General features: G+C 34.5%; 1 long non-coding RNA gene across 2 annotated transcripts; it reads right to left on the bottom strand.

Annotated features, from left to right (window-relative positions):
* Window positions 1-26,789: 26,789 nt before the first annotated feature.
* LOC141408259 (uncharacterized) lies at window positions 26,790-63,540 on the bottom strand. 2 transcript variants are annotated; one of them, XR_012421718.1, is made up of 2 exons: window positions 63,213-63,540; window positions 26,790-27,041 (listed from the first exon to the last, which is right to left on the bottom strand). It is a non-coding gene; the product is annotated as an uncharacterized lncRNA (long non-coding RNA). The 2 variants fall into 2 exon arrangements; XR_012421717.1 differs by lacking the exon at window positions 63,213-63,540 and adding an exon at window positions 45,361-45,457.
* Between the last annotated feature and the right edge of the window lie 8,549 nt (window positions 63,541-72,089).

The following is a 72,089-nucleotide window of genomic DNA, read 5'->3' as shown; positions in this document are numbered from 1 at the left end:
TGAGTGGTTAGATACCCCGTTGATATGTGGCCTTCAAGGGGGAAAAGGGAGTGCAGCCTATTCCCATGACATCCTAAGGCTTTGTAGGGCCAAAAAAACCTTCTCAGGAACACCTAATCCTTGGGCTCTATCCAAGTACCACAATCTCTCTGTACAACTGACATGGGCCACTTGGGACACTTGAGAGTTTTAGGTGTGTCTCTCTGAAGTCAGCCCCGGCCAAGCATGAGGCAAATGTGCCCGACCAAAGAAAATAAATTATGTGGACTCCAATTTTCAGCAGTTATGAAGTATTGAATTACACATGCAAAGAATTCACTTTGGGATTAACCCTTTGGAACCGAAACACAATCTTGTCACAATGCCTGAAAAGGGAGCATGCTCTGAGTGAGGCCTGACTTTCCAAAGACACAGAGTTTTGCTGACCAGGAGGCAGAGATGCTCAATGAAAGACGAATGGAGTTAAATGCAAATGTCTTAAACTGCTGCCTGAGTATGGAGGAGGGTATATGTAGGGGTTCTGCCCTGTCTCTAGATAGTCTGGTCCCTGGATACTCCAAGTTTTGCTGGCATTGTAAAGTTTAAGGATTCACTGCAAAAGCCACTTCAGCACTTAACGGGAATGCATCTTAGCATAATTCACACAGTCCCTGTGTCTGCTTCTTCATTCAGCTTTAGAGAAGTGGTTGAAAGCCACTGGAACTTGACTGAAATCACAACTACAGAACCCCTGAAACGGCATTCATCCTCCATGACTCACTGAGTGATAGAAAAGGACATCCTGTCCTACCCCTTTAAGAATTCCTAGTTCCCCATAACTATCTGAAGCACTAAGCTGTGAGTACACGATGTAGCTGAAATTTAACACATAAACCCTGCAGTAGAAAACCAAAACAAGGCCATTTGTTTTTCCCTATAAAGCTATTTATTTACCAAATGACCATAGAAAGCAAACCTCCAACAATAACAGGAAACAATCAATCTTGAAAAACTTAGGGAAAATTTTTTTGGGGAGCAAAGTTAACTTTATAATAAAGTACGTGTCTTGAGTATGCAAAGCAGGATTTCAGGAAACAGGCAACCTTGCACCTCTTCCCCTCAGGTTATTATCAGAAAACGTGTGATCTACAGGAGGGACACTGTTTTGGGACTGAGAAGCTGTGTCTACATACAGATACCTCACTTATTTCACGTGTGCCCTGGAGGAAATAGAACTGTACAACGATATCCCTGACAGACACTGTGGACCTCATCCACTGCCCTGATATTAACCAATGAAGAAGCTGAGTTGCTCAAAGTTGCACAGATACAACTAGAAGCAGTTGGACTTTTTATGTAACTTGTTTCTAAAACAACAACTCTCTAATCAGAGAAATATCTCTATGTCTCAGCTGCTCTTGCCTGTTCAGAGGGATGATAACTATCTTGTCAAATACTGGCTATTCTGAGTTATATGGAGTATTTTGAGACACATGTAGAGATCTGCTAAAACAATATGAGTGATAATAACTGGGTGCCTGCGTGTTAGTATGAAAAAAGAAAGAGAAAGAAATGAATGAGAGGGAGAGATAAAGACAGAAACAGATGAAGTTTCTGACATCATATGATTGTTGGGTGGAGTAACTAATAAAAGTAATTGCTAAGCACGGTGAAATTAGACTGCTGTGTAAAGTTAAACCAGGATGAACAAAAATTTGCAAATATCATGAGACTTTTATTTTCAACAGGTGGCATTTTAGAATGCAAACTAGTAGCATGCAAGTGAGAGCACGCTGTAAAGGGGAAGAGACGTGGGGATTTACACACTTAGGAAATCGGGGTGACTAGAAAACATTGTTTTATGTTTGCAGTCTTACAGATCCACTTATTGAGAGGAATGGCTGATTAGAAATATGCTTAGAAAATGCTTCTCTTATTTTCACTGGCAGAGGGTTAACATAGGTTTCTACTTACAAGGTAAGAAAATCTGCTGCGAAAGGAAAAAGCCAACTGACACTGCTTGTGGACAAATGTGTGTGAGCCAAAAACTAAAATGAGGCAGGCAATAAAACTGTATCAAAGCCCACCCGTTGCCCCTCTCACAATATTCTTACCAAATTGCCTTGCCTTTATCAGGTCCACCCTCACTTATTTACTGAGATAAGAAAGAACTTTTTTGCTGGCAAGCACCCCAAGTTTGATTTATCATTCACAATAGGAAAAGACTGCCAAGTAAGCCTTTATAATTCCCAGTCCTTAAAATTATTATCATCATAGGGTTTAAAAATAAGGCCAGAGGTGGTGGATGTGTATGCAGTGTGACTGAAAAGAGGCTGGTTTGTTGAGGCTGGTTCTCTCTGCCAAGAAAGTATCATAAAAGAGGTGCCTAGTTCATGTCAGACCTAATGAAATATTTTCCCCAAGCTGCTTGCAGATAGCAAGGGGTTTGTGTAGTGTGGCAGTTGTCCTAAGAATATATTATTTCTCCTTAACAGGAGGCCCAGACTCAATCATCCTCTATGAATATAATGGTGACCTTATTTACCTGACCAAGGAATAAAAATGTTCAACCCTAAGACATTTCCGAAAAGGTTACTGTAGTTTTTGGCAATCTGAATTATTCTCTACCTGTCAGATAACTGATCAACAGCTACCTTTGAATATCAACAGGGTATGAGGCACTCAGGAATTTTCCCACAGTGAAGACTTAGGTATAATCCCAATCCCACTTCTCCCAATCCCACCCCTTGCAAGAACTTTTTAATGGTTTAATGGATGCACAATGGAGGCAAAATTGAAATGGGTGATGCAATAAACTTAGTGGAAATCAAAGATAGGTTTCTAGAAATCCTAACTTCCCAGCTGTACTTCAAAGTATTATAAAAGGGGCCAGATCTCAGATTCTCCCAGTTTAAGTCTTCATAGCATTAGTTTGAAAAATAACTGGATTTTAAGTGAGAGCTTCCACTGGACATGTGCAGAATTCAGTGTGCATGTGTAATTCTGAGGTGAGGTTTTGACTTGTTATCATTAAAAATAATCTTTAGTTTCTCTTTTAGTCTCCTTTGTTTGTTTGAACATACAGTGAAAAATAGCTGTTAGAACTTTTTTGGTGGAGTGCACACATTATTTTTTTAAAGCAGACAAAGGCATTTTGACCAATGTGTATTATGAGAGCAGATTTTATATAAATACATGTGTATAAAATAAGCTCATTTGCACATGGCTCAAGGGAAGCTAAACTCACTATAGAAACTTCTCTAATGTTTATTTCAGCCTAGTTTTCAGATTTCAATATGTGTAGGGAAAATAAATGCAAGTGGAGAATAGTGTAGGAAAGAGGGCTACATTCTGTAACTTGAATTTGTCTTGATAAGATGCACAGAATAGAGACCAACTGAGTTTCTTTATCAGTCAGATACAGACCTGTTGACATTCTATCACAAGACACTGCCCAACAGCACACTTCCTTCAAAATGCCACTGAAACCAAAATATGTGACTCTTACTGTGTTTAAAACTATCAATCGCTTATCAACCAATGTATCTATCTACCAATCTATCTAATCTATGTATCATCTATCATTTGTCTATCCTCTACTGTCTATAAACCTCTTAATGCCTTTATTAATTCCAGAAATGAGATACAGTAACTTACATAAGTATGTAAAATTGCAACATAATAAAGTAAAATTAAAGATTAAGTGTGTTTAGGGAATAGAACAAAGGTAAAATAACAGTAGGAAAGATAAGAAAGAGGCACAGGTGAGGTTAGTACATAAAACTTGTTCCCTAAGGGACTTTAAATTTGCTAGGGGTGTCTAACCATTTAGACTCTATGCTTTCAGAAGCACTGTAAAAAAAAGGTTACAAACTATTTTAAAATTTGTAGTGTCATAATGTAATAAAATAGTTTTTCAGGAGGAACATAATTATACATAGTTCTAGGACGAGAAAGAACTTTCTTTCATGAGGCCTCAAAAAAAGGGCAGAAAATTTAACCAATGCCCACCAATAGTATAATTCTCCAGCTCAAGTTCCTAAGAACAACTCGACATAGTCTCAACATGCTTACAATATAATCACTCCATTCTCGGACTGATTGCTAGATGCTCTTCAAAGGACTCAGCCCTTGAAACTCCCCCTCTCTATTTTCTCATCCCTTTGGTGGTCTCATTCAAACTGCAGATGTTAAATATCATCTTTATATGGACAACACTAAAATGTATCTATCACAGCTTTCTCCCTTGAGCTCTAGACTCAACGTTTCCATTGAGATGCTCAAGAGGCATCTCAAACTTAATTTAACAAAAATAAAATATACTTTTATCCCCCAAATCTGCTTCTTCCCCAAGCTCACCTTTCCAAATAAAATGTAACTCCATTACTTCAGTTATTAAGCACCCAAACTTTAGAGTTATCCTTTATGCCTCATTTTTTTTCATATTGCACATTGATAATTTCTGTTAGCCCTTTCTTCAAGATGTCTTACATTGGACCACTTGTCACTACTGTCATTGCCATACCCCGGGACCGAGGCAGCATTGTCTCTCTTCAAGAACATTTCTACTTTTCAATCATTGTATCTATTCTCTGCCTATTAGTCAAGGTGATTCATTTAGTAAATAACTCTGATCATTTCATTACCTTTCTTAAAACTTTCATTTGCCTTCTTACTCAATTTTCAGTAAAAAACAGGCTTTTTTCCCCCATGGCTTACATAGCCCTATGTAATAGCAACTTCCCTGTTTTCTGCAACCTTATCCCTAAGCTCATCTTGTGATTGCAATGGTGACTTCTTTGCCATTTCTTGCACATGCCAAGCACAATCTCACCTCATGACCTTTGCACTTATTATTCTCTCTACGTGGCACATTCTTCCCCTAGAAAACATCATGACTTCTCTATAGATCTCTGATCCAAAGCTACGTTTTCAGAAAGCCCAAAATTGAGTTCTCACCTCCCCTGACAACAGCTTTTTCTCTTACCATGTTTTATTGGTTTCTAGAATACTTAGCATTAACTGATGTTGCTTTTTACCTCATTTATTTTACGGATTGTATACTCCATGAGGGCAAAAATTTGTGTGTTTTGTTTATTGACAGGTCTCAAATGCTCAAAACAGTGTTTGACCTCATTATAGATGCTCAATAGAAAACATATTGATTAATGAATGAATAAATCAAAAGATTGATTTTTGGAATATCCAGAAGAATGAATAATTTGTGTATCTATCAACTGATTTTTGACAGATAATATTTCCTTCACTCCACATTTTGTAATTATTGATCCACAAGAAATTTGAAGGAATTCTCTATCATAAGTTACTTGGAGGGCAACTGTTAAATTACATATCATGGACAGATACATACACTTTATTAAGAATACATGATGATAGTCTTTTTGGTATCAGTGTGAGAAAATAAGGAGTCTGATGATGACAAGTATCTGAATTGATGGCCAATGACCTCTACTTGGAGATGTACCATGAATGGGTTGTATAAAAAGCTAAGATTCTCCTTCAAAGAAGAAAACATAGAGTACAGAGGGCAGTTGTATCACTAAATTTTAAACCACAGAGCACGGCCATGGTGATATGAACTTGGAAAATTTTTCAAACACATGTAACCAAATGCCTGCCTTAGACATTTAGAAACAATACACAGTAACAAAATTTTAAAGCAAAACTTGTGTAAATGTGCATAGATCATTTAACCTCTAAATTTAAAATATTGGAAAAGATACATGCAGGCATTTGGTAGATTTGACCTGTGGTAACAGATTATTGACTATAACTTAACAAAATGTATATAGTCCTATTTGTGTTTTCCATGGATGCCATAATAAATTACTGCAAACCTACCAGCTTAAAACACCACCTATTTATTTTCAGAGGTCCATTAGACCTATGGGATTCTCTGCTTCCAGTCCCACAAAGCCAAAGTCAAAGTGTCAGCAATACTGCCTTTCTTCCTGGAGGTTCTAGGGAAAAATCTATTTCCAGGCTCATTTGGATTATTGGCAGAATTCAATTCTATGCTGTTGCAGGACTGAGGTCCTTGTGTCCTCGTTAAATATACAGATTTTGTTTTCAGCTTCTAGAACCTACCTGCATTCCCTGGCATGTGTCCCCAATAACTATCAAGTCAGCAGTAATAGGTTGAGCTTCTTTCATGCTTTGAATCTCTTCTGTCTCTTCTTCAGCCACATCTCTTTACCCTTTTTTTTTTTTTCACTTCAGTGAAGAAACATTCTCTTCTTTTGAATGCTCATGAGATTCCTACCTGGATAATACAGGATAATCTTCCTACCTTAATTTCAATCAATTTAACTCATTTAACAAATTTCAGTTTGCTATATAACCTTAGTAACATATTTACAGGTGAAACACCAAGGAGGAGATGACCATGGGGGCTACAATCCTGCCTGCCACTGGCCATTTCAACATTATATTTTATTTTAGAACAGTTGAGCAGTAACTCTTGTTTACAAAGATAAATTGAAATCAATGTTCTAATTTGACCAGAATGCTTTCAGTTCGTGGCAAGGCCATAGTATCACCATGTGATGTGCACATAATCAAATGCCTGTTTCTATGTTCTCAGTGCTAGGAATAAGCCTCCATGACTTTTAATAAGATCAAAGGCAGTGGGGATAGTCAAGTTTATTTCCTAAGTCACTTCAGGGCAAGGGCTATGGCTTCCCTGTACATTTCACAGTATGTACATCAAATATCCTTTCTAGTATGTCAAGAAAGACATAGGGCCAGACAATCTTGGAAATCAGCATCAGTCCACCTGGCAAAGGCCTAAAATTAGCAAATTGATTTCTTCAGGCATACATAAAAGTACTAGTAAATTTTCTTTTAATAGCATTGTCTCATAGAGTACGTCTATGTAAGTAAGTAAGTATCTTTATGGCAAGTCTAGATCCTTAGAAAAATGTTAAGTGGAGAGTTACCAGAATTTTTTGTTCAGGAGCCCAGAGATTAAACTTAAATCACAGCAGGACTCAGAAAACATAACAGCATGCACCTGACTTTTAATTCTATTTCTCTTTGTTTGAGAAGTTTACTTGACTTTTATAATATACTCTATTTACTTTTATATAGTTGAGCATACTTAAGGCTCTACTTCTTTTACTTCAGCTTAATCAAACAGGACAGGAGAACGGAGATTCAGGCATTTTTATGTGTCATAGATAGAATAACTGTGTAGCATATCCTAATATCATTTTCTCCCTCCCTTAATCTCTTCTACCCTCCTTCCTTCTTTCCTTTCTCTCTGTTTGCCTGCCTGCCTTTATTTCTTCCTTCCTTCTCTTTTCCTTCCTTCTTCTTTGTTTGCCTGCTTGCCTTCCTTCATCAAATATTGATTAAGCATCCATTATATAAGAAATGCATTAGTTTCTAAATATACACGTATGAAGAAGACATAGTTCTTATTCCCGAAGTGTTCACAGTCCAGAGACAATGTCAGGTGTATTTCTGGAACACAACAGGAAGAACACCTAAGTATATCAGGTGATGACAAGAGGAGGAATAAATGTTTGAACAATTTTTCAAAGATGAATGGAGGGAGTGTAATGGACAGTTGAACAAAAGAAATCACAAGCCAGCATAGTGTGTTCACGCAGATTCTCAAGGTAAAAGTGGAACATTGGTGACTGAGGAGAGTAGCCATGGTTAAGTCTGGACAGTTAGGCATAAGTCCAATATATTAACATAATTATTTATTATATAAATCCCAGCAAAAGTATTAGGTAATTATGGTTTCTATTAAGAATACATGGGCCGGGCAGGGTGGCCCACACCTGTAATTCCAGCACTTTGGGAGACTGAGGTGGGTGGATCACCTGAGGTTGGGAGATCAAGACCAGCCTGACCAACATGGAGAAATTCTGTCTCTACTAAAAATACAAAATTAGCCAGGCATGATGGTGCATGTCTGTAATCCCAGCTATTTGGGAGGCTGAGACAGGAGAATCGCTTGAACCTGGGAGGCAGAGGTTGCGGTGAGCTGAGATCACGCCATTGGACACCAGCCTTGGCAACAAGAAGGAAACTTCGTCTCAAAAAAAAAAAAAAAAAAAAAAAAAAAGGAAAGAAAGAAAAAAGAATACATTAATAGGCTGGGTGTGATGGCTCATGCCTATAATTCCAGCACTTTGAGAGACCCAGGTAGGAGTTCACGACCAGCCTTGCTAACATAGTGAAACCCCATCTCTACTAAAAATACAAAAATTTAGCCTGGCATGGTGGTGGGTGCCTATAATCCAGCTACTCGAGAAGCTGAGGCAGGAGAATTATTTGAACCAGGAGGCAAATGTTGCAGTGAGCCGAGATTGTGCCACTGCACTCCAGCCTGGGTGATAGAGTGAGATTCTGTCTCAAAAAACAACAACAACAAACAAAAAAACAAAAAACAAAGAAAAGAAAGAAAGAAAGAAAGAAAGAAAGAAAGAAAGAAAGAAAGAAAGAAAGAAAGAAAGAAAGAAAGAAAGAAAGAAAGAAAGAAAGAAATGGACACACAAAGAGATATCAGAGAGCATGGAAAACTATCTCACCCAGATGCATGTCAGGACCCACGGGACACTGAACGACATTCAAGATATGAGAGCTGACTTTATAGCTTGCTATTCTTTTAGGATTCCACTTCTCTATCTATGCCTTTGCATTTTGTCTTCTAGCAAGCAACTGCTGATTGTATTATTCTTCCCACTCATAGATGCCCTAATTTGTGATATACTCCCTTGTCTTTCATGGCTTCTACTCAATTTTTTCTATATAGGTCTTTGGATTTCTGTGTCATTCACCAGTCTGCATCTCTCTCTATCTCCATGTCTCTCACGTTACAACTTAGGAGAAAAAATAATCTGTCTGGATACTCTGCAACATCAATACTTGTAGGTATTAGAGATCTCAGGCCATTTGAAGCTCAAGTGTGTGCCTGCCTGTAGACGGCTATATTCATCAGAGACTCAGAACACTAATATGAGAGGCTGGGGTTAAGAAACCACAAGCAGCAGCATTGCTCAGAAATTCTAGCCATGGTATGACTCAAGCATCCTTGAATAGAATGATAAAGAGTTTGACATTTCCTCTGTGGACTGTGGATGATAGGGATTCATAACGAGATTTTAAGGAAGAGAGTGAATTGACTGTGTTTGCATTTTAGGAAGATCAAGGAGAGTGCCTTAGTTCTAGAAAGGAGAGACAGAGAAGAGTAACAAGTTAGGAGACTTGTAATAATGAAGGAAAAGAAAAATAAACTGCAGGATCTCATGGGGTGGCAGCATTTCGAGGTGTAAGTGGAGAGATAAGAGAGAAGGTACAGTATTTAGAAGAGTTTATGCTCTGGAATCACACAGCAGGCCTGTGTTTGAAATTGTCTCTGAAACTTACTAGCCCTTACTTAGCCTCAGCGTCCTCATGAGTAAAATGAGGATAATGCTAGTGTATTCTTTTTAGGTTGTGGTATGAGTTTCTTGAGGTTAAATGAGAACATTTGCACTACGAATTTAGCAAAGAGCCTGATACGCAATAAGCATTCTGTGATGTCAGCTTACATTATTTTTCAATTTTGTGGTACATCACTTGCTGAATGGGGAGAGCAGTTAAGTAACTGCTCTCATTCAAGGAGTCATGTTCTCCTAGAGTGCTTAATCTGTGCTGGAATGTCTGAACCAGATCGTCTCATGCAATCACCATTTCTTCATGCTCCTAGGGGAGATAAGAAACGTACGACAAAGCTAGATATAATGGTTGGAGTTCCGTATGATTCTCATTTTGGAAGAAGGCACTAGTTAATGACATGGCTGAATCTTCAAAAATAATATTTGAGATGCTCAGATAAGAATGATTAATTACGGGCCGGGCATGGTAGCTCACGCCTGGTAATCCCAGCACTTTGGGAGGCTGAGACGGGTAGATCACTTGAGGCCAGGAGTTCGAGACCAGCCTGGCCAACATGGTGAAACCGTCTTTGCTAAAAATACACACACACACACACACACACACACACACACACACACATATACACACACACACACACACACACATATACACACACACAGAGCTGGGTATTGTGGCAGGTGCCTGTAATCCCAGCTACTTGGGAAGCTGAGACAGGAGAATCGCTTGAGGCAGAGGTTGTGATGAGCCAAAATTGCACCATTGCACTCCATACTGGGCAACAAGAACAAAACTCTGTCTCAAAATAAATAAATAAATAAATAAATAAATAAAAAGAGAGAGAGAAAAGCAAAGAAAAAAGAATGATTAATTATGTTATCAATAGCCTACAATGTAAAGCATAATTCAAGAGCATTTCCCAAGTATACATATTAGAGAAAAAAGTGAGGAGACTTCCCAAATAAGTAATGCTAAAAGGCACATTCTCAGAAACTTTGTCATACCTTGTTCCTACCATGACAGTCCTCACCTTACATTCTGTTGACAAAAGTTCTAAACATGTTACTAAAACAGAAGTTTTGGAAAGACAGAAGGGAAATCTATGAGGAAGAAAGACTCATGCTGTACTGATTTATCTTGATTGACACATTTTCTTTTCTTTCATGTTCCCAATGAGACCTAAAATCATAAACATGTTTGCTTCTCTTTTCTCTCCATAAACTTCTTCAAAGCTGGGTCTTTATCTGTTTATTCAATAACAATTTACATACCACCTTCTGTTTTTAGCACTATGCTAGGCGCAGTGGTGTCTACATCTAATTATTGTTAAAAAATCATTTATCCTTCTCATGATGTCAGAGATCCAATAAGAATGGTGTTAGAGTTTGTATCAGTTTAAAAATATGATACAGATGAACGAATTTTGAAGTTCTCGCTGTTTCTAACTGCACCAGAGGCATTCTGTTTGAAGGTTTCAGTGATGTTCTTCCACAGGTTTGATTTCCCTAAAGAAAAAAAAAAATGTAGTTTTTAATGTTGTATTCGTTTACTACTTGGGATTTTCCTTCCTCTTTCTTTCTTAAAAATGTTCCGTGCCACATAAAACTGATAGAGAAGTGTTTTTCTTTTTCTTTTTTTGGTTGTTGTTGTTGTTGTTATTGTTATATGGTGCTGCCTGAGAAGGCAAAATAATTGCAGTAAATGAATTTTTGGCTGGCCGGTTTGAGTTTGTGATACACATAAAAGGTATCATCTAAGGAAATACCCAGGCAGGAGTGAGGAAGGAAATGAAGAGGAACTGAAAGAAGCTGCCCTCTCATGGGAATAACTTCTCCATTCAGCTGGATTCTTTAGGTCCCTGTTGATATTCATCCTCATTACACTTCTGTCAAAGTTATGCTGCATCAGAAATTACTCACTGTGGGCAAAATAAAACAGTGAGAGCTACAACCATTGCTCTGAGTTCAAACCGAGCTAGAAAAAATAAGTACACATTAAACTGTGGAAAGAAAAGAAATTATTTTGCAAAGAACCTTAAATGTATACATAAGGTCTTTCCTATGACTAATTGCTGCTTTTAGATTTAAGCTGAATTCCAAAATACCATTACACTTTGCAGCAGAAAAAGTTGTCACTGCTATACATTGACTTAATAATCATAAATGTTGCATTTTCTATATTGTTCAGGATATCATGGTAGGCCCTGGAAATTTACAAGGGAAAAATATACAGCCTCTGATCTCAAGAAACTCACTGATAATAAAAACTTAGTAATGCTTTAGAAATATTGTTTTGGATTTTGAATCTAAGTCATACAAATTATACTGTAGTCAAATAATTAATAGCCTGAAGTAATTGTTATGATGCATTAATAAATTGAAAACCTATAAATTTATCTCTGGCAATTTCTACTTCTGAGAGAAAGAAACACCAAACTTTTCCAGTTGTAAAACTATGTATCATGTTACTATAATTTAAAACAATTTTTTTGCAGTGCATTATATAATGTTGACTTGTTCAATCAAGGTGCAGAATATAATTGTGAGGAAAAATGACATGTACAAAATGAAGTAGTGAAATTGTTCCTGTATAACGAAAATTAGCAACTTACAGTTGAAACTGTAAATCTAGGTGAACATTTCCACTTGACTCTTTTTTCCCCTCTGTGGAAGAGGTCAATTAAGATGGCAATGCCAGCCCAGGATTTCAGGTTTTTGTAGGTTTAAAGATTCTTGTATTTTTGAAGCATTTTTCTTTTCCTGATTATGGCAACCTGGAGTCTGTCATAATGCAGATATTAATATTGGACTTTCATGAAAGCACTAACCCTAACACTAAATCTCACCTTAGGCTGTGCCTTCAAATTAAACCAAAAAAAATTTCTCAGTCGGATGTTTGAATAAAACCTTTGCCATGATGGTGTATATGTTTTAGGCAAAAAGTATTCCGTTGGCCTGCATTGTTGAGCTAATGGCCTCAATCCTCCATAACCTTTGTATATGTTGCAGCACAGCCATTAGCCAGAATGGGTATCTATTCGGAATTATTTTTTTCTTTTCCTGTGAATAGCTGCTCTTAAGTTGCATCTATGTAATAACTATTCATAAACAGCTCAATTCTCATTCCTTCCTCTTAGCAGTAGATCTCCATATGAAGAACTCTTGCTAAATTTAAAAGTTTCCTTACACAGACAGAAGGGAATTCAAGGCATATATTCACAAGTCATACATGTCAGTCAGCTTGGCACACATTTAACACTACTGAAGTGTAGAATTATTTTCTATAGTGACTACTCCTTTTCTTCTTTCTTTTTAGTCACAAATTGGTTTTTATTCTATAATATTTTTAAGAGCAATGCAGCTCCATTGAAAAGAATAAAATGGGAAGAGAATATTTTAGTGGGTGTATAAACAGGGACATAACCTGTAAAAACTGGAGATAATCAAAGTTTAGAACATGTGAAGTGTTAGTTGGGACTGATTTGAAAGATTAAACTTGTCAGAATGACACAAATACAGAACAATAGGGAGCTCCACCAATCAGTAAGAGGGATCCAGCAGTGGAAAAAATGAATGTGAGAAAAGTATTGGAAAATAGAAACCACGAAGAAAGAAACTGACATTGCTTAATCTAGAGAAGAAATTGTTTGAGGGAAAGAGTAGAAATTTCATCATATGAAGAGTTATTTTATAGATGATGGAGTCCAGATGTTTCCCTATCCCCTTAGCTAATATGGAACTATGTGAAAACAGAAATTTTCAGTTAATTATTGTGACTATACAGAATGAGAAACCCTAAAATTGTTGATCAAGAGATAGATATAGGAAGATTTACTCAACTATGCAAATTGACCTTGAGCCAGGTACCTATAGAGCTTTATTAAAATTAACCCTGAAACCAGAAGCCAAGATGTTGATGGCCTCAAGTATCACAGATGCATATGCATATATGTATGATATAAAATTTTTTAAAAGAAAGGTATTTGATATCTATCTAAGATTATTTGGGATTGTCACTCTACCTTTTTCTGTATCTGAGAATGGCCATTTTCCTCATCCATGTTTCTTATGTTTTTCAGTGGTTTCCATTGAATACCTCCATGAACCTAGATATCTAGGAATAAATTTCCATCTGGTAGAGCCCATTTGTCAGTAAAAGCAAGAAGCTAGGTCACATTTAGAGTAGTAAGCCTTTCTTAAGAATGTAATATTAGTGAAATGTATAAGATAAATTTATTATTATTAACTGATATAGTTTGGCTCCGGTGTTCCCACCAAAATCTCATATCAAATTATAATCCTCATGCGTCAGGGGAGGGACCTGGTGGGAGGTGATTGGATCATGGGGGCGGATTTCCCCTTTGCTGTTCTCATAATAGTGAGTGTGTTCTCATGAGATCTGATGTTTTAACAGTGTGGCACTTCTCTCTTGCTCGCTCTCCTCTCTCTCTCTCTCCTGCCACCATGTGAGGAAATTTGCTTTCCCTTTGCCTTCTGCCATGATGGTAAGTTTCCTGAGACCTCTTACTCATGCTTCCTGTTAAGCCTGTGGAACTGTGAGTCAGTTAAGTCTCAGGTAGTTCTTTATAGCAGTGTGAAAATGGACTAATACACTAACTTTCAGTGAAAGCTAGATATTTTGAGTGATTCATCACTTTTTTTGTGAAATGGCCCCTTTGATAGTGAAATAGAAAATTAAAACAAGTAGTCATTAGAGGCAACAATTTGAACAGGTGATTTGAGGTTGTTAATTTTTTTCAGTGCAATGAGGTGATGATTATGATTCTTTTATTGTATAATGTTCACAGAGAGACATAACATTCAAAACAACATGTGCAATCAGAAGCAAATACTATATGCACTAATTATTTATATCAAAAGTGACATTGGACAGTTCCATTTCTGGTTTGGTGGAGTAGCCCATCAATTCCATTGATAATAACAGAAAACTCTACACAAATTATTTTTAAAAACAACAAAAACAATTATCTTAGGATACCAGTAACTAAACAAAAGTATACAACTTTTGCATGGGAGACAAAAATTATAGAAGCAACCCACAGGAACATGAGTTTCCTCTTACTCTTCTTTTTACTCATAACTGAAACTCCAATGAAACAAATCTTCTTGAACCACAAAAGCAGAAAACAAGACCCAGTGGGCTACAAGGTATAGATGAATCCCTGCGACATGAGAACCAAAGAAGGGGATATGCTAATTCTGGAGACAACTACACATAATTCTTAAATTAACCCAACAACTATGCATTTTTGGAACAGCAGTGAACCTGTCTCATAGGTTTTGAGAGCTGAATTGAGGTTTGAGCCTCCTTCACAAATCTTACAATAACTCTGAACTACAAATACAATGCATAGATCCAAATTAGCATAGCAAAAAGTGAGAAGGAACTAAGATTTGAACTGAGATAACTCACAGAACAAGGGACAAAATTTATAATCTGAACATAATGAGGTTGGTTAGTGGTTAAAACAAATTTACAATCTCTACAGGATTATAATAAGACTCAGAGTTTGCACAATATAACATTTGCGATGTCCAGAATATGATTCAAAATTACCTGGCATACAAATAACAATAAAAATGTGTCAAAATCCCATAGGGGAAATTCCAAAATGACCCACAATTCGGAATTATCATACAAATCTTTAAAACAAATAACGCAAGTATGTTTCATGAGATAAGAAAAGATAACACAACATATAAGGGTAATCATAAATGTTAGGTAATCATTTTTGTTGATTTGGAAACACTATTATATATAGACAAATATTCTAGATCAAGTAGAAACATTAAGTCAATGTGTAACACAATCCTGACAAGTTTTGGTCAGAGAATGACTCTAGAATAGGTTACAGGTAATTTCAGTTTATTGGAAAGATAAAACCAGAAAAGTTGCATTGTAAACTTTGCCACTAGAGGGACCAATTAGTGACAACTTTGTGACAGTTTTGGACCCTTCCAAGTTTTACTTTTCTCGTCTGTACAAATTGGCTAATCTGCCTATATCACAGGTTTATTTAGAAAACAAAATTACTGCAGTGTTCTTGGACTGTAGATTGCACTCCACCAGTATTTGATGGTGTTCCCATTCACTGAATATTTGGTACTGAGTCACTTGCTTTACGTATCTCAAAACTCTTTTATTAAATTATTATTATGCCATTTTATAGAATTCTACATTGAATCTTGCATAGCAAGGTGACCTGCCTCCAAAGCCTCTGTGTTGATCCCCTGTGCTATGTGAGCCACACATCTGGGAAGGTTTTCTGGGAGAAATAACTCTGTGTGTGTGCATGACAGTAAGAATAGCACCACTGGGAATGGCAAGTCTTTCCACACAAAGCGGACTGAACAAAGCTTAAGGCATGTGGTGCAAAAAATAATTTTGTTTAAATCAACTCAGAAATGAGTCAATTTATACTGCTTAAGAAAATGAGACCTGCAGTAGATTTTCTACTGTTAGAAGATATTGTTTTTGTATCTAATTGTTTTAGTGTCTCTTCCTGATTGAATATTTAAAGAATGGTCAAAGCTGATTATAAATGTAGGTAAATTCATTCTCCATGATACCATCTGAACAGTGAAATAGATACTTATCTCTACCCTCCTGTTACAGTGCTCTCTCTCCATCATTAGAGTTTGTTCCTTGGATTCACATATGTCTATCAATTTCGGTGCCAAACCTGCTCATTTAACGTATCTTTCCAAATATCTCAAAGTCACTATTATGTAAGAGAATATAGATTTACTGGTAGTCTGGACTGCGTGAGGAGATTTAGAATTCAGGAAGGAAAAAGTGCATCAGAAAAAAAAGGTGCATTAAAACATAGGGTGCTGTAATCACAAGAACCACTTATGATGAGCTTCACCTCCCTTTCAATTTGGATAATTTCACACTCAACTTCTTTGTTAGCCACTTTGATCTTTCTAATAATAAGCAGAATAGAATGAGATGAAAAAAGCTAAACAATCAGGTTCTTCATATTCAAATTTGTAAAGATTTGTATATTCCCAGGCATTTATCTAAAACTAAACCATTTTTTCTTAATGCTATGATTATTTTTATTTTGAAAGCTTTGCATCAGATAGTCAAAACCTTGAAATAACCACTTGGCACATATCATATATATTTTTTATCTAAATATATAGGTAATTTGGAACAATTCTTCCTCCAGTCTTTATTGAGCATCTTGCCTGTACCAAGTATTTTAGTGAGTGTTACCTTAAGGATGATTAACATTTTAATGAATAATAGCTGAGAGTTTGTTATTTGTCTAACAACCCAAACTGTCATTTTCTATGGCCTATTGATGGACATTGAGAGCTTAGTTATTAATTCATTCAACAATAATTTACATGAGATTTGTCACTTATTATTTGGTAAAAGTCCAGTATCCTTTCTAGTAACAAGAGAAGATGAATGAAGGCATCTATAAGACAACCGCTACAGTACTTGCCATCTAAAGAATTGTGTGCTTTTATAAAATGTTTCTTTGCAATCCGTAGTATGTTATACTAATATTAACATAATATGAGAATACTGTATTTGTATATAAGTATTAACATATAATGTCATGTAGTATACATTCTACACTGTACTATATCCTGTTATATTCTGTTATATTAATATTATATTAATATAGAAAATATTAACATCAAAGTCTACAATTAAGACAACCTGTCAACTGAAGCAGAATAAATAAATCCAAACTAAGTGTTATCATTACATTCTCATCCATTCAATGTATCGTGACCCAGGATTATTTGGTTCCTCCAGTACAGATTATTCTACATACCAAGTGGCTTGCATTGAGACACAATAGCCATGTTCTCTTTCCAAAGCCATCAAAGAGTAGCAACCCCCATGATGAATACTTAAACAACGTGGCACTTATGACCCTTGTGGGAGATATAGAAAAAATAGAGGAATAAATTATCAGATTACATTGAGAATCTGACAACTGACATTTACAACAACATTAATGATTCAGTCTTCAGATCTACACCGTCATGAGAGCCTCCAATGATACTGCCACCTGCATGATTCATATGCTGTCTTCCCCAATACTACATGGAAACATGGAGCTTCACATTGCTGGAGAATCAGGATCCGTTTATCTCTACCAATCTCTTGTGACTGGCAATTATCCATAAGAAAATTGGGTAGCAATAACTCATTTCCAAGTTCTTCCACTTTGTATCTTAAATTAGAAAAAAAATGGGAGGCACATTTTGTGTTGCTTTGTTTCAGGAAATAGGATACAGAAAGTAGTAGAAATTAACATGATCAACTCTAAGAGGCCTAAAGTTTTAATATTATATTTATACAAACTATTGCTTAGTATTGATGAAATGTCTTGGGCTTTTCTTGACTCCCAATTCTTATTGTTAGTCAGAGGCAACACTAGTTTATTATCAGGACTTATTTTTAGCTTTGTCTCTGAGTTTTTTTGTGAGGGCAGTTGCAATGATCTCATCAGATCCTAGTTTAATAATCATATTAAAATTCTTTGATTGTGTAGATGGTGATGTGTTTCATTTGTAAAATTAGGGTTCATAAATGACAGTTTTAGTAAATTTATTATTCATGTGCTTTATGCTATTTCAGAATAACATGAATACTAAAAAATTAAAAGTAAAATCATTAGCAACATAATCTTCAGCATATTTTTGTGATGTCAATAGAATAGACAAATATGCATTGTTAATAAAAATAACAACAGATACCTTTTAGAAAGTATTACAAGTTTGGCACTTCGTATTTTTCTCTATTTCTTTTACTTTTTGATATTGATTGATTGATTGATTTTACCTTCTCATTGGCCAAAACCAGTCTAATTCTTACAATGAAACTTTAAGATAGGTGCTATTATCCTTATTTTACAAGTGTGAAAATAACACTCAGAAAAGCAAAGTAAACTTAAGTTCATACAGTTAAAAGGCGGTGTAATCAGGATCCATACCTAATGTTATCTCATTCCAAATCCTGTATGCATTACCCCAAGTCCTGTGCTTCCCACTACAGCATGGAGAGTATGTAAGGTGTACTGTAAGTGATATATTACATATGCGTTGTAAAAAGAACATAAATATCTTACAATTTGAAACTTACTATGCCAAAGAGAATAGTCAAGTTTAGGAAACGAATAAAGCAAAACTGCCTCCTATTTTGTTTCGAAATAGATAGCTGCAAAGATAAAAGGCTACATACTTCCCCAAGGGGCCTCCCTCACAATTTGCTCAAAAAATAATTTCTTGTGGTTCCAAGGTTCTGTGACACAGTCCTGTTGAATTTTACCCTGACAATATACATTAATAGCTTATATGGGACAAGGACAGGACTAGGAGTCATTACTCCATTCACCTGAGACAAATGCATGTTTGACTGCTTCCTTCATTCTATGTTTACTTTATCTTATGTAAAACTGCAAATTCACTGAGCAAGAGACAAATGCATAATTGACTATTCCTCAACCCCCTCCTTTCATTTGTAACGTGTGGATTCAGTGAAGGCTGATAAAAACCTTAAAAGAATGCAACAAATTGCTCCTTTTATCTACCCTCCCCATCTTTTTTTCTTTCTTATTTCCCCTACTGCCCCCCCACCCTTTTTCCCTTTAAATATTGAAATCCTCAGACTCTCTTTGGAAAAAGCAGGATCACAGATGTTTCTGTGATTTTGTGTTACGCTTTCCTTGGTGCATCTTCAACCTTGGCAAAATAAACCTCTAAAATGATTGAGACTCACCTCAGTCATTTTCTTTGATTTACAATATATAGAAAAGCATGTTTTCACATGTAAAATCTTTCAAGCATTATAACATGGATAGATTGAGGATTAAATGTGACAAGGTGCTTACTAAAATATAAACCAAAATATTGTCATTCATATATATATGTGTATATATATATATCATAGAATTTGTAATCCTTACAAGTCCAACACATAATACATGCAAGTTTAGCATATAGGTTAATTAACCATATAAACTACATGCTATATACATGCTTTTATTAACTGCTTGTATGATCTTTATGCCACTGAGACACCTGGAGGTCAAAGTTACCTATAATTTTATTGACTTACTTTTCTTTTAATATAAATATTTATGAATAACAGCATTCACATAAGAGTTATATTTCTATTATAACACAATATTTCCAAACTACCAAATATTTATTAAGGTTATACCAGATGACATACTTACTCTACTTTCTTGGTCAACTGAACAAATTTATTATGATTTTAGCATTTAAGTTACGTTACATGAAACGTAACCAGGCCATTTGTGCTGTGTGTAAAAATTGACCAAAAATTAAAGTCACTAAACAGCATTTACATCATTTCGACACTCTATATGATGTTCCTTGTTGGGTGAAGTAGTGAGAAATACTAATATATTTCTACTGCTATGGATCCATTTTCTTCTCCAAGGAGAATATTAGTGGTTCAAGCTTACCAAGTTGAGTGATTCCATTTACTTAAACTATTAATTGCTCAAACTTATACCATATATTTCACCTGGTATTTGGATAATGATTTTACTTCTTTCTTACACAGATCTTCCCATAAAATTTTTCTTTTTCCCCACAGTGGGGTGACCTTTTAATTTAACTTTTGTCTCGAACTTTGTGGTTCCACCTCTCAATAATTCTAGCTTTTGCATATTCTCTGTTTATGTGAAACGTTTCCCATGAATTTTTCAGTCTTCCTGTTTCAATCTGGACTTTTTTTTTTCTCTCTCTCTCTAGGCCTGCCACACACATGACATGCTGGAAATCGACTCTTTTCTACATTATATATTTTCCAATCTCTTCATATGCTTCCTTGTTTAATTTAGTATAGCTCAACAAACTGTTTAAATTACCTGAAAGGAAAAGATTCTATTTTCATATATCTAAAAGTGTTCTGTCCTCTCACAAAAGTCTGATTGATTTGCTGGGTATTGAATACGATAATCAAATTAATTTCCCTTTAAAATTTTGTAGAGTTTGCATCACCATCTTCTAGAATCTAAAGCTGTAATTGAGAAACAGGTACTTTTTAAAATTTATTTCTTGGAAGTTCAAGATGAATCTTTCATTCACTTTCGTGGGCATGCGGCGGGCCTCTTTAAATTGAAGATGTATTCTTTAGTTTGTGGAAAGACCTGTTTCTGTTCTACAATTATGCCTCTTATGCTGTTATTTTTAGTCTATGTGTATGATGTTTTTAATAAAAACTATTTTGATGTAGTCATAAAGTTATTCATTTTTAAAGCTCTTTTCTGTTTTCTAGTTCAAAAATTATTTTTCTCAAAGATCAGTTTTTTTTTTATTCGCTTCCATTTTGTTGGATTTTTGGTGTGTATCTAGAGATTCTTGACAGTCCATTTATATTTAAGATTTAAGAAATGTGAGTTTCCTCTGCTATTTTGCAAGTAGATAAATTCCATAATAGTCATCACCCATGTGAGAGAAATACGGCTGGAAGTAACGATACAGTCTCAGGTTTTGTTTGGAGTTGGATGAGGAAGGAGCTGGCTTTCAGCCTGGAACACTTATATTCCAATTTTCAAAAGGCTTTGTCCTGGCGAAACAGCACCCACACTAAAGTTCTCCAAGTTATTTGTAACTACCCAAATAATAATATTTTTAATGTATTTACTCATTTATAATTTACCTGTGGGATGAAGCCAACCTGCTTCCTTCTCTGCATAGAAATAAGAGAGTAAGAAGACACTAATTTTTCCCCATATAGATTTTAAACTAATCTTCTTCTCAGCTCCACTTTTCACTTCTGTTCTTCATCAGATCTACAAACTTCATATTTAAAGTTCTCCTGGGATTCTCACAGAAAAGTAAGCTTATCAAAGTATGTTCTGGGTTGTAACTTCTTCTGACCTACCCACTTTAACTTGTCTAAGAATAAATTGAAAACTTTCATCTACTCATGAATACCTTTTACCTATTCTCTTTTCTGTAACGAGTTATCACATTTTTGTACTTCAGGCCTTGCCTTTCATTGGCTCTGAAGGATATGTGAACACATATGTGTTCAGTCATCTTGAAGTGGCAGATGCCTTTTTATAATGTCAAATGATACATTTAAACTATTTTCCAAATTGTCAATGGTATCTCCTGAATTACCAAGCATGTAAAATGAGGAAATTAGCATACCTATGCTTCGCTCCAGTTTGTTCCCTCCCTCCTTTATCCCAACTACTCTCATCATTCCATAATGTTGAAATCACAAAATTGGTAACTCTTGCATCTTTGTAAGCACAGTAATATCTTCTGTGCTTGTTAAATATAATGATTCTGAAAACTGAAAACTAGAAAGCAGTGTTTATGAATTGTCCAATACAGAACATTATATTCAAGGAGTTTTAAAAATAAAAACAAAGGTTTAAACTTATAACTATGACAATGAGGATAATAAATCATTCTCATATTCCCCAAATAGTCTTCATTTCTTTAATAAAAATTAATGGTTGAGGTTATTAGGAAGTTAATTCATACTATTAATTTTGCATTGCTATTGGTCAAGTAACATTCCTAATAGCCAAACACAACACAATGGCCTTTTTCCTTTCTTTTCTTTCTTTCTTTTTTTTTTTTTAGAACCTCACTCTGTCACCCAGGCTGGAACGCAGTGGTGTGATGCAGGCTCACTGCATCCTGCATCTCCCAGGTTCAAGTGATTCTCCTGACTCAGCCTCCCTTGTAACTGAGATTACAGGTGTGCACCACCACAACCAGTTAATTTTTTTTTGTATTTTTAGTATAGATGGGGTTTCACCATGTTGCCTGAGTTGGTCTCGAACTCCTGACCTCAAATGATCCTCCTGCCTCTGCCTCCCAAAGTGCTAGGATTACAGGTATGAGCCACTGCCCATGGTCACAATGACCTCTTTTCTGATGACTTTCTGTTCAAACATCCTGCATGCAATTCGTCCACAGCTTCGACAGCCCTGCCTTCTTCTTATTATTATTACAGAATCTACCTATTCGCTCTCTCTAGCCTCACTTCTCTTCCCCAACACACATTTTTATGCACTACTGACTTAAATTCCATGCTCAAAAGTCAAATGCATGTGTGTGTTTTTCTCTTTCCATGGTTTGACATCTACGTGGCTTAGCAAAAATTACACTTACCCGCTGGAAGACAATCTTTCTTGTTTCTGATTTGTACTTCCCATTGCCTGTTGAACATTTTTGCATAGATGTGCCATGGACATGTGAACAGAATTCATTGGCCCTTACATTTCCACCTCCACACTGACAATGCTTCTTCCTTGGGGGTTTTCTGTTTCATTTATTACACCATCTTTTATAAAATCTTCTAGGCCAAAAACATAATTTTTCTTCCTACCCCCCATTATAGTTGCTTAGTTTTCTGTAGTGTTTCTTTCATCTATATCTGTCTGTCCATCTACTTTATGGAGACCTAAATTCATCATCTTTTGCCTGTCTAACCACAATGATCTCCAAACTAGTTTTTCTCTCTAGTTACTGTCTGTCCCAATGCATACTAATACCATCTTTCCAAGGCCAAGAAGGTATTAACTCTTTGCTCTAAAACATTCAAGTATTCCCCAAAGTCTTCAAAAAGTAGAGGCAGGGTTCCTCTATATTATCCAGGCTGGTCTTGAACTTCTGGGCTCCAGCAATCCACTTTCCTCGACCTCCCAAAGTGCTGGGATTATAGGCACGAGCCACCACGCCAGGCTGGGTGATTCTTAAGCACACTAATACTGAAAGCCACTGTTTTTCTTGCATTTTTCCACTTGCAATAAAGCAGAACTCTGCTGTCTCTTCTCACTTGTTTCATTTTCGTAATGTTAATGATGAGTAATATTTACTAAACATTTGCTATATAGCAAATATTGCCTTAAGCACATTGCATGCTTAATATCATCTGATCCTCACAACCAACTTACGAGAGATTCAATAATTATACCTATTTTGAAGATGTGTGAATCCATGTGCAGAGAGGTTAAGTCCTTTGCCTGATGTCACATATAAAGTTCCAGATCTTGCTTTAAAACTTGTGTTCCTAAACACAGTGCTCTTCTGGCTCAGCATCTTATGAAGACTTACTGTTTTTTCTCTTAGTTTATCGTGAAGTGTTCTCTGGTGTGAGATTTCATTTAGCCTCAGACAGCTAAAATATATTCACTTTGGCTTCATTATTTGTGAATCAAAAGATTAGTGTATTTTTCAAAAGACATTCCATCTAGAGGGCTGGGTTAAGCCCTTATGTTTCAATATCCTTAATTGATGAAGATTTTCAAAGTATATTCCTTTCAACACATGATGAAATCATTAGTAAATATAGATTTAGGACTGCTGTGAAAAGTTAGGCTAAATTGCCTATCACAGTTTAGCAGTTTGAAGAAAATCTCAACATTGAAAGCCTTTTAAACTTTACTACTGGGGTGACATGAGCCGGCAAGGCTGTTATCACCTGATAATGCATTTCTAGGTGAGCTACATTTTCCAAAGGCCATTGTATCCTGTGGTGATGATGGTTTGTCATTGCACAGCCCACTGGGCAGCACTGAGAGAAATTGTCCTAGAACATATATAGAACCACACAATTAATGTGCTCTGCTCCTGAGAAAAGCAAGGGGAATACAACCTTTGATGGTCTCATTTAAGAAATAGCTTTCCCCTCGGCTAAACACTCCCCAACAAGCCTCTGTCATTACTTAAAAATCCAAAAGCGACTTGTCTGACAAATACCTGGCCCTGCAGTAAACCATGAGGCTCTTGGTCTAGGAGAGGGAAAGAGAGCAGGCACAGATGATGTCACCCTCTGTCACTACCACCTGTTTATTGACTTGGAAACACAAACTAGTTTGTCTTTATCACTGCGCAAACTGTTCTTCATCTAGTATTTTTCTTGGCTGCCTCATTCTGCTATCTCCTCGCTGTGTAGTGCATGATTGTAACTGGAATTCCGATGGCTCTCATTTTACGTCCAAACAGTTCTAGTTTCCCCTTACCATATGGTCATCCTGATGTTACCATTTGCCTCAATCATCCTTTTTGTAGCTGCTTGAACATCTTAATTGATCTCATGAGCTATGTTAGGGATTTATAACAGACATCAGTATAATTCATCTCACACACACGGACTGGGTCTTTTTTCTGGTTGGAAGTGTGTTACATACACATAGATATTTATATTTCTCTAAAACTTATGTTTCACCTTAGTGAGAACATAAATGAGCTTTCAAGGGCTACAGCTCACCAGAGGAAACAATTTACCTGTGTTCCCTTGTCTGATATGGTATTTTCCATTTCCCTGAAGTGTTTGGTGTATTACAACATACTTAAGCCCTTTCCTCCCGTTTAAACAGAATGGTAAATATACTCAGCTTTAAAAGTTTTCTGGAATAAACTGTGAGTTCATATTTTACTTGGTACCCACATTGTTTTTCTTACTTTCTCACTCATTCATTTTTACTATCAATAAGACACTCAAAATTATTAAACAATATGTGTTCATGATTTTTTTAACCCTCGGGACACACCAATTTGCATTGGATCTTTCCACATTTATCCAAGATTCCACATCTTTCTTAAAGCCTGCTTTTCATCATTGACTCCTATGTCATTAAAGCAAATTCTCAAAAGCAGATGCCTATAGCTATGCAAACTCACCCCTGACACACACAATTATAAACCCAGTAGAGTGAAAGCTAACACCATAGACTGAAAGGATAGTTTATAAAATTTCCTGCTTGATATATTTTAAGCCCTGGCAAGTGGGTATCTATCTAAGTCATTTTTCTGGGGGGAAGATGACTGACTAGTTTATTTTCAGTATCTGGGATTTGGGCCCACTTTAAGAAAAACTATCAAGTGAGCAAATTTGATTATTGGTACAATCAGGGCTTCTTCTGTTCTTCCCAATTGCCTATCTTATTTTAAATCAAGGACCAGAGACTATCCCCATGTTTTCAACCTTCCTCAGTTTTATCCCAAGGATGTGAACTAGATCTTATATCTTATCCAGGAGCATTTACCTTTGGAAATTGACTTACAATTGTGAAGCCAGAGGATTAATCTTCAGGAAGAATTTTGAAGTTTTGGGATGATTTATTTTTTGTGTGTTCATTTGATGATCTAGTTTCCTAAAATCATTTGCCTGAAGTTATGTCTCTTGTGTACAATGCTTTACAGAGTATCATATAGATTTCCTGACTCTGCCTAGGGGAAGAACTACTGGGTCTGAAGCCAGATGTCTCCAAGGAGAAAGAGAACATTGAATGTTCTAAATAAGTAATATCAAAAATGAATTGGAGGCAGCATAAAGCCCAGAGTTTTTGTTTACGTGATGTTAGTCCATTGAGAAATTTCAGTGACTAGATCACTCTCAGTAGACAATAGTCCATGGAAGCCTATATAGTACCACTGTGAGATTTTACTTAGAAAATCCATGGACTTCAAACTTACATCTTTTATTTACTTATGTATGTTATTTAACATATTTCATTTAAGTGGCTTAACTTGAAATAAATTAGCACAAGCACACACTGGAACATATACTTGACTGCACAGCTGTGTCAGGTTACATCCTCTATGTACTTTAGTTTTCTAACTTGAGAAATAAAAACATTTGTACTTACCTTTCCACAGAGAATCACCACATCATTTTTTATTTTTTATCTTTGGAGGGCGGAATTGTTTTATATAGCATTGATCAAATTCCAATTCTGTCCCTTACTAACTCTGTATTTATGTGAAAAACACTTAACTTCTCAGTTTCCACTTCTTTGAAGTGTGGATAATAATATCAATCTGGGATGGTTTTCAGGAGAACTAAATGTCTTAATATATGTGCATTGCCCAGTGTTGGCAGAGCAGGCTCTTACCAGGCATCAGTTCCTTTCTGATATTAATGTGTGTGGCAAGGATGAATCTTTCTCCAAACTAATATTAAATCCACAGAGAATTACATAATGCCCAGAATAATGCTATTGCTATGGGCACAATTCCTATAAAGTAGAAACAACGGAATTGATCGTTACAGAACTGAATAAATGGCCTAGAATTGAGACTTATATTAGAAACAGAGACTTGAATGAGACACTGAGAGTAGAGCATTTGGTAAATCAGTTCCAAAGATGACAAGGACAAGAAGTAAGAAAAGGGGGCATCAAAATCTGCACAGAATGGTAAAATAAAGAAAAGTAAAGTGTTGTTTGTGTGTGGGAAGTGTTTCATTCTTAAATTATGTTTTTGGAAAAAAATCTTTTGGAAACTACAATGAAAGTTTAGAATGTGCAACTGTCCAGTGGGTTCACCTTGTCCCCTGCCTAGACATAGCCGATTTATCAAGACAGGGGAACTGCAATAGAGAAAGTGTAATTCAGGCAGAGTCAACTGTGCAGGAGAATGAAGTTTTATTATTACTCAAATCAGTCTCCCCAAGCATTCAGGGATTGGAGTTTTTAAAGGTAATTTGGTGAGTAGGGGTTCAGGAAGTGGGGAATGCTGATTGGTCAGGTTAGAGATGGAATCACAGGGGGAGTTGAAGTGAGGTTTTCTTGCTATCTTCTCTTCCTGGGTGAGATCACAGAACTGGTTGAGTCAGATTATTGGTCTGGGTAGTGTCCACTTATCCACTGAGAGCAGGATCTGCAAAATATTTCAAGTACTACTCTTAGATTTTACTATAATGTTGTTATCACCAGGAGCAATTTGGGCAGGTTCAGCTGAAGCCCCCAAAGGAGCTGAACTGAGACAGACATCCCACAATGAATGTGGCTACAGAACTAATCAGGAGAGGGAAGAAGGCATTGGCAGTGCCTAGGATACTCACAGAATAGGTCACCCCATAGTGGAACTACTGACAGATACCCCACTCTCTGGCTACAGACAGATACCCTGTGATACGGGTACAGTTGTGGGGTGTCTCCCCAGGACTATTTCTCCATGACAATTAAATCCATGCACATTGGGTCAGCAGGGCCCCACTGGTAGAGACATTGCCAGAGTCAGCCTCCTGTCCAAGAAACAAGGTAGCCACTTGGGCTAGCCTCTGAATCCATTGCTGGAATTGGGCTACCAAACCACAGGCAGGTATCCCCAAGAGCAATCCTGGACGAGCTCCCAAATTTGTAACCACCCAATGGTTTCACCTTGCCCCCTGCCTAAACAGAACCAGTTTATCAAGACAGGGAAATAGCAGTGGAAAAAGAGTAATTCAGACACAGCCAGCTGTACAGGAGACCAGAGTTTTATTATTACTCAAATCAGTCTCCTAGAGCATTCCAGAAGTTGAGTTTTCAAAGATAATTTGGCAGGTAGGGGCTTTGGAAGTGAGGAGTGCTGATTGACCAGGTTGGAGATGGAATCAATCACAGGGGGACTGAAGTGAGGTTTTCTTTGCTGTCTTCTCTTTCTGGGTGGGATTGCAGAACTGATTGAGTCAGATTACCAGTCTGGGTGGTGTCAGCTGATCCACTGAGTGCAAGGTCTGCAAAATATCTCAAGCATTAATCTTAGGTTTTACAATAGTGTTGTTATCTCCAGGAGCAATTTGGGGGAGGTTCAGACTCCTACAGCCAGGGGCTGCATAACCCCTAAATCATAATTTCTAATCTTGTAGCTAATTTGTTAGTCCCACAAAGACAAACTGGATCCAAGGCAAGATAGGGGTCTTTTCAGGAAAGGGTTATTATCAATTTTGTTACAGAGTCACCCATAAACTAAGTTCCTTCTCTAGGTTAGCTCAGCCTATGCCCAGGAATGAACAAGGAAAGCTTAAAGGTTGGAAGGAAGATGGAATCAGTAGGTCTGATTTCCTTCACTGTCATAATTTCCTCAGTTATAATTTTTGCAAAAGTGGTTTCAACATGGATTCTGCTCTCAGTAATCTTACAGGCTGTGGTTTGAGAGTAGGATTTGAGACTGTTACAAATAGTGGGCATGTGTTAAAGACATTGGATCAACTGAGAGGTGAATGTTATTAAATGATATGACACTGAGCAATAAAGACACCTAAGATGATCATATGAGTCAGGATAGAGATAAAAACTGGACTAGTAATGTCTTCAAGGAGACCAAGAAGTCCTACAGATGACAAAGACAAAAAGATGGAGATAGTAGAGGGGGTGATCTTCAAAAGAACCTAAGATTTTATATAAACACAAAGGAAGAATGAGTAGCAGCAGGAGTCATTCCCACAGAGGTGATAATTGAAGCTGGGATTGGATCAAATTGCCAAAGGCTTATATAGAGCAATAGATTTCCAGGATGAAATCCTTATGTGAAGGTCAGTGCAGACTACAGAAATAGAGTCATTTTTATTCTGTGAAGTGGATAGAATTAGGCACTGAGCCTGGGTTTTACATGTGACTGTGCTCTCTGCCTGGCATTTTGGCACACATATTGTTGATGGTTAATTGGATGCCTATTTGTCTAATTTCACTCTACCACACTGCCTCACCAGAAGAGAAATTCTACACTTGTCTCCTAAACTTGTATGGGCTCTCAGAGTAGTTCATTTTCTCTCCTTATTACAATTTTCTAATTCATAATGGCTTTCCTTTCATTGAAAGAGCCTTTGCTTTCAACCCATTGTCATTCATTAGCTAAGAAAAGGATGTACTGCGAGAAAGGAAATCTAGATGAGAAAGCTTGTAGAAATGGTGTACAGATGTTTTTCCTAATTCCTTGCACAACTATGATGCATCTTTAGCAGGAGACCTCAAGTCAAACCAGATTATCTTTAGTTTAAAGTACATACTAGTTAGTGCATTTCCTCATACTGATGGTTAAACAATAAACTTACTGCTGGCAATCATGATTCAGCTATAGGAAAATATTCTCAAATACTAAATCAGGATATTCTGGGTCTTATATTATCTAATATTTTCTTAAATTAAGGTAGAAATGGCCACCCAAGTTTGTTTAGAGCTATCTTTCAGGAGAGAAGTTGATGGGTTTAATGTCGCTCGAAGTTCACCTAAGGAATCAAGAGTTTGCCACTACTGAAGACATTTGATGCATTTTAAAACCTTTTTTCTTTACCTCAATATGTTGCTTAAAAATGATAATAATAGGGGTCAGGCACGGTAGCTCAAGCTTGTAATCCCAGCATTTTGGGAGGTAGAGGTGAGCAGATCACTTGAACCCAGAAGTTCATGACCATCCTGGACAACACAGCAAAACCTTGTCTCTATAAAAAAATATGCAAAAATTAGCTGGGGTGGTGGTGCACGTCTGTGGTCCCAGTTACTCAGAAAGCTGAAGTGGAAGAATCACTTGGTCCAGGAAGTTGGGGTTGCAGTGAGCTGAAATCACACCACTGCACTCCAGCCTGGGTGACAAAGTGAGACCCTGCTTCAAAAAAAAAAAAAAGAAAAAGAAAAACAACAATAATAATATTTGAGTGCCTAGAAAATAATGGTATTACGCTAAAAGCTTATCTGCATTTTCAGAGCTAAACATTGCTCTATGAGTTGTTTTGTTATTAATGATTAATGTAAGATAAACATAACTGGGACATTTCAAAGAGTGAAAGAAAAATGTGTGTGGTTACTCTAGCCATGTCCTCTTCTAACTATGCAGAAATAAAAACAGAGAGTTTGCAAAAATTGTCATAGCCAGTGCAACGGGCATACTGATTTCACATTTTTAGCAGTTTACAAAATTCAGGTTTAAAACATTTTAATTAATTTATTTTTTCTATAGAGCACTTAGCCTAGTTCTTAAGGACTACTAGTAGTAATAATAATAATAATAATAATAATAATAATAAAAGTTAATTCTGGAACTGAGCCACTTCCAGTTTAAAACTGGGTAAGTGTACAATCAGTTGAAGATTCCTTAACTTTCTCGTCTGCTGTTTCTAACAGAAATGACCCAACTTCCTGGAAGACAGAGGTATCACCCTGGCATTGTGAAAGGGTACCTTTTCAGGGTCCCCTTTGATATTGCTAGTTGTCCTTCAGTCTTCAAGCATGAGCCTCTGACTCCACTGTAGTTGCTGAGTTAATAGCTAGTCCTCTATATTCCTCAGTTGTTAGAGCCTCGCTAGTCTCTCAGAGTCATCTGTGCCTGAACTTTAAGGACTACTGCAAAAGTGCTACTTCCCTTGGAGTCTCCTGCCTGCTGTCTAGGGACTCAGAGACTATACTTTTTCTACACCACATTGCAGGTTGTAGGATCCTGCTATGCTGCCCTTTGGGGTCCTAGACTCAGCCATCTCCCCCATAATTATGCCTCTCTGAGGCACCAAGCTACCTAAGATTTAACATGGGAAGCCAGTCAATGCTTGTGCTTCTCAGGCATCCCCCAACTCCTCCTGGGGCCTTGGCACATATCTCTGGGGCTTGGCCCAGAAGGATGGGATTTTGCACACCCTCTTAGGCACTCAGCCTCCTTCTATCCCTCTATGTGCCCTCTCCAATTTTTCCTCCCCTGACATCTGGTCAAATTTTTGTGTCTTTTTATAGTGCCCAGAAAGTTTCTCCTATACCCTTATTTCTTCTGTAGTCTCCTTTTCCTCTATGGTTTCTGATTTAAATTCTATTTCCCAATTTTTAATGTTAAATTAAAATACTGCAATTATAAAATAACTCTTTACCCCGCATCTTTAGCCTAGCTCTTGCAAGGTATAAGTTAACTAATGTCTACAAAGAAACTTAAAATAAGAATCTGATAGGTTTCTCTGTATTCTTGTACCTTTCCATTTATATCATAAGAAGGCTGATTTGTATAGAAAGTTTTGGTGGTGAAATAGTGTAAGGAGGATTTATGGGGAATTTAAATAAAATACACCAGGAATTGTTCACTGTTAGTTGTTTGCCCCAATCATTGGCATATTTCACATAAGAAGATTTACTCTCACTTATGACCATTATATTACACTTACACTATGTTAGATTTTAACTAGGCTCACAGTCAATAAATGATTATTCTTATTTCTGAACTGGTGAGGTTTTTTAAGTTTATTCATTTTTTCAACAATTATGTTTTAAACTTTCTATGCAACAGATACAGTGATAAGTCAGGTAATATAGACATTTAAAAATCATATTTCCTGTCTTCAAAGAGCTTTCAGAACAGTGGATAAAAACAGATGCTGAAATAAACAATAATAATACTTCAGAAAAAAAAAGCTGTCCTGAGATGACTTTGGTGTCTTCTATGGGCAGGTCTACCCAGTTTGGCCTATGTCAGACAATTGATTTGAATTTCTTGGAAATATTCAAGTGGACAAAGTATACCACGAACATTTTAAAAGTCGCGTTGTTCATGTGGAAGTATGTTTTATTACGTAACAGACTGTAAAATTTAAATTATTTTGATTTTAAGTACAAGGTTGTCACCCACAAAATAGACATTAATATTAGATAGTGTGCGCAGATCCCAACAAAAATTTGAGAAAGAAAAATAATCAAAATACTGTTCCACAACTCTTAGACCCTTGTGTTGGATCAGGGCCTTAGAGGCATCTGAACACAAAGAGATTCCTTTAGAGAGCCTTTGCCGTCCTGTGAATTTCAATAACACTTCCCAAAGTGGCAGCTGAATCTTACCTTCTCAAGCAGTATTTGAATCTTACCTCACAAATCTAGGGGAGAGCACTTAGTGGGATCTCTGAAACCACAAAATGCTTTCCCTGGCTGGGCGCGGTGGCTCACGCCTAATCCCAGCACTTTGGGAGGCTGAGGCAGGCAGATCATGAGGTGAGGAGATCAAGACCATCCTGGCTAACATGGTGAAACCCCATCTCTACTAAAAATACAAAAAAAAAAAAAAAAAAAAAATTGCTGGGTGTGGTGGCGGGCGCCTGTAGTCCCAGCTACTCGGGAGGCTGAGGCAGGAGAATGGCCTGAACCTGGAAGGTGGAGCTTGCAGTGAGCTGCGATGGCGCCACTGAACTCCAGTCTGGGCAACAGAGCGAGACTCCGTCTCAGAAAAAAAAAAAAAAAAAAAGAAAGAAAGAAAATGCTTTCGTTGGTGTTAGATGGCACAGAGTACTCGTTTATACCTAAAATAACAGTAGCAACTATTGGCCACAGGATATAGATTTAGACTATGCTTGGATCTCAGAGTTTACTGGGGCAAAAGATGTATTTCCAATGGACTAAATGTGAGCCACAGGGAAAAGAGATTGCTAGGCTAGAGCCTTTTCAAGTTCTGCCAAAGAATATCATGAGACTTCCAGAGCAAGCATATGTGTAAAATGAACAGAGGAGGGTTATAAACAGAGATACCCCCAGGGAACTGGACAGTCTATGAATTTGGCGTTAGAGAATGGGTTCACTCTTATACCCTCCATGGCTGAGATAATGAAGCTACCTTACAAGAGTATACATCATCAGTCAAATAAAATCTTCTCCTGATTTATCAGTGTCCTCTGTTCCTGGTACCGGCTTGGACTCAATGTTTTTGTAAAACTGCAGCTAGGAGTCAGGAAGGAGGTAAAAAGGGAGAGGGGGAAAAGGCCATACCATTCTCTACCTGCACTAAATTAAATTTAATGATAGTTTCACTTCAAGGGGCCTTAAGAATGTTTTTAAATGAGTCATGTGAAAAACAAAACAAGAAAATGGACCTGTTTCATTTTTACCTAGAGAAAGAGAAGGCTAACAGGGCCCAATTACATACATGTTAAATAAATAATGGGATACCGTAATAAACAAATAAACAAAAGTTATGCTTTGATTATATCAGAAGTGATGCTTATTAAACTTATAGGTTACATTTGGTGATGTTCGTGGGGTTTTTTCATTGAGGAAGCTTTAAGAATTGAAACTGATAAACACAGACTCCCATTTTGGCACTATGTGATAATTGTTTCCAGAAATTTACCATTCCATTAAATTTATTTTGACAAATTCATAGACATCTCTCTTTAATCGGGTTGATAAAATAAATATTTGGCCTTTTGAATTATTTTATTAATATACGTGTCCAAACTGTAGGAAATACTAGTAAGTACAAGCTATTAGCAGAGAGCTTGCTACCCTCAAGCTCAGGGCCCATTTTCATATCCACAAAGACTCCCTGTGGCTCCTTTTCTCTTTTTAGTGTAGCTCCCATGGGTACATTTTGCTTTCTTTTCTCAGTGGTTGCCACTGCCCACTCTTATGCTTGTAATATTTCTTCCAAAAGCTTGGCTGTGAAGTGGAGCACATAATCCCCTGTTTCTGTGAAAGCATGATTCCCTAAAAGAAAAGCACAGGATACTTCTGCTCCTTGATATATACAAAAATAATAGAAAATATAGAACACACACACATACATACATACACACAGTGTGTATACAACCCCACACAAACACACATATAATTCCTATTTGCATGCATATATGCAGTTGGAGAATTCTAAGGGCAGTTGTTGTTAATATAATTGATAATGCCTGACTTTCTTTTGAAATATTCAGTAGAAAAATCAATGCCAGATAAAAATTCCAAGTCCCAGAATTGACATGATTAGCTATGTGACCTTGGAAAGCTTCTTTTTATTTTTCTGAGCTTTAATTTTTTTTTTTCAGTAAAATTGGTACAATTAAATAATATTGCCAAACTGACAAGAATTGTTCTAGTGATTGAGAGAGAAGTCTCTGGCATATAGTAGACTTTCCATGGATATACTGGAATATTTTTTTTACCTTTCTTTTAGTAGAAGGAAAAAATGGAACCAGCAAAACTACATAAACTATGTGCTCCTGTGGTCCTAGCTACTTGGGAGGCTGAGGTGCGAGGATTGCTTAGGTCTGGGAGGTCAAGGCTACAGTGAGCTGTGTTTGTACCACAGCACTCCAACCTGGGCAACAGAGCAAGACCCTCTCTCAAAAATAAAAGCCAGGAAAAAACACATGAACTAGAAAAATGAAACTTTGAATTGTTACCACCTCCAGCCCAACTTTCTCCCAAATGGACATTCTTTTCTTGTTTTCCATGGGTTACACTTTGGAAGACTCTGCTCTGGTTACCGTGTTGCATAGTCCTATAGCTTCATTGGGCACACACAAATCAAGTTGTATATTTCCTCTGTTGAATACAATATAATTGTAGGCACACTAACTGTGGTATCACATTTCGATTATATCTGGCCACAATTAATATAGTAGAATTGAGTTTAAAAGACAAGTTTTGTCTCTTTTTCCTTTTTCTTATTTTTTTCTTTTGAAAAACTACTTTTCTGTTATGGCTTACCTTAATATTAGCCACACTTTTGCTTTCCAGAAAATTAATCCACAGATTAATCAAAATTCAATTTTCAGTTATTTTGATTAATATTTTTATGTAAAATATATTGGTCTGGCAAGTCATACCAAAAGAGCAATTATGAATGAGAAGTGAATGCTATGGTCTGAATGTGCCTCCCACAATTTATATATTGAAACATAATTACTGATGTAAGAGTACTCAGAGGTGGAGACTTCAGAATTGATAAAGGCATGAGGGCAGAGCCATCATAGATGGAATCGGGCTCATATAAAAGATCTGAGGAAATGGGTCATTCACTCTTTTCCACTTTTCTGCCATGTAAGGACACAGCAAGAAGATCCTCACCAGACACCACCTGCCAGTACCTTGATCTTGGACTTACAAACTTCTGGAAGTATGAGAAATAAATTTCTATTACTTATAAATTTTCTAGTCTCAGCTATTTTGTGATACCAGAATAAACTAAGGCAAATTTTTAGGGAGACCAATACATTGGAAAATTAGAAATATTTCAGTGTGAAACTTCCTACCTCTTCCATTTTATGAAGAAATCCCTTGGCTCCGAGTAGAACTTGTGTCGATAGACAAAATAAAAGTTGCAGAATTGCAGTCATTAGAGAGATGAGTCTTACTATTACATTTAGGTATGGAAATCTGAAGCAACTGTTTTGGATGGAGTTTTTCTCCTTTTTAATCTTTATTGATCTTATTGAATGATTATCAATTGATTGTCAGCACCTGACAGGCCTTCTGGTAAACTGCTAAGAAAGTACTAAAGGACTTAGCTTTTCAAGATTTTAGATTTACAACACTTGCTTCAGCAATAATATCTCTTTAGCTCTGATCACTAAAAGAAATTTTATCTAGAATTTCAGTAACTTATCTGAAATATTTACCTCAAATATAGTGTAGAAAGTAGAAGGCAGTGTATCACGTAAAATCAATAACACAGGAACTTAGGTTTAATAATTAGTTTTGACATGAAATAATTATCACCTCTTTAGGCAAATTTTTAGTCAATCTAAGTCTCAGTCTCCTCATCTGCACCATGAAAGTGGTATCTCCTTAGCTGAGTTCTTGAATGAAATAAATTTAATAATGCATGAAAAATGTCAAACACAAGGATGACAGATACTCCAGCTCAATTAAAAAAACAACTCCTTAAATAATACTACTTAATATAAGTAGCTACCAGTATTGTGTAAGGATATTTTTTAGGCCTGTTACAATAGATCTTTAAGAACTTCTTAATACCAAGGGCAAAATCTGTTAACTGGGATTTTTGAGATGCTATGTAACATAGTGGGACAAAAACAAGCACATTTGCTTCCTCCTGACTAGACAGATGTGCGATCTTGGGAAATGCCTCTCTAACTCTGATCCGCAGTTTCCTCCATTGTAAAATGAAAGTAATCCCTCTCTCAACCAAACTGCTGTCAGCTTTAAATAATGGAGTGCTTAGCATAAAATCAGGTAATGGCAAAGTATTTCATAAACTGTGACAATCATTATCAGAATGAATGACATGCTCTCAGTACAAATTGATCCCTAGTTATAGCAGTATCATAAATCAGGCTTTATTTTTTCAATATTATTTCACAAATATAATCTCATTTTATGCATACAGTAACTATAAGAGTTTGCATGAAAGAAATCTTTTTTTTTTTTTTTTTTTTTTTTTTTTTTTTGGAGATGGAGTCTCGCTCTATTGCCAGGCTGGAGTGCAGTGGCTCTATCTAGGCTCACTGCAACCTCTGCCTCCTGGGTTCATGCGATTCTCCTGCCTCAGCCTTCTTAGTAGCTGGGACTACAGGTGCCCACCACCATGCCTGGCTTTTTATTCTTCTTTTTTTTTTTTTTTGTATTTTAATAGAGACAGGGTTTCACCGTGTTGCCCAGGCTGGTCTAGAACTCCTGAGCTCAGGCAATTCGCCCGCCTCGGCCTCCCAAAGTGCTAGGATTATAGGCATGAGCCACCGCGCCCTGCCAAGATATCATTCTTTATTTTGTAGATGAGAAATCTGAGGTTATGAGAGACTTATATTTCCTCAAATCTTTCCAGACACTAACTGCAGCAGAAGATCCCCAAATCAGGTGTTGTAACTCTCCATTCCTGGATACTTGTTATGACATTATATTGCATTCCAATTTTAGAATTACTAAGTTATGTATTTTGGTTCATTGAAAGACTTTAAGGCTACGATTCTCCTGAATTAAAACAGAAAGAAAACCATGAATCTTTTAGCTATTTTCCCTCAAAACTTGGTTTCATATTTTGATTTAAATGATTCTTAAGTTTTGTTAATAAATTTCAGAAAGATTGATCTAGAAAATTATTAAACCTGATTTTGTTCTTCAATGAATAAAATGGCCTTCAAGAGAGTTATAGTATGATTTTCAAACTGTACTTTATGTTTTGACAAAAGAAACTTTAATATTCCTGTATTTTTCCACTGCAGGTGAATTTGATATTCAAAAGATGAGAAGACTAATGGTTCTGATTAGAGTGAAGCAGAAAGTGAGGAGGATGTGTGAACTTCCCCACACAGACATTTAGCCAGATAATTTAAGCTTGGGTGTCTGTTACTTTATTTTATTTAAAACAAAATTGGCTCTATTTCTGGAAATTCCTGACTTAACTATGCATTTCAATCTTTACCTGAATGAATACAATCCTTATACAACTAAAATCAAATAGTCAGGTAGGAAACCCACAAATTATGCATATTCAACAGCATTGTGCTCTTTAATCTCTCACATTTTCTGATCCTCGAGTATGTCTCCTAATGACTTTGTATTTGCACAAATAGACATTTCATGGCATTGTTTGCTTGTATTTAGTTTATCATTTTCCAAAATATGGTCTATTTAACAAATTTTATGTGGAAAAGAAATATTTGTCAATCAAAGATATTTGAATGATGCCAGATTTAATTATCTAAGTCTGTAAGGAGAAATAATGTGACTACAGTTTCTTTAATTTATTTGACCAGAAATCCATCATTTTATAAAGCATATCTTTTTTTTTTAGTTTTCCATGAAATATACTTTGCTAGGGCTTATGCATACTTTAACAGTGAGGACTTTCATACTTCTCTACCTCACGTTCCCATTTTTAGCGTTGTCGGAATAATGGTATCGTAGCCAACTGTCTGGAGTTTATCTAAGACTTTCCCAGTTTTAGTACTGAAATTCTAATATCCAAAGAAGCCCCTCAGTCCCAGGAAAACTGTTCTGGTTGGCCAACCTCTTGTGAAACTTGATGCCCATTATATAATTTTATATTCAAAATGTGCTTATCATTGTGGTGCTTGTACAACAGATCTACAAATGGTTTTACACATTTCCTATCAAGATGCAAAATCTAAGTTCCCTGCCCTTGACTATGGGCTGGCTTTAGTAACTTTCTGCATGATTTCTGAGGATAGAAAATATTTTTGTAGTTGCTTCATTCTCTTCATTTCGATTTTAAAACATTCATTCCTTCAAATGAAAATATTAGTTTTTCATCAGAAAAATTAATTGTTACCATGCCCTGCTAAGTTTCATCCTGTTGTAGTAACTATAAGAATTTTCCTAAAGTATGTCCATTATTCCATGTACATAATTCCATTTGATTGTTCTCTTTTTCTTCAAACGTGTGCCAATACAAAAGAAATTGGTAGTAAATTACTTTTCTCACATATCTTTTCACAAGTACAAATACTAATCCAGAGAGCGTATTTAAATATAAAATATGGCAAGACATTTCATAAACATGATATTTTCTGTCATATATGGCTTCTCTTCTAATGTTTCTTATCGTATTTTTCAGACAAGTTTTACCCTTTTTAGCCTCTTTGGTATCTGACAGTTTTTGAATTTTGTCTTGTAATTTATTTTTCTATTGATTAGCTGATCTTTTTCTTTTTTAATTTTTTCCACACCCCTTCTTGTTCATAGTTTTATTTTACTCTTAAGTGCTCTGCCTGTAAGTTTTTTCTTGCCAGCTTTAGTGGTCCATAATTTCCAATGGAAAGTCTGCTGCCAGAACCTTTCTCCTCCAGTGTTAATGGCTGCTCTTAAGAACCTGCCCCGCCCTCCATCATCTAATTTGAGTCAATGAGGGGGCAGACAAAACAGATGGTTGGCACGGGGTGGGATGATTCACTGTTTGAAATCATGGTGAAACATTTTTGAAATTGGTGAGGGAGAGGGAAGCCTGACATTTGACAGAGCCATGTAAAAATTGCAGTATCCAGACAAAGTTCAGTTTAATTTTCACTGTTATTTTCCAGACGTACTGATCATATTATTACAATTTTAAGATTATATCAAGAATATACCTTTTCCCAAATGCATTGTAATCATGTCAACAAAAGGAGTTTATTATTGAGTGTCAATGTCGGGACAGTTCCCAAAGTTACATTGTTGCCCTAACTTACTTGTTTTTCCTGAGTTATTGAATATATCCTCTGTTATTACTTATGTTAAAACTTTCTTTTTTTGGGTAATCTGTTTCCATGCTGTCTAATTAATTTCTTCACAAATTATGGCTGTAATGAAATCTCAAACTATGGTGTAAGGGAATAAGTATATATATATGTTATATATATATATATATATATATAACATACATATATATACACACTAACATATAATTGTATCTATATATAATTTAGTGTCACAGATTTATGACACAAGATTATATAACTAAAAAAGTACTTATTATAGAACTAAATTATTATGACTATACAATGAGAATAATATAATAAAAAATTCAGACAAATTAAAATTTGAAGTTTATTTTAAAAATTCATTTAATTTGTAACCAAAGTTTTCTTAATTGTTTTAAATTTGAATTTCTGAATGAAATAGAACAAAAAATGTAGCACCATGGTCAACCATGATGAGTTGACCTTACAAACCATGCTTTCTCTATATCGGTAATATAACCCCCAAGGGGCCAAAAATGAACTCTTGGGTTATAAAAAAATGTATGGCTATTTCAAAGCTTTGTGGCCCTCCAAAAGGCCACACTACACAGAAAGATATGCAGTATTTCCTGATACTAAGTTTGCATGAGATGGAGATTGGGAAAAATATTTTAAAGAGTTTCTTAGGGAGATATAATAAAAAAGTGTTTGAGAAACACTTTTATAGACAGGTCAAGTCTTTATTTTTCCCAACACAAAGACAAATGTTAGTTTTATAATCAAATTTCCAAGTTATATCATGTAACTACGGTTATACATGTGTATTATATAGCATGTCAACCTAAGGTACGGAACATCAAATAATAACCTACAAAGCATTAACCTTTTTGTACAATCTTCTTGGTAAAGAAAATATTTTTAAGGAAAATAAACTAAAAATGCGTAGATAGATAAAAGGATGTAATACTTTTAAGGATGCATCTAATGTGCAGTATTTAAGCATATATATACATACAATGTTATATATAGAAGATTTATAAAAGTCATAATATAGTCATAAGATTATAGCTCTATACATCTCCCTGAAGTCATTTCTTAGTACTGAAGGCAGTTGTAAAAGAGAGTTATGCTTCCTGCTTTTTCTGCATTGCTAATAGTTAATAGCAAAATTAATTAATGCAATGGCAAAAATAAACAGAATGAGAAAAAAAGGAATAATAGAAATAAAAGGGCTGAGTTCAGCAATTGTGTAAGTAAAAAGCATATATGTGTGTACAAACATGAGTAAACACTTTTGTATATTGATTAAATATTTGTATCATGCATGCTACATGTATTTTAATTGTAAACTAATAAATTATTTGAAGTCTCCAGGAGCAGTTCAAATATAATAAAAAGATGATGAAAACAATTAAATACTGTGAGTGCCATAACAAAACCAAGGTAAAATGTTTAAACACATTGGTTTACTTAGAGGGCGAATGTTGATGACCTACCAAAAAACACCTTTGCCAAAGTGGTGAGTCAAGCCCAGATTACAATGGCAGAGGTATACATACTTAGCTACCTCTATTATGGCTCCTATCAGCAATATGCTAAATTTTGCTGATTTTTTTTTGTTTATTTCTGGACCATAACAACATGATGATAAGACCTTCTTCTGTTTTGCTCACCAATATAGAACCTACAAGCATATCTAGAAAATGTATTTGTGTGTGTGTATGCATGTGTGCTAAACAGATAGCTCTAAAATTTAAAAAAGTGCATTGAAATGAAGAATTAAATAGAGCCTACTCTTTTAATAAATTGATCATATGGAAAGAAGCACAATGGATGTTTCAGGAAATAGTAGGATGTAAGAAAGTTAATTTTGGAATTGTCCATGCCTAGAATCTCTTCACAGAGTGGTAGACAGATTGAATATGAACTATAACCTGTCTAATTTACCTCACATGACTATAAAGTTTATTGTACACTTTAAAACACTAGAAAGCTCTAAGGAATTAGTGAATTAGTCTGGTGTGTTAAATTTACTACTGAACCAGCTAAGATAGAGTCCAAATAAATGTTCATCTTTTCTTTTCTTGGACATCATTTCTATTGTAAGACATATTCTTCACATTCCTTATATCTTTCTATTGATTGTGCTACATTGGGGCACATTATAGATTCTTAAACTATATTTTAAAACACTGGAAACAACTTTGCTTAGTCAACTACACATTTAATTTTTAATGGCATACCATGTTTATGAAAGGTCATCTAGTTTTCTTTTCAAATTATATTAACCATAAGATATGGCCAAGGCAATTTAAAATAACTATGATTAGTACATTAAACACTCTAAAAGTTAAGTAAAAGGCAAAATTTGAAGGGTAATCTCAATAGTAACATGAAGACTCTGGTAGAAAATTACATGGAAATGCTCTAAATAAAAATACAGTAAAAGAGATATAAAATTTACCCAATCGGCTAATAAGTAGAATTCAAACAGCTAAGTAAAGAATAAGTGAACTTGAACATAGTTCAATAGAAGAGTAAGAAAAGGTGAAAATAAAATTGAAACACAATATCCAAGATCTCTGGGATGTTATCTGATACTTTAATATGCAAGCAATTGATTCCAGAAGAAGAAAAAAGAAGGAGAAGAGGTAAGAAATATTTTCAGTGGGCTGGGATATTCAAATTTAATTACAGAAAACAAGACCACAGATCAAAGAAGCTCCGAGAATACCTACAATGATAATTCCCAAAACATAACCGCTCCTCAATTTGTCATATTCAAATTACCGAATGCAACAAACAAAAAAAATATTAAAGTCAGCCAGTAAGGGAGAGGGGTATTACATATAGAAGAAAAAAATAATAATTACAACAGTCTTCTCTTTAGAAACATATAAACCAGAAGACAATATATTGACATAATTAAAGTGTTGAACACTATCAAGACAAAGGAATACAAGTTTTCTGCTCTTATCCTCCCACAGAGCAAACAATTTTGACAACCACTCACAGAGGAGAACACCTTTGTAGGAGACTGGGAATCTAATGAATAAGCCCCACCACCTGCTGGAGTAAAAACAACTGCAAGAATAGATGTATTGAAAAGGATAAGAAGAAAAATTTTACTTTACCTGCATCCCCTCTTCACCAATGTGGCAGAGCTCAGTGAGACCCCTTTGGCTCTTGACTTCCTCCAAGGGAGAAGTAAGAACACAGTCAGCACCCAACTTCCCCAGAAATGTGATATGGCTAGGAGCAGGGAAGAGGGTTGGGGAATCACAGCACTGGGATGTAGAACTCAGTAAAGGGCCATAGTTTCTATAAAGCTCCTTGCAAACTACACCAAGAAGTGTGCCCACAGACCTTGTAGAATATAACACCTTTACACCCTCCACCCCCCAACTAGCCCATTCATGCTCCTAGCACTAGCACTCCATGTACCTCTCCCTGGACCCTGTAGCTGATGCCCAGTGTGCCACCCCGCATATAGTGTATGTGACTGCCTGAAGATTGTGGGCAAGCACATGCAGACAGCTGATTTATCTCTGCAGGATTGAGAGATGGTGTTTATCCTTCAACATTTCAGGGCACAATGGCCCTAGGAAACATAGTGTTCTCACACACTGACTGGCTTTGCAGAATTGAGAGAATACATACAGCCCTAAGACTGTTTCCTCCCACAAAAAGAGAAATAAGAGAAGTGAACCAGGTGCATCCAAAAAACAAGTCTAAAAGTCCTAATAATCTCTAGCCTGGATGAATGGTGAAGGTCTTTGGTTCTTGAAGCTAATCGTAAGACTGAAAAAGGTGTCTGATCTTTTAAATGTGAAAACAGCAATACAAGACTTCAAGGAACATGAAAAATTAAGGAAACACAACACCACCAAAAAAAGCAAACAAAACAAAACAAAACAAAAAAACTATAAATTTTATAACTAATCTCAAAGAAATGGAGATTTACAAATTGTTCAACAAATAATTCAAAAAAATTGTTTTAAGAGAGTTCAGTGAACTACATTAGACCAAAATAGTAACTTCAACAATATTAATATAACAATTCACAAACAATACAAAAAGTTTTAAAAAGAGACAGAAATCATAAAACAGAACCAGCAGAAATTGTGGTGCTGAAGGAAATAAAAAACGCAAGAGTATAAAACACATTCAAACAAACTGAAAAAAGAATCTATGATCTTACAGACAGAAATTATCTAATTATAATAGTAAGAAGGGAAAATAAATTAAAAGGAGTAGAGAAAACCCAAGAGATTTACAGGACATCACCAAATATAACAATACAGGCTGAACATCCCAAATTTGAAAATTGAAAATTTGAAATGCTCCAAATTCTGAAACTTTTCAAACACCATCATGACACTGAAAAAAAATGTGCTTTGGAGCATTTCAGATTTTGCATTTTCAGATTTGGCATGCTCAACCAGTTAATGCAATGAAAATATTTCAAAATCTGAAAAGAAAAAGTAATTTGAAACACTCTGGTCCCAAGCATTTGAGATAAGAGACATTGAACCTCTATGTGCATTGTAAATTCCCAGAAGGAGAAAGAAGGTTAATAGAATGAAAAGCATTTTTCAAAAAAATGTCTGAAGATGTCCCAAATCTTGGAAAGGATGTGGACATACAAGTTCATGAAGTACAAAATATCCCACATAGGATCAAGATTACAAAGATTACACTGAGACATATTATAACCAAATTATAAAATGACAATAACAAAAATAATGTTTAAAACAGCAAGAGGAAAATGTGTAACAAACAAGAACATCTCCATAGGGCTATATGCATTTTTCTCTGCAGAAACCTTGTATGCCAGGAAACCATAGTCAAAGAACTAAAAGAATAGGGGGAAAAAACTTTATAGCTAAGAATATTACACTTAACAAGGAGCTTCTTCAGAATTTAAGGAGAGAGAGATTTTCCCAGACAAATAAAAGCTAAAAAAGTTCACCACCGGACCTTTCATAAGAAATGCTAAAGGGAGTTCTTCAAGTTTAAATAAACAAATGTTACGTACAATATGAAAACATATCAATGAAATAAACTCACCATAAAGGTAAAAATGTTGTCAAATACAGAATACTCTATTATAACGGTAATGTGTAAAATACTTTTGAACCTGATGTAAGAGTTTAAAAACAAAGCATTAACAATAAGTACAGCTACAATAATTTGTTAAAGGATATACGGTATAAAAATTTGTAAAATGTGACATCAACAACATGAAATGTCAGGGTAAGACAAGCTAAAGTGTTGAGTTTTGTGTGTGAAACTATAAGATGTTCTATGTATATTACTACGGGGCTTACACAAAGGAAATCCTGACATAGATACACAAAGATAAAGTAAAATGAATCAAAGCATATTACTACAAAAAAATTATCAAACCACGAAGGAAGACAGAAAGGAGAAAAAGCGACAGAAAAACTATAAAACATTTGAAAACAATTAAAGAACCAGAGTAAGTTTTTACAGTCAATAATTACTGTAAATGTAAATAGTTTGAATTTTTTGACCAAAAATCATAGAGTGGCTGAATAGATTGAACAAAAGAAAACATCCAATAATATGCTGCCTATAAAAGACTTACACTAATTTTAAGAACACACACAGTCTAGAAGGAAAAAGAAAAGAAAAAAATGGTAAAAAGGTATTCCAGACAAATTGTAACCAAAAGAGTGGGAAGATATGGGGGGCTATACCTAGACAAAATAGATGTCAGGTCAAAAACTGTAAAAAGAAATGAAGAAAATTATTAAATAATGATAAAGGCATCAGTTCATCAAGCAGATATAGCCATTGTAAATATATATGCACCTCACATCAAATCACCTAAATATGTAATATAATATCAATAGAACTGAAGGGAAAAATAGATAACAATACAATACAGTAGGGGACTTCTATAACCCACTTTAGACAATAAATAGATCGTCTGGACACAAAAGCAATAAGGAAACAATAGTTAACAATTCCACAAACCAAATGGACTTCTCAGACATACACTGAATATTCTCTCCAACAGCATCAAAATGCACATTTTTTATCAAATGCACACAGAACATTCTCTAGGGTAGATCATATGTTGAGACACAAAACAATTCTCAACATATTTAAGAATATATTGAAACAATATCAATTATCTTTCATGACAATTTGTGAAGCTAGAAATAAAAAACAAAAACAATATTGGAAAATTCACAAATTTGTAGAAATTAAACAGCACATTTTTGAATAACCAATGAATTAAAGGAGAACTCAAAGCAAAACAAAACAAAACAAAAAAATCCTGAGAGAAATGAAAACAGAAAAACAACTAACAAAACTTACGAGACCAGGCATGGTGGCTCATGCCTGTAATCCCAGCACTTTGAGAGACTGAGGTGAGCAGATCACTTGAGGTCAGGAGTTCAAGACCAGACTGCCCAACATGGCAACACCCCACCTCTCCTAAAAATACAAAAATTAGCTGTGTTTGGTGGTGTGTGCCTGTAATTCTAGCTACTAAGAGGCTGAGGCATGAGAATTGCTTGAACCCAGCAGGTGGTGGTTGCAGTGAGCCAAGATTGCGCCACTGCACTCTAGCCTGGGTGACAAAGTAAGATTCTATCTCAGAAAAAGAAAAAAAAAAAAACCTCACGGAATGCAGCAAAAACAGTTTTGAGAGTTGAGTTTATAATAAAAAACACCCATTTTTTAAAAAAGACCTTAAATAAGTAACCTAACATTACACCTCAAGGAAGCTGAAAAAGAACACATTGAGCCCCTAGTTAGCAGAAAGAAGAAAATCATATATATTAGAACAGAGATAAATGGAATAGATGTGAGCAAAACAATAGAAAAGATCAATGAACTAATAGTATTTTGGAATGTAAAACTGAGAAGCCTTTAGTTAGACTAATTTTTTTAAAAGGAGAGAAGATACGCATAAATACAATCAAAACTGAAAGAGATGACATTACAATTGATATCACAGAATTACAAAAATTGCAAGAGACTACCATGAATGTTTAGATATTAATACATTGCAAAACTTAGAAAAATTGATAAATTCCCAGAAGCATACAACCTACCAAAACTGAATCAGTAAAAAAACAGAAAATCCAACGAGACTAATGGCAAATAAGAAGATTGAATCAGTAATCAAAAAACCTCCTAATAAGGAGAAGCCAGGACCAGATGGCTTCACTGAGTGTATTCTACCAAACATTTAAAGAAGAATTAATTCCAATCTTTCTCAAAGTTGCCCTAAAAACTGAATAGGAAGAAACACTTCAATTTTTTTACAAGGCCATCATTATCCTGATACCATAGCCAGACAAAGGCACTGCAAGTAAGGAAAATTACACGCCAATATTTTTGAAGAAAATAGTTGCAAAAGTTCTCAACAAAACAGTAGCAAGCTGAATTAAATGGCACATCAAAAGAGTCACACACCAGATCAAATGGGATTTTTCCTTGAATTGCAAGGATGAGTCCACAAAAGAAAATCTACAAATATGATACATCACTTTAGCAAAATTAAGGATAAAAATCATATGATTATCTCTATAAATGAAGAAGAATTGTTTGACAAAATCTAGCATTTTTTTCAAGATAAAAACTATCAAAATGTTATATATAAAAGGAATGTACTTCAACATGATAAAGGCCATATATGACAGGCTCACAGCTGACATCAACGCTCAACAGTGTAAAGCTGAGAACTCTTTCTCTAAGATCAGCAATAATGCAAGGATGTTCACTGTCACAATTTCTACTTAACATTGTACTGGAAGTCCTAGTGGAGCAAGTAGTCAAGAAACAAAATGAAAAATATGCAAAGGAAAAAAGTAAAATTTTCTCTGTTTGCAGGTGATGAAATCTTACGTATAGAACACCTTAAAGGTTTCACTACAAAAATATTAGAATTAATAAACAAATACAATAAATGTGTAGGATACAATATTAACATGCATAAACAAGTTGTGCTTCTACACACTAACAATATGATGTCCAAAATTAAATCCAGAAAACGTTTTTACAATAACATCAAAATGGAAAAAATACTTACAGATAAATTAAACTAAGGAAGTAAAATACCTATACAATGAAAACCACAAAACATTGATGAAAGAAATTTAAGAAGACCAAAATAAATGTAAAGATATCCCATGTTGATGGATTGGAAGGATTAATAGTGTTTAAATGTCCATAGTGCTCAAACCAATCTAAGTATTCAATGCTAACTCTGTCAAAATCCCAATGGCTTTTTTCATAAGAACAGAAAAAGACAAACTACTTTAAACTTCATATGGAACTCCTAAAGAGAAAGCAAAGCAATCTTAAGCAAAAGAAAAAAAAAAAGATAGAGGCATCATATTTCCTGGTTTCAAAATATATTAGAAAGCTACAGTAATCAAAATTATGTGGTACTGTTATAAAAACAAACATATAGAAAATTGGAACAGAATGGAGAGCATAGAAATCCATTACAGCCTAATGATCTTTGCGAAGGGTGCCAGGAACACAAAATGGGGACAGTTAATGGTGTTCAATAAATGGTGTTGGTAAAACTGAATATCCACCTGCAGAAAATGAAATTGTCCTATTTTTTCACACCATATAAAGTATCAACTCAAAATAGATTAAAGGCTTAAATACAAAATTGCAAACTGTAAAACAACTAGAAGAAAACATAGAAAAAGCTTCTGACATTTATCGGAGCAATGAAATTTTGGATAAGATCCAAAAACACAGGCAACAAAAGCAAAAATAAACACATAGGATAGCATCAGATTAAAAATCGAATGGACATCAATGGAAACAATCAACAGAGTGAAGAGAAAATAAATAGAATAAGAGATAATATATGCAAACATACTACTGGTGAAAGGTTGATATACAAAATGTATGAGAAACTCAAATAATTTAATTACAAATATATCTTAAATAATTCAATTTAAAATTACACAAAACACCTGAATAGACATTTCTTCAAAGAAGATACTCAAATATCAAATACATATATGAAAACATCCTCAACATCACCGATGATCAGAAAAAAAAACACAAATTAAAACCATATTCTCACTCTTGTTAGAATGGCTATTATCACTCTTATAAAAAAAATGAAAGATAACTAATGGCAAGGATGTGGAGTAAAGGTAACCCTTGTATACTGCTGGTGGAAGTATAAATTGGTAAAACCACTGTGAAAAAAATGAGTTTCCACAAAAAGTTAAAAGTAGAACTGCAATATGATCCAGCAATCTTAATTCTGGTTATATATTCAAAGGAAATGGAATCATTATGCCAAAGAGATATCTGCAGTCCCTTTATAGCATTATTCACAATAGTCAACATATGTAAACAATCTAAGTTGATGAATGAATGGATAATGAAAAATCTGATTACATAAAATAATATTTTATCATTATATCTATCCATCTATTAATCTATCTATCTAAAATGAAATTATATTCAGCCTTGAAAAGCAAAAAGAAGCTTCCACTTGTACAACATTGATAAACCTGGAGGACATTATGCTGAGTGAAATAAGTAATAAGCCAGACACAGAAAAATAAACACTTCAAGATCTCATTGATATGTGGAATCTTAAAAATTTGCATTCATAAGAATGACAGTTTTCAGAGGCCTGGGGTGTGAGGTAAATGGGAATATGTTGCTCAAAGGGTTCTAAGTTTTAATTATGCAGGATAAATTAGTTCTGAAGATGTAATGTACAGCATGGTAAATATAGTTAATAATAACTATATTAGATAATTGAAATTTACGAAAGAGTAGATCTTAAGTGTTCTCAAAGCAAAGTAATTATGTGAGGTGGACTTTTTAATTAGCTCGATTGTGGTAATAATTTCACATTGTATACATGTTGTACATCTTAAATACATACAACATAAACAGTATAATATACAGTATATACAAATGTATATACTATACAATATATCGTATATATAGTATTAAACATATATACAATATATAATATGTTGTATATATTGTAGTAAATATTGTATATATTATATTAAATATTAAATATTGTATAGACTGTATTAAATATAAATATATTGTGTATATTAAATATATTTTATATATACATATATATCTACATACACAAATATATATTGAAGTATACCTCAATAAAGCAGGGGGAAAAAGGAGAGAAAGTATCAACTCAGAATTCTATACCCAGCAAAACTATGTTTTAAAACTGAAGAATTAATACTCTCAGACCAATGAAAGCTAAAGTAGTTCATTTCTAGAAATCTTGTATAAGATTTTTTAAAGGAATTTAGTTGGAGAGAAAACTATGAGATTGAAAACATGAATCTAGATAACGAAATAAAAAGTAGTGAACATAAGATGAATGAAGGCAATATTAAATTAAATTTTTCTAAATTTTACTTGCTTTGAAATATATCTGACCTTTTAAAATAAAAACAGTAACAATATATTGAGTTTTATAGCATAATTAAAATAGAAGATATAACAAAAATAGCACAAAGATGGCAGAGAGATAGACTTTGATTAATCTAAAATATATATCATAAGCTCAAGGGAAACAACTGGAAAAATGCAAAAAAAGTGAATAAACAATATGTTAATAAAAGAGGAAAAATAAATCTTGAAAAATGTAAAATTATCTCAAAAGAAGTCAGAAATACATTCATGAAAAGACACAAAAATAAAATGAAAAAATGTAAACAATTAACAAGATGACAAATGTTATGCCAACTGGATCAATAATCTCACTAAATATGAATGATTTAAACACATAAGTTAATATATCAAGATTGTCAGTTTGGAGAAAAAGCAAGATCCATCTATATGCTCTCTACAATAAACCACTTAAAATGGAAATATATAGATAGGTTAAAGCTAAAAGGATGTAAATAGATATACTATGAACACAGTAACCATATTAATTTCAGAGAAAGATAACTTCACAACAAGGAAGGTTATCAGGGATAGGAGGAGACATTCTTTAAATAAAAAGGATAAACTCTTCAAGGAGACATAAAAATTATAAATATTAATATTTCTTACAAGAGAGCTTGAAAATATATAAAGAAAAAACTGGGTGAGCCGAAGTTATAACTGGACAAATTAATAATGATGATTAGAGACTTCACTATTTCTTATCAGTAATTAATATAACACATAGCAATTGCTTATAGGAAAATCAGCAAATGCATAGCAAAACTGAAAATATCATAAAACAGTCTAAATTGATATGTATTGAAAACATCATCTCACAACAAAAAAGCACACACACACCTTTTTTTCAAATACAGAAGGAACATTTACCAAGGAAGACAATAATCTAGACCATAAATAATCTGAAAACATTTATAAGAAGACATATGGACCATGATAGAATTAACTTAGAATTCAGTAACAGAAATTTATCTGGAATATCTTCAAAATTTTGAAATTAAACATATTTCTGAATAACCCACAAATCAAAGAGAAAGTCTCAAAGGAAATTTAGCTTTGAATTGAATGAAAATAAAAAATACAACACGTTAAAATTTGATAGATGCAGCTAAGCTTACAGGAAATATATAGTGTTAAATACTTTTATTAGAAACAAAGAAAGGTCAATATTAATAATTTAAGCTGCCACTTTTAAATTAAAAATCAAACAAGCAGAAGGAAGGAAATGAAGCATTAGAATAGAAATCATGAAATTTAAAATATAAAGATAATACATTTAAAATATTATTACTTGAAAATTTAAATGGGCTTGATAAATATCTAAGAACATTGATCAAGAAGGAAAATATGGGGCAGGTGCAGTCGCTTATGCCTGTAATCCCAACACTTTGAGAGGCTGAGGCAGGAGGATTGCTTAAGCTCAGGGGTTAGAGAATAGCCTGGACAACATAGTGAGACCCTATCTCTACCAAAAATAAAGAATTAGCCAGTCATGATGGTGTGTGCCTATAGTCCCACCTACTCTGTAGGCTGAAGCTGGAGGGCTACTTGAGCCAAGGCAGTTGAGGCTACAGTGAACCATGATTGTGCCACTGCACTCCAGCCTGAATGACTGAGCAAGACCCTTTCTAAAAATAAAATAAAATTTCAGGTGCTATGGCTCATACCTGTAATCCCAACACTTTGGGAGGTCAAGGTGTGAGGACTGCTTGAGCCCAGGATTTCAAGACCAGCCTAGACAACGTGGCAAAACCCTGATTCTACAAAAAAAAAAAAACAAAACAACAACAACAACAAAAAAAACAAAAACACAAATAAACAAACAAACAAAACCAAAACCAAAAAAAAAAAAAAAAAAAAAAAAACAACGGAGCCCAGTGTGGTGATGCATGCCACCATTAGTCAGGGATGGTGGTCCCAGCTACTCTAGAGACTGAGGTGGGAAGATCACTTAAGCCCAGGAGGTTATGGCTGCAGTGATGCAAGATGGTGGCATTTCATGCCAGCCTGGGCAGCAAAGTAGGAAAAAAAAGAAGGAAAATATGGGAGAGTCAAGTTATCCATATGAGGAGTAGAAAAGGAGGCCTCAATAGTGAGACAACATATTAAAAGGACAATAAAGAAGCACTATGAATAAGTTCATGCCCATGAATTCAACAACTTAGATAAAATTGACAAATCCCGAGAGTGAGAAACTACAGAAACTCACTCAAGAAGATATAGATAAAATGAATAGCTCTATGTCTATTTTATAAATAGAATTACAGTTTAAAATCTTACAAAAAATAAAGCTCTTGGCCTAGAATGTAAATTCTATGACACAGTTAATCAGGTAATAATACCAATTCTGAATAAAGTTTTGCAGAAAATAGAAAAAGGATGAAATATTTTCCGGCTCATTTTATGCATCCTGAATTACTCTCATGCCAAAACCACTAGAGTGTGAACATGAAACATAGTAACTTTATAATGGAGGAATCTGGTAAACACCACCTTGACCAAGTGATCAAGTGTAACATCACTACTGATAAATCATGTTGTTCTTATGTACCACCTGACATGATGCAATTATTTCCCAATATTTCTAATTTCAGTCTAATCATGAGAAAACATCAGAAAAGTCCAAATGGAGGGATATTCTACAAAACACCTGACCACTACTCTTTAAATTAGTAACATTGGGTAAGATAAAAACTAACAAACTTGGACAGACTTGAGAAGATTACAGAGACATGACAACTAAGTGCGGTATTTGATCCTAGTTGGATATGGGAAAATTACACCATGGAAAACTTGTGGAGAACTGAATAGAGCCAATAGTTTTGCTAATAGTATTGTTTCAACGTCTATATCAAAGTTTTGATGAATGTACTCTGTTTATGTAAGATCATAACACTAACAAACTGAGGGAAACATATATGAGAACTCTCTACTGTTTCCGGAACTCATCTTTAAATCTAAAATCATTTCAAAATAAAGAAATTTTAAAAATCCATTAAAAAATTAAAAGTCAGAATTCAAGATGCAACTGTTAAGTAATTTTGATCATTTATTTTGTTAAGTAAACATTCAAAATGTATTCATCCAAAGAATTGCTAGCTTTCAAAAAATAAGTTTGTAGGCATATAATGTCATTGCTCAACAGTTTTGGATCTTTTCCTTGTTTTTGTAAGTAAGCTTAGAATATAGAAACATTATAAGAATGCTAAATTGTAAAGTTTATCTAATTCAACACCATATTTTATATCAGAACCCTGTGTTATATGTGACAGTCACTCATCACAAATTAGTTTCTAAAAAATAAATAAAATAAAATAGTAAATTGCTCTCCACCAAGCAAAAGTCAATGATCTGCTACCCAAAAGAAACACACTTCACTTATAAAGATACAGGTAGACTGAAAATAGTGGAATGGAAGAGCTTTTCCATGCCAATGGAAACCACACAAGAGCAAGAGTTGTTATACTTATGTCAGACAAAATAGGTTACCTGACAAAACTATAAGAAGAGATAAAGAGGGTCATTACATAATGATAAAGGGTTCCATTCAGCAAGAAGATACAGTGATTATATGCACCCAACACTGGAGTACCCAGATATATAAAGTGAATGTTATTAGAGATAAAGACAGAAATACACCCCAAAACAATAATAGCTAGAAACTTCAACACCACACTTTCAGCATTGGACAGATCTCCCAGATAGAGAATCAACAAAGAAATGTAGTACCTAATCTACACTATAGAAAAATTGACCTAAAAGATATTTACCAAACATTTCATCCAATGGCTGCAGAATACACATTTTTCTTCTCAGCACATGGATCATTCTTAAGAATGGGCTATCTATTAGGTCACGAAACAAGTCTTAAAACATCCAAAAACTTGAAATAATATCAAGTGTCTTCTCTGATTGCAATGGAATATAAACAGAAATAAATAACACAGGAATTTTGGAAACTATACAAATACATAGAAATTAGACAATATGCTCCTGAATAACCAGTGGATCAATAAAAAAATTAAGCAGTAAATTGTAAAGTTTCTTGAAACAAATTATAATGAAAACACGATGTATGAAAACTGATGGGATACAGCAAAAGCAGTACTAAGAGGAAAATGTATAGCTATAAGTACCTACATCAAAAAAATGATAAAAGCAGCTGGGCACAGTGGCTCACGCCTGTAATTTCAGCACTTTGGAAGGCCGAGGTGGGCAGATCACAAGATTAAGAGTTCCAGACCATCCTGGCCAACAGAGTGAAACCCCATCTCTACTAAAATAATAACAAAAACAAACAAACAAAATGCTGAGTGTGGTGGTGTGCACCTGTAATCCCAGCTACTCAGGAGACTGAGAATTGCATGAACCCGGAGGCAGAGGTTGCAGTGAGCTGTGACTTCACCATTGCACTCCAGCCCTGGCAACAGTGCGAGACTCCATCTCAAAAAAATTAAAAATAAAAATAAAATAAATAAAAGCCTTGAATAAATAATCTTATTATGTGTCTTAAAGAATGAGTAAAGCAAGAGCAAACTGAACCCAAATTAATAGAATAAAAATAATAAAGATCAGAGCAGGAAGAAGTGAATTTGAAATGAATAAAACAACACAAAAGATCAATGAAAAAAAAAAAAACAAAAAAACGAAAAACCTTTAGTCAGACTAACAGAAATAAAGGGAGAATATCCAATAAATAAAAATAGAGATACAAAAGGAAATAATACAACTGAAACCCCAGAAAATCAGAGAATCATTTGTAGTATATGCCAATAAATTGGGAAAATGTAGAAGAAATTAATAAATTTATAGACACATACAACCCACCAAGACTGAACCGGAAAAAATCTGAAACCTGAACAGAGCAGTAACAAGTAATGAGATGGAAACCATAATAAAATGTCTCCCCAAAAAAGAAAAGCCTGGGACTGGAAGGCTTCACTGTTGAATTCTACCAAACAATTAACAAACTAATATCAATCCTACTAATACTGTTTCAGAAAATAGACAAAGAGGGATTACTTCCAAACTCATTCAACAAGTTCACTATACCTGATACCCAAACCACACAGACACATCAAAAAGTGAAAACTACAAGCCCCTGTTTTTTATGAATATTGATGCAAAAGTCACCATCAAAATATTAGCAAACCAAATTCAAAAATACATTAAAAAAGGTCATTCATCATGACTAACTGGAATTTATCCCATAGATGCAAGGATAGTTCAACATACACAAATCAACCAATGTGATACATCATATCAACAGAATGAAGGGCAAAAACCATATGTTCATTTCAATTGATGCTGAAAAACTATTTGATAAACTTCAACATCCCTTATAGAAAAAAACCCTCAAAAAACTGGGTATACAAGGAACACACCTCAACACAATAAAAGCCATATATGACAGACCCACAGCAAGTATCATACTGAATGGGGAAAAACTGAAAGCCTTTCATCTCAGATCTGGAACATGACAAGAATGCCCAGTGCAACCACTGTTTTTTTTTAACAAAGTACTGGGAGTTATAGCAAGAGCAATCAAATAAGAGAAATAATTAAAAGACATCCAAAGTGGAAAGAAAGAAGTTGAATTATCCTTGCTTGCAGATGATATGTTCTTATATTTGGAAAAATCTAAAGATTCCAACAAAAAACTATTAGAACTGATAAACAAATTCAGTACACTCAACATACAAAAACCAGTAGTATTTTTATATGTCAACAATGAACAATCTGAAAAATAATTTTAAAATTATTCCAATTTTCAATACCCGCAGATAAAAATAAATACCTAGGAATTAACTAAACCAAAGAAGTTAAAGATTTTAACAATAAAAACTATAAAATACTGATGAAAGAAGTTGAAGAGGACCCACAAAAATGGAATGATATTGTATGTTCATGGATTGGAAGAATCAATATTGCTAAAATGTCCATACTACCCCAAGCAATCTACAGATTCAGTGCAATCCCTATCAAAGTACCAATGACATTCTTCATGGAAATAAAAAATCCCAAAATGTATATGGACTCACGAAAGACCCAGTATAGCCAATGCTATCCTAAGCAAAAAGAGAGAAAACTGGAGGAATCACTTTACCTGACTTCAAATTTTACTACAGAGGTATAGTAATCAAAATAACATGATAGTGGCATAAAAACAGACACATGGACCAACAGAACAGACTAGAGAACCCAGAAACAAGTCAACATACCTATAGTGAACTCATTTTTGACCAAAGCGCCAAGAGCATACACTGGGGAAAAGACAATCTCTTCAATAAATGGTACTGGGAAAACGGGATATCCATATGTAGAAGAATAAAACTTGATCCCTATCTCTCATCTTCTACAGGCAACCAAGGCATAAATGGAAAAACGGGATTCTATCAAGCTATAAAGTTTCTGCTCAGCAAAGGAAACAATCAGTGAAGTGAAGAGACAACCCACACAATGGGAGAAAATATTTGCCAACTACTCATCTGACAAGAAATTAATAACCAGAGTATATATGGAGCTCAAACAACTCCGTAAGAAAAAAATCTAATAATCCTAATTTTAAAAATGGGCAAAAGATTTAAAGAGACATTTCTCAAGAGAAGGCATACATATGGCAAACAATAGTATAAAAAACTGGTCAACATCATTGATCATCAGAGAAATGCAAACCAATACTATAATAAGATATTATCTCTTTCCAATTAAAATGACTTTTATTCAAAAGTCAGGCAATAACACAGGCTGGTGAGGATGTGGAGAAAAGAGAACCCTCATACACTGCTGGTGTGAATGTAAATTAGTACAATCACTATAGAGAACAGTTTGGAGGTTCCTCAAAAACCAAAAACAGAACTAGCATATGATCCAGCAATCCCACTGCTGAATGTATACCCAAAAGAAAGGAAATCAGTGTATAGAAAAAACATCTTCACTCCCATGTTTGCTGCAGCACTGTTCACAATAGTTAAAATCTGAAAGCAAACTACGTGACCATTAACAGATAAATGGATTTTAAAAAGTGGTACTTACGTACAACGTAGTACTATTCTGAAATAAAAAAGGAGATAATATCATTTGCAACAACGTGGATGGAACTGTAGGTTATTAAATTAAGTGAAATAAGTCAGGCACAGAAAGACAAACATTACATATTCTTACTTATTTGTGAGATCTAAAAATAAAAACAATGGAACTTATGGAGACAGAGAAAAGAAGGATAGTTACCAAAGTCTGGGAAATGTAGTCAGGGAGAGAGGGGAGCAGCGAGATGGGGATGGTTAATGGGGAAAAAAAATAGTTAAAAAGAATGAATAAGACCTAGTATGTGATAGCACAACAGGGGGACTATAGCCAATAACAATTTCATTGTGCACTTTAAAATAATTAATAGAGTGTAACTGAATTGTTTGTAACACAAAGGATAAATGATTGAGGGGATGGATACCCAATTTTCCATGAGTGTTTGTTATGCATCTCATGCCTATAACAAAATATCTCGTATATCTCATAAATATATACACATACCATGTACCCACAAAAATTTAGAATAAACAAAAACCAGGTACTCCAGAAAAAATATTTTATTTATGATATACTATGAAATGTCAATAAAAAGTGAATCAACCGTAACCTACCAAAAGGAAACAAAACAAGCAAGCACAGAAATCCAGAAGTTGGAACATTCTGTGAGAAAATTAGCCAAACGTCATGAAAAACTGGGTTTTATTAGATTAAATGTGATTTAAGAGAACAACAATCAGAGGTATGATATATATTCTGTTTGTATAGAGATTTCAGAAAACGTTAATATCATCTATGTGTTGATAAGTTTCTGAAATGAAATAATGGAGGTCAATTATTGAAAAATCAAGATTACAAAAAGATATTATTTCAACTTTTTTTGTAAATCAACTATTACAAAATAGTTTATTAAAAAGTTAATTAATACATTTATTTTTAAAAGTAAGTAAAAATAATGGCACGTATATTTATTTTGTATCTGTGTAGTTTGCATATAAATTGTACAGAAACATAATCTAAAATATTCACAACAATAATTTATGGATAGTGAGAATGTGACAATTTATCTTATTTTATTTTTGCCAGTCTAAATGTCATTAATTTATACAATAAATATTTACGATTTCTGTAATAATAAAAGATTATTTTTAAAAACCCAAATGCCGGGCATATGTTGAAGTCCTAACACACAGTATCTCAGATTGTGACTTTATTTGGAAATTGAGTCCTTAAGGATGTAACTATTTAAGTGAAGATAAAGTCATAGTGAAGTAGGATGGGCCCTTAATCCAATATGACTGGTGCCTTTGTAAAAACAGGAAAAGAGACAAAGGGACACAAGAGATAATATCATGTGACAACGGAGGTAGAGGTTGAAGTGTGGTAGCTACAAGGCGAGGTATGCCAAGAATTGCCAGTAAAACACCAGAAACTAGAAAGAAGTAGGAAAGGATTCTCTACTGCAGGTTTTAGAAGGAACATGGTCCTGCTGACACCTTGATTTCAAACTTTCAGATAACAAAATTGTGAAAGAAATACATTTTGTTGTTTTAGGTAACTCAGTTTGTGGTACTGAGAGTGGCAGAAGGCAGTCAAATGCCTAGGTAGATAGGGGTGGGCTCCTGGTGAAACCCCTCCAAGCCTAAGACAGTTTAAAGCCTGAAAGCCAAGAAACAATTGAGAAATTGTCTTCTCATTTGGTGCATTTTCCTCTGACTGTTGTCCACCCTTCACCTATTTTACATAAACCTGCCCTTTCCTAATTGATTTTCTACACTATCATGCCATGCCCACCTATAAGTACTTTTTGGGAGACACAATCTAATTCTTAACACTGGGCACAGAATTCTGATGGTCTGTTGTTTCTATACCATCCCCTGAAGATAAAGTCAACTGCTTCTTTTCAGTATTGCTGTTAAGAAGTCAGCTCTTGTTCTGCTTGCCATTAATTTTTAAATTATCTGTATTTTTTTTCCTCTGGCAGCTTTTAAGATTTTTTTTTCCTTCATTGCTGTTCTGCAGTTTCCTTCATTAATGTTCGGCACTCAGTGATTTGTACTTGTATAGAGCCTTCATTTCTTTTCAACTCAGTATTTAATGACTTCCTAAACCCAAGAATGGCTAGATTTCATTGTCAGGGTAATTCTTACCCGGTATTGTTTTAAATTCTGCCTCCCTCCACTTTTCTCCTTAACATGTCTGGAAATCTGGTTAGATGAGTTTTGAAATTTCTCTCTCTTTTTTCCATTCTTATTTAACCTCGTGAACCAATATCCTCACGCTACAAGTCACCACCAATTGTGGTATGTTCCTGTGGGCAAACTGTGACATCAATATTTACCTTTCCTAAAGATCGGTACTTTCTTAATTATTTTTGACCTATTACAAATAGTCTTAATTTTCTTTTTTTTTCTTATTATACTTTAAGTTCTAGGGTACATGTGCACAACATGCAGGTTTGTTACATAGGTATGTATGCGCCGTGTTGGTTTGCTGCACCCATTAACTCGTCATTTACATTAGGTATTTCTCCTAATGGTATCCCTCCCTCAAACCCCCACCCCACGACTGGCCCTGGTGTTTGATGTTCCCTGCTCTGTGTCCAATTGTTCTCATTGTTCAATTCCCACCTATGAGTGAGAACATACAGTGTTTGGTTTTCCGTCCTTGCAATAGTTTGCTCAGAATGATGGTTTCCAACTTCATCCATGTCACTGCAAAGGACACGAACTCATCCTTTTTTATGGCTACATAATATTCCATGGTGTATATGTGCCACATTTTCTTAATCCAGTCAATCATTGATGGACATTTGGGTTGTTTCCAAGTCTTTGCTATTGTGAATAGTGCCACAGTAAACATACATGTGCATGCGTCTTTATAGTAGCATGATGAGCCTTAATTTTCTACATGCAAAGGTTATATTAATAGCTATGTTAGTATCAGATTAAATTCACCAGAAAATTAAGACAATTCTAAATACATACACAGCCAAAACACAACTTGAAAAATTGAAATAACTGCAAAAAAATTGACAATTTTGCAAACATACTAGAAAATGTGAACATTTTGCTTTCATTAACGTCACCCTGATATATCTAACAGATTATAAAAAGCAGTAAAATTTTTAATGTAACTATTATTTTGACTTATTGGTCATATACCAAACATTGCCTAAAATACATTCTTTTCCAAACTATAGGACAAATTTTAAAAATTAAAAATATTTTAAAAATTGAAGATGCATTAAAGATAATCAATTCTTTAAAGCAAAAATAACACCACTATATTTAGGGTGTATAAAATTTGTAAAAGTAAAATGTACAAAAGCAGGAAAACAACAAAGCAGTGGAGATGGTCATATACGCTTAAAAAAATTTCTTCGCTCTACTTCAAGTGTTATATTGTTCTTAGGTGGATTGGGATAAGTTTAAGATGTGTATTGTAACTCTAGATCAATTAACAGAGAACAGATACAAGGAAATAAAGCTAAAAGCCAAGAATGGAGATAAAATAGAGTAATAAAAATACTCAATTAATCAAAAAAACGGGAGAAAAAAGAAAAATGAAGTATAGGTGGGTCAATTAGAAACATTTTCTAATACATATTTTCATGTTTCAAATTAGAAAGTAACAAAATGTAAATGGCCTCAGCATCGCAATTAAACACAGAGATTAGAAAAAACGTATTTTAAAAAAGAATAAAAGACATGTTATTATACACATATTTCAATTTTAAAAAACAGATATGTTAAATAAGAAACTATGAAAAGATATACACTGCTAAAACTACTTTGATAAAAGGTGAAATAACTATATTAATATCATGTAGGATAGGCTTCAGGACAAGGACTAATGCCAGAAATAAAAAGGTATGTCATAATAATAAATGTCTGTACACACCTATTAATAGAGCTTCAAAATAAATGGTGCAAATGACATAAATGAAAGAAGAAACAAAAGCTGTCACACTTGGAAATTTCAACACTCATGTCTTAGGAATTAGCAGGTTAAGTAGACCAAAAAATTTAGTGTAAAGAAGACATGAATAATATTAAAAATCAATTTGACTTAATTGACACTTATGAAACACCATTAATTTTGCCATCAACAGCAGAATGAATATTCTTTTTAGGTGCACTTGGAACATTCGCCAAAATAGTATATGTGATAGGCCCAAAAACAAGTTTCAATAAATTTGATAGGATTTATGTTACACAAAGTGAGTATAAAGAATATATATTGTTCTCTAATACTGTAACAAACTAAGAATGCCTTCCCTTACTGCTTTTGACTGTTGTACTAGCAGTCTTAGCCTCAGCATTAAGACAGGCAAAAGAAATAAAAGGCATATACATTGGAGTTAGAAAAATAAAGCTCTATTTACTATAAAAAGACATAATCTTGTGCATGTAAAATCTTAGAAATCTATAAAAATGCCACTAAAATTAATTACTTACAGAGTTCACAAGATACAAGGTCAATATGAAAAAAAATCAGTTGTATTTCTGCAGTGTAGGAATAAATAATTTTTAGAAACATATTTTAAAAACAATATAATATCAAAAATATAAAAATGGAAATAAATATAATAAAATGTGTCAAAAACCTTACTCCCAAAGATATTTAAATACGTAAATACTCATGCAAATAAAGACTGTTAAGGTATCAACTCTCTCCAATCAATGCACTGAAATAATAACTGTTGTTAAGATGCCATATCTCTCCAAGTTACTCTACTGATTCAATGCAATCTCAATAAAAGTCCCCACAGATATTTTGTGTCATTGTCTGTGTGTGTGTCAATTGAAAAGCTGGTTCTAAAGGCAAAGAACATAGAACAGCCCAAACAATTTCAAAAAGAAGAATGAATTTGGAGAACTTATACAATCTGATATACAATCTGATGTATAAACTTAACTGAAAAGCTAAGGTAATCAGGAGAATATAATACTGGGAACAGATATTAATCAATTACAGAATATCGGTAGGGTCTATTGATTTCTGACAGTGATGCCAAGATAGCTCAACAGAGGGAACATGGTCTTCTAAAAAACATGATGCTGGAATCTGACTCTTTATCTGCATGGAATAAAGTATCTCTCAACTCCCCCCGACTCAACCACACACACACACACACACACACACACACACACCCGCAAACCAAAATAGAACAAACAATAACGTAAAAGCTAAAATGATAAAACTATGGTAGAAATATGAAAAAATATTTTAACAACATTAGGATAAGCAAATATTTACTAAATAAATATTTATTTAATAGTAAAATCACTAACCATTAATGAAGAAATGACTATTTGTGGTAAACATACAGTGGAACACAATGGAGTTCCTAGGAACTCAGGGAAAAGAAAGACAACAATATATATCATAACATGAATGAAACTTGAAACCTCTATGCTGAGTGAAATTAGCCAGACAGTAAAAATTATTTGTCACATACACACAAGTCTAAATGAAGCAAGAATCATATGGTGATAGAAAGCAAATTAGTGGTTTTCTGGGTCACTTGGGAGAAAAGGGTTGTCTAGTTTGGGACGTAAAGAAACTTTTGGGGATGTTGGAAAGAATCTATATGGATTGTGGTGGTGTTCTATGTGCACACGTTTTCAATAGTTTAAAATAGGTACATTTTGTTGAATGCATATTATACCACAATAGGGTTGATTTTAAAAGTTAAGCACATACTGGGCTATAAAGAAAGTCTTCACTAAATTTATGACTTAGAATCCTTCTGTCTGCCCTCAACAACTAAACAATTTCTCTGATCCTAAGTTTCCCAAGTCCTTATCAATTTCATTAAGATGAAAAGCAATAATGTGTAAGGCATGTGAAAAGGGCACAATAAATGTTGATTTGCTTTCCTCATCCTATCTCCCACTTATAGAAATATTCTAATAACTTATAGAAATATTGTAATTGAAAAATTGTGGCTTCTTTACTTTTGCTATGCTTTTCTAATAAATTTTACCATTCATTTGTTACAACTCTGCCCCTAGGTCATTAGACCACGATGTGTGCTATCATTGTTAAAAATAGTTGCTGTCTTTCATTCAGAGAGTACATATGTGATCTGCCAGTTCTATCAGCTAAACAATATTTTATATAAGAAGCAGATATTTACTGAATTGATTTAAATTTTGGTACTCATATTCTAAGTAGTCTGAGTCCAGTCATTTTTTATTTTAAAACTTTTTATTAAATATATGCTATATATCGTGGTAAATTTTCTGTAGTGATAGAAAAATGAAAAAGATCACAGCATCATGTAACTAACATCTCAAAAAAACTATTGAAGATATAACTAAGAAAACTGAGCAGGAGAATTTTCATGGGAAGATAGTTGTTTAAATATTTTCTGGATGGCAATTAACTTATCATCTGGTTGCTTCTAATATTTTTTATTGTGACTTAGTAAAAGCACCAATCAATTTATTAGAGGAAAAAAATCAGTTGAATTTAGGACTATTTTCCAAGCATATATATAAGAAGTAAAAATAAAATCTTATAGATCACTGCATGCATTATCAGTTTTCTGACTTATTACAAATCCAAGTTAGTTTTGTTTAGTTTTACTTAATTCAGATACTGTTTCTAAAACTAATAAATATCAGAACTAGTGGCCTGATCTAGAAACTTCCTCTCTTAAACCTATTCAAGTTAGACAAACATCGTCAAGCGTAGTCATCCCAAATTACCTTGAATAAATCTGTTCACTGAAAATCAGATGTCTGGTCATATCAGATGTTAATTATTTCAATTACTTTCCAGGAAGAAATACATCATCAGCAACAAAAAAAGGATCCGTGATTGTGAAAGGCATTCCTTTTACAAATATTTAGATTTCTAGTTTTAATCTCTTTAAATTTCATACTTTAAAAATTGATTTGTTTGACCACATTTCAAAAAAAAAAAAAATTCAAAGTTGCTGCATGCGAATGTTAAAACCTGTGACTTCTCAGATGAGTTCATGTTTACCAGCAGGGCTCACCCTAAAGGCCGGCTGAACATCCAGTGTACTTTCCCTTCACTGTGGTCAGTGAATCAGCAAGTGTTACAGGAGTTCAGTGTGAAATGCCAGGTGCTATTTCAACAGTCCTTCTTTCACAATGCTTAGGGTGGGGTCACTCTGGTAGACCCTGATAAGGTTACTGGAAGTGAGTTCCTGGGGTGGTCAAGTTAACATCCTCTAAGCTCATGCTCTCTGAATGTAGAAGGTAGTCACAGAGACCTGGTTCCCTTTTTTGGGCTAAAGGCTACTCAACCGCAAGCTGCTTATTAAACTCTGTCTGGAAAATATTATTCACTGAAATCATGTCTCAATAGCACCAAGTTTAATTTTGTAATTAACCAAACCATCTGTCATTGCAAGCCTCTCTTAAGGGCATCCAAACGGGAGAACTTGTAGAACCTTGCATGGTGAGTGGTAGTGAATGGCTGCGAGAAGGAAATGGTATGAATTTCAAATGATAGCTACAAATAGATTGTCAACTTACCGACTCAGAACAAACTACTTTCCTAAAGAGATGCTCCTGCATCTTTCCGTAAACAGATTATTGCCCTTTTCATAAAATGTTTAGCTCTTTGCTTTATAAAATAAAGTTCATATAAACATAAATGCTGCCACAAAGGACCGTCCATCTGTGTTTTTGCTGTGTGTGAATAACAGCAACATTTCCTTGAAAACTTAAGAATAATTACTAAATAATCAACAATGAGTATTAATCAGTTATATAATTTATTCTTCCTTCTAGATTTCAAGGCTTTCTGTCTTGCTGCATTAAACATACATAGATACTTACAATACATGCAAATCAAAAATATCAAGAAATAAAATCTCTAGAGGTGATCAAACATTATTAGTTGGACACGCCTTGAATCAGGTTTGAATTAGGTTTAAATATTTAATGATGCATATTTGGATCTGGCATCATCCAAACAGTTCTGAACTAATATCCCAGACAGGATCTTAAAGACAATTTTTTATTTTGGTGGTTTTGCTTTTGGATGTACATTTAAAAGGTATCAGAAAATTTGTATAATTTTAAAAATTAAATATTTTAAAACCTTAAAATCAAATATAGATACAACTATATCTTTATACTTGTAATATATTTACTAAATAAGATGAAGTCACAATGATGGGAAAGTATTGTGAGTAATTCAATTTACACAATTTTTTTTCATCTTTTAGCAGTTTATATCATCAAATTTTGATACTATGTAATCCACAGGAGGGATGAATAAATGCCAGAAAAATAATGGTGATAAATACATGTTGATTGTTACACTTCCTCAATACCTTGGTCCACTGGTATTTAAAGTTTTAATTAATAGCTGAATAGGTGCTTTAATGGTCAAGTAGGATATTTGGTTCTCAATAACCTGTAACATCTTAAAGTTAATATTGAAATGCCACTTACATACATCCTTTCCTCTAGTGGTGAGGATGGACAGGAAAAAGCAGTTCTAGACCCTGAACAAGTTGATTTGTATGGGTTAGCTATTTTCCGATGAGATCAGTCTAGTGCTGCCACCTGCACTCCAAAAGATTGGTCCCAAAGGAGTGATGATGTCATTATGCCAACACCATCACATCTCAGTGTTATTATATTGAGTCAGCCAAACTTGGCCCCATATTGGTCTGGTTCCTGTTCTTCTGACTTCAACCCACACCGTTTGGAAATGGTATTCTTTGTGAAAAGACTAATGGCTTCAGTTCTAATTACCTTAATTATCAGCTACTCTCTAATATGAATGTTATCTGGATAATGACTAAAAATTATGAAAATCAACCTCAAATAGAACAGGTTTTACCCTTTAAAAGTAACATAGCTAATATCCTACTTATGACAACTTTTCCAGTATGTAATCTTACATGAGAACTATACTCGTATAGTTAATCAGTTGCCAGAAAATGATTGCCAGTAAAGGCAGAGGAAGAAAAGAAAGACATTAAGTTTTCCTAAATTTCAAGCTATTTTCACCAGTAAAAGAAAAAGATAACTCAACTAGGTTATTCTAGACTGGAGGGATATGTACAACTAATATTTCACAAATCTCACTAAAGATGCTAGAGGAAAGAGCTCACGAGGATGAGTGAAGCTATTGGATGTGTAACTCCTAATTATACACCTATATTGATTTTTTATTAGCACACAACTGTTAAATAAAACACTAAGTGCATTTCCCATGTCATGTTTTCAGAATTTCTTTTGGTAAAAACATATTTTGTCCCTTTGAAGTACATCTATAATTGTTCACCTTAGATTTGGAACTTAGTTTTAAGTAGCACACAATTATCTTATGAAATTGAGCTAAGCAGTAAAACTCCTTACCTTTGAGGATTGCTAGATTATTTTCTTAAAAGATAAATGAAACAACAACAAAAAGAAAGGGGATAATTCCATTCCAGTACTGAAATTAAAACACTACACATAATCCACATTAGAATTTTTTAAAGTTATGGAGTATCTGAAAGGTACATACTTAACATTTCAATTAAAAATAATTAAATTAAAAGTAGAAACCCAATAGTTATGAAGAATGTTTGCCTATTATTGTTTATCTGAATGGGACTAGTTTGAAAAGAGAAAATCTTTTCCAATCCCACCCTCCCTTCCCATCTTAGTATAAAAACAAGATGAACAAGGTAGTAATCCATTATGACCTTAAGTCAATTATCTTTAAGTAAAAGATCTTGTTGTAAGAAAAAAAAAAAAAAAGCTAGTTCTACAACTTTTAAATTCTTTGTCCTTTGTTACATCTAACATTTCCAAATTGTCCAGATTAAGCAATGTTTCCCCCTTATCTATTTAACTATACTTTAAAATCTTATAAATGAAGTTGCAAGTCTGAGGAAGGATAAGGAAATTCTATCCATTTGCACTGGAGTAAATAAAACATTGGAAGAAAGTAAAGATAAGAAATTACACAGGGAAACTAAAATTATTGCTTTAAAATATCTCTTTTTGTTGTTATTACATATGTCATGCTTATCATTTATCAGCAGGCCTTATGTTGGTAAAATCAGTACAGATTGGGCTGGTTATATGCTGCTGAGTCATCCAGTTTGGAAATTTACCAGTTATAAATCACTACAGTTCAACCTCTTTGCTACCTCCACACATATTTCTAAGTAGTTACAGTCAGAACAACAATGAAAAAAGAAACCTTACAGTTTTAGGTCTGTTCAAGATTAAAACATCACTAATAGCCTGGGTGCAAAAAAGCATATTACCTTTCCTAAATGATTTTCAGTAAGTTTGACTTATATAATTATACTATTCTATCAAAACTGGATATAATGTAAGTCAAATCCTGTTTACCAAAAAACAGCATTTCCAAATAAGTCAGACTAATTGTAAGTGCTGCCTTTCAAAACCTAACCATGAGTTTATTATTGAGTACGATGAGAAGAAAGGAATATTTTCACATTTAACTTGGTTTTGGTGCAAGTTATCATCTAAAAAAAGTGGTTGATTGTTTTAGAATTTTAACATCCTATTTGAGTCTTTAGTTGACTTCAGCTAGAAACTATTAAAAATGTTCTAATGCTCAATTATTATTGTTTTAAAATTATTTAAAAATTTATTTTAATAAAACACAAAACATGAGTTTTTGTAATTAATTTCAGAAAATCACACACAATGGAAATTACCTTAAGTATTTTATCTGTATTTAAAGAGAAAGGATAAATATTAAAGCATTCTATATTTTGAGATAATGTTTTAGAATTTAAAAAATTGTCATAATTAAAATAACTGTGATAATTAAAATGGTTAATTTCTGTTTGTTGTAGTTAATTCCTTGGCTGTAATATTCAATTGCTTTGAATGTGTTTTTATAAAATATGCTTTCAGAGCTTTCAAAAGGTTAAAGACTTGGAATGAACCCAAAAGCCCATCAATTATAGACTGCATAAAGAAAATGTGGCACATATACACCATGGAATACTATACAGTCACAAAAAAGGATGAGTTCATGTCCTTTGCAGGGACATGGATGAAGCCGGAAACCATCATTCTCAGCAAACTAACACAGGAACAGAAAACCAAACACCACATGTTCTCACTCAGAAGTGGGAGTTGAACAATGAGAACATATGGGCACAGGGAGGAGAACATCACATATCAGGGCCTGTCGGGGGTGGGGTGCTAGAAGAGGGATAGCATTAGGAGAAATACCAATGTAGATGATGGGTTGATGAGTGTAGCAAACCACAATGGTACACGTATACCTATGAAACAAACCTGCACATTCTGTACTAGTATCCCAAGACTTAAAGTATAATAAAAATAAAAGAAAAGAAAAGAAATAAAAAGTTACCTTTCCATCTTCATTACTTTTTGTTTCTGAAACATTCCTGACTGGAAGACAGACTTTAGGGAGTTTAAACACACACTTATTTATGTGGACCAGTTAAGAGAGTTTCTCCTGAAATGAATCATTCTGATAATTTTTAAAAACCTACTTCTATAGGGTATATTATTGAATATTACAGAATTTATTGTGTCTATCAGGATGTTTGGCTGTCATATAGGACAACCTATCACAGTCTATATGCTAGCAAGAACAGTTAATGTAATATAAAATCTGTGTAGTGGGCCTAATTCTGTCTCGTTAATACTTCTTCTTTCATTTGTTATTTTTTATACCCTAAAACAATGTCTATGGAATGTCAAACTCTCTATCTTACTTTACCGACCGGGGTCAATTTTATTGGCAATGTTTCATTATAGACTCCAACTCAAAAACAACATTGTATATTTCCTTATAGAAATTATGATAGTGATGTCTTATATTTCAGGCAACAATTATCTTTTCTATCAGCATCTGTCAGTATGAGAAGAACTAAAATTAGTCTCAGTTTGTTCATCAGTATCATGAGTGATAATTATTTCCTTTTGAATCTGTGAGTAGGAAAAACCAATTATTAACCTAGCTGTATGTATATAGTTTCCATATAGCAGGAATAAATAAATATGCATATATATATATATAAAATATATATATATAGAACAAGCAAATTTGTATGTTAATTCTATTATTTCTCATCCCTCTTACAGGAGTGAGTCATAAGCAAAGTAGTTAAGAAGTAAAGTCTGAATCTGACTGCGTCAATCAGGGTGGGTTTACACTTAGGTTCTAATTCTAACAACTCTACCTAGTTTGCAAATATGGCTAAAACACTTGTTTTTTCCTACTGCCTGTTCTTTCCACCCTGTCCCCACCACATATCACCTTCCCCAAATTAACACCTCCTACCCCAAACCCAAACATTCTGGCTCCTCTTGATAGCTTATAAACCCTGTATCAAACACCTGTGTGTGTAATTTGTTCCAAGAGAAAACATGATCTCTCATCAGAAGCAAATAAAGCATATGGCATTTGATTCTCTAAGCACATCCTCAAATATTTTAAGCAACTTCTTGATTTTCATAATTCCGACTTCTGAAGTGCTTCCTTTTTTTTACCTCAATTTCAAAATTACTAGGTATCATATGATTATTGTAAAGCTGTGCATTTTGCAAATCAACCTCAATTATTATTAGACTTTGCTTTTTCAGCAGGAGAAATAAATTCCCCACAGTGGCCATTCATTTGCCTCTCAGCATGGTCTCGTTCCTAAAGAAACTTGAATCTGAATTTACTTCCTCTTTACTGGTTGGAAAACAAATGTTTGATTTGGGGCGAGCATGTAAGTGAGTTTTAAGCACACACGCAGGTAACAACGTGTCCCCAGCACAACCTCAACCATTTAGGAAGTTTCAAATTCCCAGGAATATAAATTGTTTCACAGACCCAGCCAAGTGCTCCGGGAATAGTAGGTAAGCAATTTGGGGGACTTCAGAAATGCAAGTACCCCAAGTAACTTGCTGCACTCTGCCTTCATTCCTTCCTTCAAGCTAGAAAGACTTGGGGGAATGTTGCCAACCTATTAGCATTTCCAGAACTGAAATATTCTCTTCCCAAGATGGTACTATTGCAATGATAACAAGACATGTGGAGCCCAACTTGCCTGGCTCTCTTCAGGTTTGTAGAGAATATGGTAGTTTCACAGATCTGTTTCACCTATGATAAAAAGCGGAAAGGTTAAAAACCTGTACTTCTAGTTCGTGCCTTTTTTTTTCTCCTTTTGACTTTCTTTTGCCAAGGAGTCTTTGTGCAGAGGCTGGTGAAAGTACGATCACAGCTTATACCCTTCGTGTCACATTATTTCTTAAGATCTCTTATTTTTCATATTTCCAGAGGTGGTAATCTCATTGCAGGACTAAAGTGGTGATGACTCTTAACAGTAAAGAAGGAAAGAAAAAACAAAGAAAGTAGGAGAACATTACATTTAATTGCAAGTGCAGTAGAAAATTTTATGTAAGCAATAGAATAAAACAAAACAAAATAAAACAAAACAAAATAAACCCTCCCTGCTCTGGAGAGGGAAAGATTAAATATTTAAATAAGATAGCTTATAAGAGATGTCTAAGTCAAATAGTCTACCTTTTGTTTTTCTTTTAATCAACAACTTCCATTTCCCTCTATTCCCCCTATAAAGGCCTTATGACTTTTAGTGAGTCCTGCCTTAATAAGCCATTCTAAAGATGAGTATGTGATCAATTTATGTTTAAAAGCCTGCAGAGGGGCCCAATTATAGAGCAGACTGTTGGTATAAATTGTAATAGTTTATGTCAGGAAGTTCTTTTATTTTTTAGATAAAATTCAGTGTAACTGTATGTCATATTTACAGTAGAGCATACAATGTAAATAGTGCCTGCTGGAGTTGTGCAATATGGTGGCCCTCAAAACTCTCATTATTTGAGCTGCTCACTTCTAAAAACATTAGTTCAACTCTATAGTCATACAGGCATAATTTGGGGGAAGGAATACATTCAATTTCAAAACTCCTCAGTAAGAGAAAATTAAAGAATGGCAAACAAATGAGTAAGGAGAAATCTGAATACAGTTGTTAATAATATTATCTCCAGAGCATAGGTTCTTAGAATTATCACCTAGTCTCCTTTTGCGTATTTTGTTTCACTCATCTAGAGTCATTCAAGATGAATATGCACTGCAAGTCTACTGATTCCACCCAGTCTATTAAAATCACCTCTAAATCAAGTGTGAGATAGACTGCTGCCCCAAATCTTTAACTCAGAATTTTCTGTGTGACATTTAATGCTGATTCTGTCTCCTTGCCTACTGCATTTATAACTAAGGACCCTTTGAATATATTATTGTTGTTATTTGCAGCTGTCTGGCAGCAGTTACACTAATTCAAGTTGATAAGCAGCTGTTTACATTCTTTAAGAACTCACGGTGGAAGATGATGTAGTAGAACACCTGAAGAACTTTGTTTTGTGATATTATCATGACATAATGTAAAATATCATGGAATAGGTCACATTGCCCAAGTATCACTACACCTTGTGTCAAAAACCTGAAACCTCTTTTGTCAGTTGGCTAATTGGCTTATTTCTCCAGAGATCCTCAGGTACATGATATTGGAATTCACAGTTCAGAGGGAGTTGACACACCCATTTCTGTGCTTAGACATTATTCCTGCCTTCTAGTCTGTCAACCTCATCCTCGTCAGTTTAATGAGAGTCTACAGAGGGTGTGGTCTGGTTTTACTCAAGCAATCAATAAGTGACGGCAGCATAGGAATGTAAAGTGAACAAGCATGTGGCAAATAAATAGAAGGCAGAAAATAATGCCTTGCAAATAGACTCTGAAAGTTCATTTAAAGTTGAAAAATTTCACTATTTCTTAAGTTGTATTTTGGTAGGTTCATACATACAACTAAATTGACTCAAGTTTCAACCAAAACTATTTTTACAACCTACCTTCCTTCTAGGTAATACTCATTACCAAAATTTTATCTTGGTTACTCTGGTCTATGGAGTAACTGTAAATGACTCACTAATAGCTACTCATGAAGTTTTCTTCTGGGAATTACTTTCAATAAGGCAAGAGATTAATGTGGTGAAATACTTTCTGAGCTGAAGCTATTATCTTTGTACAGAACAGAAGTCTAGATGTGAACACATAGATGTGTGTCTGCTCAAATGCTGAAATCCAGGACCTATTCTATACCAGAGTATTTGGAATGTATTTTACTAATTGTCCCATTAACTATTAAAGGAAATTTGCAACCAGAGAGAAAGATACATACAACAAACCTGATTCAGCATGGTCAAAAACTTGAAAGAAACCATTAATAACAACAAAAATATTAGAAATCTCAAGAAAAATGGTTTTCTTTAGAAGATCATACCACAAGCCTACAGGTCATATCTGCAGAATATATTCTTTTGTTCTTATTGGTAAAACCACTAATCTGACTTAATGTATGACATAAATACAAAATAATACTTTTAGAGAATTTTTTCCATGCCAAGTTTTTGGTCGTAATTTATGTATTAGAATTCAACAAAATAATGTGAAGATTAGAAGATAGGACATGCCTCATCTTGAATTTTGGGTGATCATGGCCAATTGTACAGTTGTTCCTTGGTATATAGGTGGAGGATTGCTTCCAGAAGCTCCTCATATTCCCAAACCCATGCATACTCAAGTCT

Source organism: Macaca fascicularis, chromosome 12 (genome assembly GCF_037993035.2).
Source record: "Macaca fascicularis isolate 582-1 chromosome 12, T2T-MFA8v1.1".
NCBI lineage: Eukaryota > Metazoa > Chordata > Mammalia > Primates > Cercopithecidae > Macaca > Macaca fascicularis.
The sequence above is the reverse complement of the archived record's forward strand: the minus strand, read 5'-3'. Positions and strand labels throughout refer to the sequence as shown.